General features: G+C 39.8%; 1 protein-coding gene, 1 long non-coding RNA gene and 2 other non-coding genes across 7 annotated transcripts; all 4 read left to right on the plus strand.

Annotated features, from left to right (window-relative positions):
- Positions 1-12,721: 12,721 nt before the first annotated feature.
- On the plus strand, positions 12,722-40,555 carry LOC117404933 (uncharacterized). Of its 4 annotated transcripts, none has more exons than XM_059006312.1 (4): positions 12,722-12,795; positions 20,316-20,373; positions 31,767-31,832; positions 38,054-40,555. In XM_059006312.1, exon 4 carries the CDS (start codon positions 38,072-38,074, stop codon positions 40,118-40,120), a length of 2,049 nt encoding a protein of 682 aa, XP_058862295.1. In that variant the 5' UTR covers positions 12,722-12,795; positions 20,316-20,373; positions 31,767-31,832; positions 38,054-38,071; the 3' UTR covers positions 40,121-40,555. The 4 variants fall into 4 exon arrangements, with proteins under 4 accessions (XP_058862295.1, XP_058862296.1, XP_058862297.1 ...); XM_059006313.1 differs by having other exon boundaries at positions 31,772-31,832; XM_059006314.1 differs by lacking the exon at positions 31,767-31,832.
- An 18,311-nt stretch (positions 40,556-58,866) lies between these two features.
- On the plus strand, positions 58,867-59,071 carry LOC117965283 (small nucleolar RNA U3). Its single transcript, XR_004661410.1, has one exon. It is a non-coding gene; the product is annotated as a small nucleolar RNA U3 (small nucleolar RNA).
- Positions 59,072-64,437: 5,366 nt separating this feature from the next.
- trnae-uuc (transfer RNA glutamic acid (anticodon UUC)) lies at positions 64,438-64,509 on the plus strand. The gene has a single exon. It is a non-coding gene; the product is annotated as a tRNA-Glu (tRNA).
- A 7,087-nt stretch (positions 64,510-71,596) lies between these two features.
- On the plus strand, positions 71,597-72,000 carry LOC131703247 (uncharacterized). Its single transcript, XR_009309739.1, has 3 exons — positions 71,597-71,688; positions 71,770-71,828; positions 71,917-72,000. It is a non-coding gene; the product is annotated as an uncharacterized LOC131703247 (long non-coding RNA).
- The last annotated feature ends 89 nt before the right edge of the window (positions 72,001-72,089 follow it).

Here is a 72,089-nt window from a genome sequence, read left to right on the forward strand (position 1 = left end):
CATCAACCAGGCCAGAGTAATTCACTCTCTCTTCCGGCCCGAGGTCCAGCAATACCTCTGCTGCAGCGCCTTCCAGTGACTGAGACAGGCAGGAATCCTTCTTTCGCTGGGACCAGGCATAATCTTCAGCCACTAACACAAACGGAGTCAAAAAGGTTTCCAAAGACATGACACTGTTGTACCGAGGAAGCTTCGGGACCGGTCCATGCAAAGGGGCAGGTGGTTGGGGAAGCAAGACAGGTTGTGGACCACCCCCCTCCATCTGTAACTGCAGCCTGGATTCCTCTCCTCCGTGCAGGGGGTGTGTCTCGTTGCTGTACGTCCTCTCTCTCTCACTGTGTTCTGCAGTGCCTTATCTCTCTCTCTCTGCATGATGTAATGGTTGCTGTGCGTCTGCAGAGGCTGTCAGCCCTCTGTTCTTCATTAGCAGGCTGGCTTCCCTTGTAGCTGTTGTTTGCAGGAGTTCTGGTCTGCTTCAGTTTTCCAAATCACTCTTAATCAGCCACCGGGGAAGGTTCCTCTCCTCCATAATAGCTGCGGGTAGATAGCAAGGGAATCCCCGGTTCCAGCGTGATGTCTGCTCTGGGTGGAGCTCTGCTGCCTGGTTGCCCATCTCTCTTACTACCAGTCTGGCTATCAGGCAGCGTTGTCGAGTCGATTTCCCCACTCTGTGCTTCTTTGTAGACCTCCTCTTCTTGCTCCTTCTCTCTCCACCGGAGATTCTGTTCAATCCAATGCGTCTTCAATACAGTTTATTGCTCTTTTATGAACCCCTAAAAACTAAAAAAAAAAACAACCAGAACAGCGGCACTGTTTGCCCTAATATAGCCCAACCGGACTCGGTCATTGGTCAACCAAGGTTTCCCCTAATTAGCATGCTAGGCTCCCATCCCCAACTAACTATACTCCCACCCAATCCCAACTGTACACAGTCGGCACCCACCCACCAATCATACCTTACTAATATATTACACAATACAAGGCATCTAACTATGTGTTTATCCCTCGCTCCCTCCCCCCCTTCAGTCCACATCAGTCTTTAATAGCCGCCCCACCGCTACAATATATATATATATATATATATAGAGAGAGAGAGAAACACAGTAGTTCCTCGCTACAAGTTAGAAAAACTTGGCGGAACTGCCGAGACTCTCTATTATTATTATTTATTTCTTAGCAGACGCACTTATCCAGTGCAACTTACAATTGTTACAAGATATCACATTATTTTTACATACAATTCCCCAATTTAGGTAAAGTACCTTGCTCAAGGGTACAGCAGCAGTGTCCCCCACATATGAGTGAACCCACAACCTTCTAGTCAAGAGTCCAAAGCCCTAACCACTACTCCACACTGCAGCACCAAGAGTTTTGCTATTTTGATGATGTTGCAGTGGTAAAACTAAATAACTTAGAAGTACCATTCCCCTTTAAACATAAAGTTTTACGCTTTCTTAGATGGAATGTGAAAAAAAAAACGTAAATACCTGTCATACACACTGAGATATAAGTCTGAGACACACACTGACACACTGAGACTGTGAGTGTTGTAGTGTGTGTATGTGTCATTGTGTGTGTGTCTCAGTGTGTGAGTGTGTGTCTCAGTCACTTCAAGTCATACAAAGAGCATTTCAAGTGGAGCGAAGCGATCAAAAAAAGGCGCCAAGTTAGAAACAAGAATTGTGTGAATGTTGGGCCCCAGCACCTTTGCAATTGTGCCTATTTGCTTGATACTTGACAAGATTGGCCTAATTGCTTCTCCTAACTTGGACTTTTGTGTTTGATATCACCTCTTTAAACGCCTGTTGCGTTTTTTGTTTTTGTTATAGATACACTAAGCACGAGTTAACATAAGCATTTATAAAACTCGAGTACACCAAGCCCCTTGATTACATAAATGTCTTCTTATTAAACATTGAGTTTTGTACATATCATAAGGACATATGCAATAAGCAATAAGTTTATGTGTGTATATATATATATATATATATATATATATATACACACATACACATCTATATTCAATAAGCAATAAGCATATATGTCTTATAACAACCATAAATATCTATCTATATTCCAGACTCAGGACAGCAGTGTGGAGTAGTGGTTAGGGCTCTGGACTCTTGACCGGAGGGTTGTGGGTTCAATCCCCAGTGGGGGACACTGCTGTTGTACCCTTGAGCAAGGTACTTTACCTAGATTGCTCCAGTAAAAATATATATATAATAATATATATATTAACAAAAAACATGGCCCCTCATTAGATATTCATATATTCACAAACAAGGTCAAAGGTCCCATCAATTTGACATAAACTATAGTAATATTACTGCTAATAGCATTTTTCTTAATTACGTATTGTCATAATTTGCTAATGTTGCCATTTTCTTCAAAAGGCCTTGGGCAAATGTGAAATCTACTTCAAGTTTGATGCATTTTTTAACATGAAAAAACTAGCACAAACCAGCAAAATTTCTTATGCCTTCATCGACTCTCCAGAGAAAAAATTCTGCCAAGCTCTCTGTATATACCACAATGCTGTGCGCGCAGTGAGACGGAAGTCTCCATTGAAAATCAGCAGAGTCGCATATCTTGTTAAATAGAATATCTTTGATGCAGCTACGATCTGACCCTAAAATATGGTCAGCTTCCGGATTCCACCTACCATCGAGTCTGCCCATCTAGGAGGACGCATACCATCAACCTTCCACAGAGCTTTGTCTGGTTGGGAGGGAGATTTACAGCTCAAATTCCTTCTCTCTCTGTCGCAGATGCCCTTCAGTTTATGGACCCAGTAGATACATTAATACACAACCTTGTTGTTGTTTTTGTCTTGCAAACTAGCATAATTTTTTTTTTCATTTGCAATTTTTTAAAGAAATAGGTATTTATTAACTGCTTCTGTAACAGAGTTAAGTGCCATTAAATTCTCTGTAATGGATTCCAGCTGCAGGTAAGATATGCAGGGCGTCGCTCATCTTTAAAATGTTTAAATAGAATATAAAGCCTTTGTAAATGCATAGAATGTTGAAAAACCCAGTATTAAGTGTTTTGAACATCTATTCTCCTGACCGCGAGGTGTATGGGAATTGCCATTGGAAGCTTTCCACATGTTTCTTTATTTAATATAGTAACGAGCGATATACAGTACATCCTTCTCTTCAAAGGAGCTATTTCCCAGAATTGTGTTCATCAGTTTCATTATGATATTACAGTACGCTCTTCTCTTCAAAGGAGTCATTTCCCAGAATTGTGTTCATCAGTTTCATTATGATATTACAGTACACTCTTCTCTTCAAAGGAGTCATTTCCCAGAATTGTGTTCATCAGTTTCATTATGATATTACAGTACACTCTTCTCTTCAAAGGAGTCATTTCCCAGAAGTGTGTTCATCAGTTTCATTATGATATTACAGTACACTCTTCTCTTCAAAGGAGTCATTTCCCAGAAGTGTGTTCATCAGATCATTATGATATTACTGTTCGTACTTCTCTTCAAAGGAGCCATTTCCCAGAATTGTGTTCATCAGTTTCACTATTATATCAGTAAATTATAATAAATTTTGTCTGTGCACATAATGGGGTGAATTTTCAAAGGAAACACAATTTTGTTTGTCCTGCTAAAATAAAAAGAAAAAAATGACAGGCTCAGGAGGGTGTAGATAGAAGTCTCTGATGTACTATCTATTGTGCTATATAATATCAGCATCTATTTTGTGTGGCTTGTAAACACTTTGAATATTGTGTTCAGTTCTGGTCACCTCGTTACAAAAAGGATATTGCTGCTCTAGAAAGAGTGCAAAGAAGAGCAACCAGAATTATCCCGGGTTTAAAAGGCATATCGTATGCAGACAAGCTAAAAGAACTGAATCTATTCAGTCTTGAAGAAAGAAGACTACGCAGCGATCTGATTCAAACATTCAAAATCCTAAAATGTATAGACAATGTTGACCTGAAAAAAGAAACAAGGGTCACAAATGGAGATTAGATAAAGGGGCATTCAGAACAGAAAATAGGAGGCTCTTTTTTACACAGAGAATTGTGAGGGTCTGGAACCAACTCCCCAGTAATATTGTTGAAGCTGACACCCTGGGATCCTTCAAGAAACTGCTTGATGAGATTCTGGGATCAATAAGCTACTAACAACCAAACGAGCAAGATGGGCTGAATGGCAGAACTCGGGAGCAACTGACATTCCCTTTAAGAAAATGAGAGCCCTAGCAATTGCAGTTTCTTGTATTCATCAACATCAATTGCTTTTATACTTTCAGCCTTTGCAATAAAGAGCTTATTTATTGTAGCACCTGTCCGCCGAGACAGAGCGGGGCAAGCGCCACAGAACTCACAAAAAATAGAGCCTGACTAACGCCGCCGAGGGAATTTCACCCTCAGAATTAAAACAAACGGTAGTTAAACACGTCTCCTAAGTAGGTTCTTTTATAGGGCGTGGAACTGGGATAGAAATCAGAATAAGCACACAAACTACAACGATTAAAAATAAATTCCAGGTTTTATTTGGAGAGGACACAGACTCAGAGCACAGATATGCACAATAACAAACAATTACGACCATCGACAGTATACAACCGTGCAGACATGACGGACGTGTTAAAAACACTTATACAGCAACAAATTAACCGTGCAAAAGAACACTAATCATAATAAAATAAACAAATCAAATACACCACATCTTTAAATCACGCATCTACAAACCAGTAAAAACAAACATGCAAAGTGCAACACATTACTATTATAATTAACTATTCCATTTGTTTATACACACAAAACAAGTAGGTTATCGTTGACAGTGCAGATCATTCATCAAATAATGATATTGCGAGCTGGAGTCTAGTCATTACAGGAAATTAATGAAAACAGTCATAATAAAAACAACACAGTACATAAAAACAAAATAAAACAACCAGAAGGATATCTAAAAGAACGGAAGCTTAAAACACAAACTACTCTGGGGAACGGCAGGCTGTCAGGGCATTATCACGTGTGTGGTGGTCCAAGAGTAGCCGGCCACGTAATGTAAACAAACGTGCTGCTTTGAAACAATAAGTGCTAAACTAGTCAGTCCCTTTAAGGATTTCACAACAACCAACGAAGGTTGTAGCTGACTAGAAGGTCATAATCAAATTGGCTTACTCACATCTCATAATTCAATCTATAACAAAAAACATTGTCAATGTTAGAAAAAAGCAATTAGGCCAATCTTGTGAAGCATCAAGCAAATAGGCACAATTGGAAAGGTGCTGGGGCCCAACATTCACACAATTCTTGCTTCTAACTTGGTGCCTTTTTTTGATCGCTTCGCTCCACTTGAAATGCTCTTTGTATGACTTGAAGTGACTGAGACACACACACACACTGAGATACACACACACTGAGACACACACACACAGACATACACACACACACTCTGAGACACACACACACACACACTGAGGCACACACACACTGAGACACACATACACTGAGACACACACACACTGACACATACACACACACTGAGAAACACACACTCTGAGACACACACAGACACACTGAGACATACACACACACTGACACACACACACCGAGACACACATACACTACAACAGACACAGTCTCAGTGTGTGTGAGTGTGTCTCAGTGTGTGAGTGTGTGTCTCAGTCACTTCAAGTCATACAAAGAGCATTTCAAGTGGTTTGAACTTGCAACATGACGTTCTTGGAAAGCACACAACCTTAGCCCACTACGCCACTACACATTTTAATTGGAGTGATAAAGTGGAGCGAAGCGATCAAAAAAAGGCGCCAAGTTAGAAGCAAGAATTGTGTGAATCTTGGGCCCCAGCACCTTTCCAATTGTGTCTATTTGCTTGATGCTTGACAAGATTGGCCTAATTGCTTCTCCTAACTTGGACTTTTGTGTTTGATATCACCCCTTTAAACGGCTGTTGTGTTTTTCTAACTTGTTTTTTTACATTGACGATGTATATGTTATAGATTATTTTTTTATTTCATCAAATAATGAATAAAGTGAGGGAAAGATATTTGAGAATGTGTATGGTAAATAGACAGAAAGACATTACAAGAGAGTAATAAGTTGAGTAATATAAGAGAACTGAGAAAGATTTGAAAGTAAAATAATGGTAGAAGGGACTTTTGGACAGTATTGAAAGTGTAAACATTGTATTCTTATAGTTGCATGAGTGATGAAAACAATATGTCTATTTTGGTAGGTATTGATATATTGATATTTACGTAGGTACAAAACTACAATGTTATAAATGGTTCAAAAGGTACATATGCATGTCCGTGCTAAAGGGTAGTATACTAACACATTTTAAAGCTGGAAAAACATTATTCTCCTTGATATAGTGGTGTTATGAACTTAGGCTAACGTAAGGCATTTGTAAAGCATTAGATCTCTTCATAAAAGGCAACATACATTTCGTTTGCATTTCTTCACCATGGTTTGACTTCAATAAGTGCATCATTTGCATGCACCCATTTTCCAATAGCACCCACAGCAAGAACAGACACACAGTGTCCTGAAGTAACATCCTGTCCTTGGTGTATGATAATGGAATCTAATTGGTAATTCCTGTTGTCCACAGTATTGTGCTCTTCTGCACAGCAGTAATCTTAGCATTGTGTCATTTTGTAACGGTCCCGTCTGGTTTGGTTTCCCAAAGCATAAGTTGGACTGCAATCATTCTCTGTGCTGATTGAATAAGTCCACGGTTCATGATTGGAGGAGATTTGCATTGCCTACATTTGCTACCAGGAATCATTGTCCATTTGTCATTTCTATAAATGAGTTCTTCCAAACACATGGAATCTGTACCAGCAGGTACATGTAGATGATAAGTATGCACACCTCTCGGTTTGATGAGCAGTAGTTACATGTAGAACATTGAAGGTGGATACCGCTTAAGGAAGTAACTGTGGAAAGTGCAACGAAACTTTGTCCATAGGAGAAAATGGAGTTACCAAGATCCATCATAACTGCTTTTAGAGTCATCCCCTGACATTTGTGAATGGTGATTGCATGAGCACCAATGACTGGGAACTGCTCTCAAACAATGTAGACTCTATTTAAGATTTCAAACTTTGAGCATAAATGTTGAAAGGTATGGGTGTCTCCATTGTTAAATTTGATGGTTATGGTTTTGAGCATACTTGTGTTTTCCAAATAGTAGGAAATTGATGAGACCAGTGGCAATGTCAATGTTCTTACGAATTTGCTTAATACAAATGCAAATGTCATACATTTACTACCAAACTAAACACAAATGCAAATATGTGACGAATGCTAAACGGACTTCAAATACTTTCCCATACAACAAATGTTAATTTATTAACATGAATTTGGCAGAGGCCTTTATCCAAGGTGACATACAAGGAAAGCAGTTTATATAATAACAACATAAACACAGTAATCACGTAGTTCGTAATAATTAACAGGTATGTACCAATATAGGAAGCAAGTTACATAAAACAGTGTTTCCCAGTCTTGGTCCTGAGGACCCAGTGTTTGCTGATTTGTGTTCCAACTGAGCTTTAAATTACTGAGTTAAACCCTCAATTGAATGAATAAAATGTCTAATCAGAGCATTTGAATTATTTGTAGAAATGGCTGGCTGCACAGGCCTCAATTAACACTAATCTAGGACTACGTAATGTTAACTCAGGTTAGATAGTCCAAGATTAGTGCTGATCAGGGTTTGTGAAAGCAGCCAAAAGAGTTGGATATTTCAAGTTATTTCTAACATTGCATTAAGTCACTAATTGTTAGTTCAATTGGGGGATCAATTTAATAATTGAGAACTCAGTTGGAACACAAAGAGCAGACACAGCAGGACCAGGTTTGTGAAAAAACTGACATCAATGATGAGATATACAGTATGTATATATTTATATATGTGTGCATTGCACAATTATTATTTTTACTTGTTTTGTTTGTTATGTTTAATAAACATGAAGTTCTCAAAAGTGTCCTTTAGTTTGCATCTTTCAGGTTAATCAACTTTACCAGCAATACTGAAAAGTCTCTCTACTTTATTATGAGCATTATTATTGAAAAGTGTTTAAAATTGAAATATTTTTGAAGCTTTCCCATGATTTGAAATTCAAATGCAAATTCTTATATTTCAGAATACACAAATACCAAGTCAAATGCAAAAAGTTCAGCAGATTGTATTTAAATAATTATTATTTATTTGTTAGCATGATTTCCATTACACGAGAGTAGATGTTAAAACTTCATTCTGATTTGAACTCGGCTCTCGCCACGATAAGCACCAACTAAGACGAAGCTTTACAGTAAACTAATGTGATCCAAAGGTGTCTCCATCCATTTGCGCTTCCTTCCATATGATGATGTAGATGTCCTTCTGTCTGGTGTTAATGGCTGAAGTGTAATGCTGGCTCCAGGGATCAGCTTATTTGGCCTCCCTGGCGCATCAGCACAAACTTTGATTTTTACTATACACACATGCCATTTACATACAAACGTTTCACACGTCTGTGGTTTTACAGACGAGGCTGAAGTTGGCTTCTTATTCGCCAGCTTCTCATTCTCCAGCTTCTCATTCGCTGGCTTTTAGTGCATAAATGTATTTGTCTGCGTTGAAGAAGTAGCCTTGAATTTAAAGGGTTAAATCACTTTGGGCCGCCGATTTCTCTGCCGGTACCTGACAAGGGGCAACCCCTCTGCAAGCCCCACTTGTATTTAGCCTGGCCCAACGTGGTTTACTGGGGAAGAACAGCGGGTAAATATGCTACATATGCCAATTGCTCAGCATCATATTCGCTCTTTATGTATCTACGTTGAATAAGTAGCCTTGCATTTAACAGGTTAAATCACGTCAGCCCGCTGATTTCTCTGCAGGTACCCAGCGAGGGGCATACCCACTGCAAACTACACCTGTATTTAGCCCAGTCCAACGTGGTTTACTGGGGCAGAACAGCGGGCAAACATGCTACATATTCCAATCGCTCAGCTTCTTATTTGCTCTTTATGTATCTACATTGAATAAGTAGCCTTGCATTTAATGGGTTAAATCAAGTTGGGCCGCAGATTTCTCTGCAGGTACCAAGCGAGGGGCACCCCCTCTGGCTACACGTCCAAGCTACACCTGTATTTAGCCCGGCCCAACGTGGTTTACTGGGGCAGTACAGAGGGCAACGATTTCAAATGAGGAAATATACAAAGCTGAACTTTCTTGCATGAAATATGTTGTGGACGTAGCTAATCTTTATGGACCAGAATATGTGTCATATAATGTTCATCTTTTAACCCACTTGGTTCCAAGTGTTACGCAATGGGGTCCTTTGTGGTGTAATTCTGCACTTATCTTTGAGGATGCCAATGGTAAACTCTTAAAGATGTTCCATGGCACACAATGTGTACCACTTCAGATATTTAAGCATTTCTTTGCATACAAGAAGCTAAATGTTTTTGCAAAGATGTGTATGCCAGATGCCCCACAAAGAGTAAATGATGTGTACTGTTGGTTGAGTGGTAATGATCGACTGTTGAAAAATGTGAGTGAAGTCCTAGCACTTGAAACTTTGCTGAACAGTGAAATAAAGAGAAGGGACTGTGAAAAGTATAACACGTATGTTCTGAATGGGAAGTTATATACATCAAATTCATACTGTGCACAATTTAAATGCAATGACTCTTGTGCCAGTTTGGTTGATGGATCATTTGTAAGCTTAGACAAACTGATTGTGTTAGAGCCATATTGCACTTGTGAAGCACACTGCATATGTACACACATTAAGCAAATCCAGAATGCAACTTTACAATACATATGTTGAAGACAACTTGCTTTCATTTACTGTACAGGTTACTAAGTGTGCTAAAATGTGCAATAAGTGTCAATATGGTGTAATAACTTGCCCCCACTTAGGTTCGTTGCCCCTTTACAGATTGACCCAGACACAGAAAATTGGGGGTTCAGCGCTTCCGCGCACTTTTAATAATACAAACAATAAACAAAATACATAACAAAAACAAACACCTAGCTCCTTCGGAGCGCTAACTAAGACTCAGGAACACCCTGACTATCAAATGGGACGGCTAAGCCGTTTCCCCACAAAACAAAACACAGGATTGACACGGCACTTACTTCAGTCTTACTGCTCAGAGACAGAGCACACCATCTGCCTCCTTCTACTCAGCAGCAATGAGCAGACTAGCTGCCTCTCTTAAATACCCTGCACCTGGTCCTAATTTAACAATAACTACCAGGTGCAGGGGATAATTAACAATTAACACAATGTGCATTCGCACATGTTTTCTTCTATGCAGGGAGGATTAACCCCCTCCCTGCTGTGTTACAATGGTAATGAGTAAATGCTTTCTGTTAGAACATAATGACAATCTGAACAGAATACAACTGCCAACATTTGAACTGGAATAATGAAACGTTTAGTTTTGGGATGCATACGACATGTTGGACTGGTATGCATTTTAACATATATTTATGTTGTAATCTTGTTAAATAATAAACATTTAAAGGAGCATCAGTGTATATCCAGTACTTTCCCTAGACACTGGATTGGATGGAACCATTTCTGTTTTTTCAGTTTCAGCATTTCAATTCATTTTTGTTTTTAAATTGCCAAGATTATTAAGATGTATCAAGTTGAGTTGCTGTACAAAAACAAAAAACTTTATTTAAGTCAGATCCCCACAAAAAGAAAACATGTAAGTATATATGAACACAAGACTTGGCCCAGAGGTTTTTGGGTAAACAGCTTCTGCTGTTGAAATACTCCACAATTCTGTAGACAGACACCTTTTATAGGAGAGCAGCTAATAAAATTATTGCAGAACAAATAAGCATGACTGCATTCTTCCAGTTAATGAAAACTAAAATAGCAAAACCAAAAAATAAATAAAAAATAAAGATAAAAAGTATGCCCAAAAGGTTATTTCTCATGTTAATTACAGAACACTGAATTATGAAATGGTGGCATAGTGGTGTAGTGGTTAGCGCTGCTGCCTCACAGCGCCAGGGTAATATGTTCGAGTCTGTTTGGAGTTTGCATGTTCTCCCCGTGTTTGTGTGGGTTTCCTCCCACAGTCCAAAGACATGCTGGTCAGGTTGATTGGTCACTCTAAATTGCCCTCAGTGTGAGTGTGTGTGTGGTGCCCTGTGATGGACTGGTGTCCCATCCAGGGTGCAGTCCTGCCTTGCACCCTGTGTATGCTGGGTTAGGCTCTGGCTCACCGCGACCCTGTAAAAGATTAAGCGGTTATTGATGATGAATGGATGAATGATGAAATATGAAGTAAATACTTCACACAGGCTGTGGGCTATGTTAAATTTTCAATTGTATGTATTTATTTTATCATAATTTACCATATTTGACCTTACTTTAATATGCTATACTGTTATTTCAACTTGTCGTTTACCGTGGTTTACTCTGAATTACTGTGGTTTTTACCACAGTTTACTGGGTTATTACCATGGTAAACTTGAATAAGGGATGTTACAGCTTGTAAAGCTTACATGCTGATTAATGCCTTGTATTATGGTTATTATTGACATATTACACATATTTTGTTAATATTTGATTAAAATGCTTAGCTTGGGATGTTTCAGTATTAGTTTCAATGTTATTTTGATGAAAGCACTTTTACCCCATTTTTTAACTTGAACTTCTAACACCTTTTTATGAATACGGCCCCATAATGTACGTTGCACCTGGGAATTTGGAATATGTTGTTATTTTGGTCATGATAATGCAGTATTTAAAACAATTAGGTCACGATTTACCAAAGACATTCTTTAACACAAATTAAATAAAGAGGTGCCTGTCAGCCTGTCTTTGTGTGCATGTGTATTCAAAAGCTTTATGTGCTCTTTCTAACATTACTCATTTGAAAAGAAGTGGTTTTTCTGAATGTGGATTATGTCAGCAGGAGGTCAGGGTGCTGCATTCATTTTGATCCATGTGGTTTGTGTGTCTCAGGCATAAGACCGAAACGGTTCCTGTTTTCCTTCTACTTTCAAACTAAGAATGTATTTTGAACATTAAAAGTAATTAACCACAAGCATGATCTTTACAACATGACCTTTATTTTCAGTAAATTGTATGTTTGAGTAATTTTCACACTTAAAGACACAAAACAAATAAATAAATATTGCCTCACAGCTTGGGCCGTGCCACAAAACCATTTCACCATGGCACTTCCATAATGGGCAGCCTTCAACCCTTCTTGTGACCCTTGGGCATTCCATAGGGGCACCTATTGAACCTCCAGCCCAAGGAAAAGGAGAAGCCCTTTGTGTAAGGAGGTGCCTGTACAGGGAGAGGGGGATTTTTAACATCATCATCACCCCCCCCCCCCCCCCAAAGTCTGCTGTCTGCTCTCTGCTCTCTGCTCTCATGTAGCAGGAGCTGTCTGTGGTGTGAGAAATAATATTCAATACTAAATGATGAAATCATCACACCAACTTATGTATGATGAGCAATTTAAAAAAGAATAAATTAATAATTTATAAGGAAGGTCATCTGGACAGTACAATAAGTACTCAAAATACTGTCTGACAACAGTATGTTTTCACAGCACTAATCATGTGTTTTATTTTTTTAACATCCCATTCAGTTTTATTAGTTACTTTAAGTTTCACTATCAGACATCATGGTTGCTGGAATGAAATGGGTTGCTTCAAAGTTAGGGCGTAACTTATAGCATGTGATCAAGGCATGCAGTATAAAGACAGACGGGACTGCTGCATCCCACAGTGTGCCAGTGTTCAAAGGAACAGCATTCAAAGGACTGGTAAGTGTGTTTTATTTTAAATAAACCTGAGGATAATGGCAACAACTAAAACATATAGGTGCATGTAAAATATTTAGCTGCGCTTAAAACCTGCAGTTATTTATTGTGCAGTATTTATGAACCTGTTTGTCTCTACATGCTTTTAAGTCTAAGCAAAGTACAAGAGAAGCTGTTAAACACGGCCAGGGCTTGTTTAAATCTTGTTCTTCAGCTCTTTCAGGTACCAGGCACGAATGGGTATTAGAATTCAAGCCACGTTTACTAAATATTAATTTATTATTATCAACCAGTTACAAACACAGAAGGGGAAATGCAAGACTGTGGCAAAGTGGTTGCTGATTGTGTACAGGTGCAGAGGTGATGCAGTGCAGGAATAAACAGACAGAGATTTGTAATCCGGTATGGACAATAGTTGTTTTATTTTTGTTATAATCCAGGTCTGGTGACCAAATAATAAACTCCGGTTATACACAGCGATGTGTAAAACACGGAGAACAGTCTCAGGGATTGCAGCCCTAAACAATAAACACAGCATCTCTCCCACAATATACAACCACGGTCACCAGTCCTGGGTGCGTGCTGTAGTGCTCGTGGTGGGTGATACAGTTTAAGGAGTGACAAATAGTGCAGTGCTGTTCCGGGTTCAGTGCTGGCTCCTTGCGACAGCTCCGGAACGTGTTAGCTGTCTATAAACACACAAGTAACAATTATAGACAAACAAACAAACACTCACGATACTCTTAATACACAGTGCACGGGTCCTTCCGGGTCTATTTCAAAACCAAAACGAAGGAAAGATTTACAGTTCTCCGGCCCTCTTTATGTGATCATGCATGACTGCTTGGTAAACGATTACAGCTGACTCTATTGCCGGTGTCATGACAAATTTCGCCCCGCACCTCCACCCCTGAGTCATGTGACATATCAGCGTACGAGTCACGTGACGATTAGGTTTCGTGATGCAGAGAGGATAGGGTATAACATCTCTGTATTTTACTTACTGAGTTACGTTTGCTTTTTTATTTTCATTTACTCGTATTATATATTTTTTTATATTTGTCAATGTTTTTTGTATCATAAATGGTTGTATTTAATTTGATTGGTCTTCACGTGATTACATACGAGCTTTTGTAGTAAATATAAATTACATTAAATATTGTTTAATTACACACACACACACACACACACACACACACACACACATTATATATATATATATATATATATATATATATATATATATATATATATATATATATATATATATAAAATATTATTTATTTCTTAGCAGACGCCCTTATCCAGGACGACTTACAGTCGTAAACAAAAATGCATTTCAAGAATCACAGTACAAGTATTAATACAATTAAGAGCAAGATAAAAATACAATGACTTCGGTTCTAGCAAGTATAACAAAATATGTTTCAATAACGGAGCAGATAACAGTGTCAGTGATAGTTACAGGATATAATTAAATACAAAATACTACAGATTAAATAACACTTGTGACAGATTACATTACTCTAAAGTACAGGAAATGCAGTAACATTATAATTAAAGAGATCTAACAGTGGAATTGTATTTCATATTATATGGCTGGTTTAAATTCTGTCATAAATACCTTTTGAAAAGTAAGACAAAAAGTAGAACCGCTTAAATGATCACGACTGTAACGCAAACGTTATATTAAAATTGTAACTTTTCAAATAAAAAATGCTTATAACAAACAATAAGTTAGAAGTATAGTCTGCTAATAATTTCTACACGTGTGTGTGTGTGTGTGTGTGTAGTCATGTTGATGTTTATAGTCTTTCTGTGCTTATATATGGATCACAATCAGGGAGTTGTCATGATTACACATGCAGTGCAGACAGAAGTATTGAAACCCTTAACTGAACAGATCATTCAAGACGCTTTTTATTAGCATTGAATTGTTGTCAAATGTGGTTAACATTAAGGTTGCGTATAAGCCTTTGTGTTAGATGACTTTGTATAGTTATTTCCTACACTGCTATAGCAGATGTTTCTTTAAATCCTTGGCTGTTATGGTGGATTTTTGCGAGCTGCTCGAACAATTCTTTATGCTATAGTCGTAATTTTCCTGGGACGTCCACTTCTTTACATCGTCTTCAAATCATTCTTGATTATTTGGTTTTTTGTATTACAATTTTTTTCTCCATAACGCTCTTTATCGATTCCCCTGCTGCTGTAGTAGTTACTGTAACAAGTGTTTTTCTCACATCTAGATCCAACTCCTTTGTTTTGACCATGCTGTGCTGAGTGCACAAACTACTTTGCTTCAGTTTCTGTGCGTGTTTTACAGCTAATGTTTTTTTTTTTTTTTTTATAATATTGCTAAATTGATAAGTAGTGGTTTCTAATTGATGAATAGTGTTAATAGTGACTAGCGCAATTAAGACTAACCTTAACTTACACAGACTTTAATTGAAAATGTACCAATAAGTTTGTGATCAACACATATTGTTATTTACTCCAAATAGATTAATATACAGTAGCTTCATTGTATATTGTGAGAAATATTAAGGGAATGTCAAAAATTAAAGGAATGAACAGGTTAAAAGATTTAATCTTTAGCATTATTCATGCATGGTCTTGCATTAAATCTGCAAACAAATTTCTCTTAGTTTAACCATTTAACTTGTCATAAAAAAATGAAGTAATACACCCTCATGGTATGTGTTGCCACTTCCTACAGTGTTTGTCAGATCATTCTCAAAGCAGGTCTGCAGATTGGTTGTTGTTTCTGATACTTAGATATAGGAAGTTCCTTTGTTATCAGTAATTCTGTATATGCATTTGTTAAGTATGAAGCCAAATTATATCATATGCTATAAAATAAGTATGTTTCTTCCAACCACTAAATATTGTCCCTGACTTTAGTGTGTATAATTCAGGCTCTTAACTAATGAATCATACAGGATGTCAGATTTGTGTAAATGCTAGAGTAGAAGTACAGTGGCTCTCAAAAGTTTTCACCCCCCTTGGACTTTTCCACATTTTATTGTGTTACAACATGGAATCAAAATTAATTTAATTAGGAGTTGTTGCCACTGATCAACACAAAAAAAGTCCATAATGTCAAAGTGAAAAATAAAATCTACAAATTGTTCTAAATTAATTACAAATATAAAACAGAAAATAATTGATTGCATAAGTATTCACCCCCTTTGCTATGACACACCTAAATAAGTTCTGGTGCAACCATTTGTCTTTAGAAGTCACATAATTAGTTGAATGGAGTCCACCTGTGTGCAATTAAGGTGTTTCACATGATTTCAGGTTAAATACACCTGTCTCTGGGAGGTCCCACAGTTGGTTAGTACATTTCCTAGCAGAAACTACGTCATGAAGACGAAGGAACGTTCAAACCAAATCCGGAATAAGGTTCTTCAAAAGCACCAATCAGGGGTAGAACATTTCCAAGGCACTGAATATCCCCCGGAGCACTGTAAAGTCCATTATTAAGAAATGGAGAGAATATGGCACAACTGTGAATCTGTCTAGAACAGGCCGACCTCAAAAACTGAGTATCCGAACGAGAAGGGCACTAGTCAGGGAGGCCACCAAGAGGCCTATGGCAACTCTAAAGGAGTTACAGTCTTCCACGGCTGAGCTGGGAGACACTGTGCATACAGCAACAATAGCCCGGGTGCTTCACAAAACTGGCCTTTATGGGAGAGTGGCAAAAAGAAAGCCATTGTTGAAAAAAACTCACATCAAATCTCGGCTAGAGTTTGCCAGAAGGCATGTGGGAGTCTCTGAGACCAAGTGGAAAAAGATTCTATGGTCTGATGACACCAAAATAAAGCTTTTTGGCCTCAACGCTAAGTGCTATGTTTGGCGCAAGTCTAACACCGCACACCATCCTCAGAATACCATCCCTACCGTGAAGCATGGTGGTGGCAGCATCATGCTATGGGGATGCTTCTCTGCGTCAGGGCCTGGAAAGCTCGTGAAGATAGAGGGCAAAATGGATGCAGCAAAGTACAGAGAAATCCTGGAGGAAAACCTGCTGAAGTTTGCAAGAGATCTGGGACTTGGGAGAAGATTCATCTTCCAGCAGCACAATGACCCCAAACATACAGCTAAAGCCACACTGGAGTGGCTTAAAATCAAAAACATCAATATCATGGAGTGGCCCAGTCAAAGCCCAGACCTCAATCCAATTGAGAATAAGTGGAAAGAGTTGAAAATTGCTGTTCACCAAAGGTCCCCATCCAACTTGACAGAGCTTGAGCAATTTTGCAAAGAAGAATGGGCAAAACTTGCAGTGTCCAGATGTGCAAAGCTGGTAGAGACTTATCCAAATAGACTCATGGCTGTAATTGCTGCCAAAGGTGCCTCTACCAAATATTGACTCAAGGGGGTGAATACTTATGCAATCAATTATTTTCTGTTTTGTATTTGTAATTAATTTAGAACAATTTGTAGATTGCATTTTTCACTTTGACATTATGGAATTTTTTCGTGTTGATCAGTGGCAAAAACAACCTAATTAAATCAATTTTGATTCCATGTTGTAACACAATAAAATCTGGAAAAGTCCAAGGGGGGTGAATAGTCAGAACCAGAAAGACATTCACAAAAAAGGCACAACATGTTGAAAAATGTAACAAACTTTATTTTCTGTATTCTTCACAATAAAACAAGTACATGATCAGATTGCGTATTTCCATTGTAAAGTGCTATCCAGGACTTAATGCGTAAGCAGTAGTGGAATTTTATATATTATATATATATATAATATATATATATATATGCACTGTATATATATATTATATATAATATACACACACTGTAGGTCAGCTTTGGTTGAAATTGAAGCATTATATGTACTGTCTGAAACATGTACATGTAAAATGAAGTTGTTTATTACTTCAGAATTACATCTACTGTACTTTTAAATCATGTTACACACACCTTATTTGGCACAATTTCACTTCAATACAGTGAATCAGCCCCTCCCCAGCTGGGTCACAATAACTACATTAAACAAGGTGGGTGTTGGAACTGACATCCAGTTTACTTTGGATATCTCTGCCCCGGAAATACTCAAGTCAGGCAATAATTCAGTAGCTCAGAAACTCCGAAGACTACCATACCAATTAAAAATGAAAGTGCAAAAGCAGCTGCAATATTTCTCCAAATAAAAAGGTCTTTGCACTGGCCATGGAACCATTTGCCACACCTCCCGCATTCCACCATCAACTCCAGTGCAATCCTGTCTGCTCTCCTGCATGTGCAGTAGACCTCCTCATTACAGCAATGTACCTCTGGGAGGGGGGTTCTCTCACAGCTCGGGAAAGGAGGAATCCAGCTACAAAACAAGAAATGTGCTTTTAATCATAACATAACTTACCTGGATCTCCACCCATGCAGAGTGTGAGGCTGTTTGCGACGGTAAACAGTCCACAGTCACTCCATCCCTGCTGCTGTACATGTGGCCACACGATCCGAACTGTCTTTCCACTGTACTGCAGCAGTGATATGACCTGGGAACGGAACTCATGTTTATTATTAATTCCCAAAGAGTCAAACACATTTAAAGTACCTTCCTCGCAGCGTATGTTACTTACCGTGACCCAGTGATTGCCAGACACATTGAGAATCTGTACAAATCCCTGAGCCAGTCAGCTGTGTCAGGCTGGTGACAGCATGCAAACCTCCCACCTGTGGGTACTGTCTACGTAGCAGAGCCTGGCTGTGGTCCATCATCTCATCACCCAGCCACATGTGTTGTCCCAACACAATGTTCTGGATGCTTCCAAGGTTCCCCAGCAGTAACGGTGGTGCTGGCTGTCCCCAATGAACCCCCATCATTATTTATTTCTTAGCTGTCGCCCTTATCCAGAGCGACTTACAATTGTTACAAGATATCATAGTATTATTATTATTATTTTTTTATATACAATTACCCATTTGTACAGCTGGGTTTTTACTGGAGCAATCTAGGTAAAGTACCTTGCTCAAGGGTACAGCAGCAGTGTCCCCACCGGGGATCGAACCCACGACCCTCCGGTCAAGAGTCCAGAGCCCTAACCTCAACTCCACACTGCTGCCCATCAGCACAGTGTTAACCGTCTGGCAAGCCACCTGTGTGGAATCATAAGATTTATTTATGGTTTACAAGTGAAATATTGTAAAACTTTCAAGTGCATATTATATTAATATAAACAGTACAAACGTATCGTTTCCAATGTCTACAACACTGTCACCATGAACCTGGTCATTTTTTACACTCCTACGTTATTCCGTTTTCTGGTACTAACATTTCTGCTATTAGTTATTTAAAAATTCCAAATACTATGTGTGTGTGTGTGTGTGTGTGTGTGTGTGTATATATAGAGAGATTTGTTTTATCTTTTAAACCTTTTCTTTCATTATATATATATATATATATATATATATATATATATACACACACACACACACACGTTTATCATGTATTTAAATGTCTATGTATGTCAAATACAGGACGGCTTCAATAACTTATAATGTATTAATATTAATTTTTGATATGTCTCTTTTTTTACCTTTCAAAATGAATACCCCTCTTCTCTTATTTGATGGCTTTTTCAGGATTCTCACCTGTGCTGAGGTAGTGATATACTGCTCTCAATTTTGTACTGTAAAAACATAAATTATTTTATCACAATTGTGTGACGGGGGTGGGGGTGGGGGGGGGGGGGTTTGGCAGGGGGGTTGAAATTTGCCATGACAGCGGCAGTTTATTTCTTAGCAGATTATCCAGGGCGACTTACAATTGTTACAAGATAGCACATTCTATATTATACAGCTATAACATTATGTATTTATTTATTTTTTACACAATTACCCATTTATACAGTTGGGTTTTTACTGGAGCAATCTAGGTAAAGTACCTTGCTCAAGGGTACAGGAGCAGTGTCCCCAACCAGGGATTGAACCCACAAGTATCCATTGAACCCACAGTCCAGAGCCCTAACCACTACTCCACACTGCTACCTTGTTTACCTTCCGGGTCAATACGTTCCTGCAACGGGGAGTCTTGCCTTTTTCCACGCTGACTCACTTCCAGACCCAGGGAATGAACTGTCAGGCCAACCTGTCCAAAGCCTTTTCCTTTCGCTACTTAGCGCCCTCACAGGTCGGGAGGGAGATTTACACCCAGAACTCCGTCACAAGGACATACAACATACAGCTGTATAACAACAGCAAAGTGGAAGCTGCTTTCCATTTCTTTCATTTTTAGTGTATTCTAGTTCCTGAAATCAATGAGCTGGCTTAAGAAATTGTAATGCATGAATAGCTAACTTGGATCTCCATGAACACAGCTCAGAGACTATCTTTCACATCCAGACACTCGTTTTATGAATACTTGCTAAATGAATTATATTTTAAATATTGTAACACATCGACCACAGTCATTCAAAATGTATAGCATCTAGGTATGAATAATGTAAAACTGTAGTTCCATTTTTTACCTGAATATATGTTCTTGCCTGTTTTCTTCTGGTCAGCATTTCCTTTCTACCACAATTCAACTGAACAGCAATCAACCAAAGACTCGTCTTTGAGGTAAGACACTGCCACCTGAAAGATCAAAAGATTTTATATATTATTACATTACATTAAGAGCATGAAATATATGTAGTTATAAAGTCAGCGTTTCATATAAATGTAATCAGAATGGATGGATCCCCTTGAATTGCTCACAGCTATTGGTACAGTATATACAGAATTGTACCTTTATTACAGTGATATATAAAAATAATTGAGAAGTGTAGCCGATGTGTTCGCATGGACCCCAATGGTCTGCTCTAGACGGCCTTCCATAGTGACATGACAGTCAGCATGTGTCACCTGCTTCAGTAGGGATGTATTTGACTAAGAATCCCTGATATTTTATGATAAAGCAGAGAAAGTTTAATCCGTTTTTATTCCTTAATTGGTTATTCTGTGATATGTATATTCTATATTTATAAAATGGAATGTTAGGATGCTGCATGCTGATTGGCTGCTGAGGGGTTTAAAACATTGCATAAATATAGCTTAATGCACGTTGGAACTTTTTTTCTGTCTAATTACAGTTCAATTTAATAAAGTATCAATACACAACGTATTAAACTCGCAACGGAGAGCCTGAGTATAAGAAGAACATTTACAAATGAGAGGAGGCCATTCGGCCCATCTTGCTGGTTTGGTTGTTAGTAGTTTATTAATCCCAGAATCTCATCAAGCAGCTTCTTGAAGGATCCCAGGGTGTCAGCTTCAACAACATTACTGGGGAGTTGGTTCCAGACCCTCACGATTTTCTGTGTAAAAAGGTGCCTCCTATTTTCTGTTCTAAATGCCCCTTTATCTAATCTCCATTTGTGACCCCTGCTCCTTGTTTCTTTTCTCAGGTCGAAAAAGTCCCCTGGGTCGACATTATCAATACCTTTTAAAATTCTGAATGCTTGAATCAGATCACCGCGTAGTCCTCTTTGTTCAAGACTGAATAGATTCAATGCTTTTAGCCTGTCTGTGTGGCGTGGCGAGGTGGGGGGGGTTGCAACAGCAAGGTGCGTGTGCAATTGTAGACCGACTACGCCAGCACGGGAGTCACCCGTACAAACTGACTGATTAAACACCTTCACTGCCTCTAAGCATAGGTAGAATAACCCTACTATAGGCTTACACAGGTTCAAAGTTATCTCTGTAGGGGAGCCACACCACTAAGATCCACCACCAGCCAAAATAGGGATGCACAGACCAACCAATGAGGTTAAAGCGTTTTATTACAATTACTTATACAGTTAAAATAAGAAATAAAATAGGAGGGCTTTCACACTTAAAAAAAAAAAAAAACATAGAAAGTTCACAGAGCTAGGTTAAAATTATTCAAATCTTTAGTGTCACCATCTGGGATACACAAGCAGCCAGGATGCACAGACACTTGCTTCCCACAATGTAGTACTGTCCTTAACTTTAAGTAGGCCAGTATAACCAATTTGTTCCCAACCCATACAAATGTTACACACCCCACTAAAACCCTGTATCTCCCAGCTCTAATTACCACACTTGCAAATTAAACGGGTCTTCCGAGTAGAATCAAATCTTGGGTCCAGTTAGCATTGGTAGAAATCTTAGTACTTAGTTTTAGTGGTTCAAGAGAAAGTTGGCGTCTGACACTCTGTATGCAGGTGGGAGAAGCTCGTAGCAACTGTAGAAAGAGCATATACAAGACCCAGGAGACCCGTAGTTAAATAGATAAATCTACCCGAACAATACAATGCGCCCGACTTGCTATCGAGCACAATAAAGAAAGAAAAAACAAACAATATCGTTAGACTAAACCAACATGTATACAAAGCAATATAAAAGCCACGCAGTAATATTAAATATATAAAAAGAGAAATATCGGAAGACACCACGACGCTAGTAATACATTTTAAAACTCTACTGGGCCCATAACATTTATTGTGAGCGAGAGTGAACCACCAAACGAGTAATATTCAAGACAATCCTAACACCCAGTGTATCTAGTACTAAGCGTATAAGAGCAACAATACGCAATACACTAGTTGAGTTAGAAATGAAAAGTACAGAGCAAACAAGTGATACTTAGCTCATTATCACAGAGGAAGTTTAAGCAGGCCTGCTCCTCAGTGCGCATTATCCAGTGCCCTGCTGAGCTCCGCTAACTCCACCCACACACTCTACCAACGTCCCTTTCTACCGGGGCTGTAGTTGTCCGCATTCAGTCCAAATTCTTTCTCCCCTCCGATGTTCTCGTCTGTACTCTGTTATTATCTCATTCTCTGTTATTGTCTGTTGTAATCTGTTGTTGTCTCGTTATCCCGATCTAGTTCCCTGTTTGGCTACCCTCCCGTTTCGTATTATGGTCTCGGTCTCGATTCCCTCTTTTTCTCTTTGCTCCTCCTTTCTCTCTCCTGCCGGTCCCTCTAATAGGGTCCTTAATAAGGTAGATAGCCTGCCTGCGTGCAGTACCTTACACTTTTCTCTGTTAAATGTCATTTGCCATGTGTCTGCCCAGTTTTGAATGCTGTCTAGATCATTTTGTATGACCTTTGCTGCTGCAACAGTGTTTGCCACTCCTCCTATTTTTGTGTCATCTGCAAATTTAACAAGTTTGCTTACTATACCACAATCTAAATAATTAATGCAGATTAGGAATAGCAGAGGACCTAATAGTGATCCCTGTGGTACACCACTGGTTACCTCACTCCATTTTGAGGTGTCTCCTCTAATCAGTACTTTCCGTTATCTACATGTTAACCACTCCCTAATCCATGTGTATGCATTTCCTTGAATGCCTACTACGTTCATTTTAAGAATTAATCTTTTATGCAGGACGTTGTCAAAAGTTTTCTGGAAATCTAAACAAACCATGTCGTATGCTTTGCAATTATCAATTTCCGATGTTGCATCCTCAAAAAAATCAAGCAGGTTAGTTAGACACGATCTCCCTTTCCTAAAACCATGCTGGCTGTCTCCCAGGATATTGTTACTATATAGGTAATTTTCCATTTTGGATCTTATTATAGTTTCCATAAGTTTACATATAATAGAAGTCAGGCTTATTGGTCTGTAGTTACCTGGTTCGGTTTTGTCTCCCTTTTTGTGGATCGGTATTACGTTTGCTATTTTCCAGTCTGTCGGTACAACCCCTGTGTCAAGAGACTGTTGCATGATCTTGGTTAGCGGTTTGTAAATAACTTCTTTCATTTCTTTGAGTACTATTGGGAGGATCTCATCCGGCCCAGGGGATTTGTTATTTTAAGAGCTCCTAATCCCTTTAAAACTTCTGCCTCTGTTATACTCAAGTTATTTAAAACTGGATAGGAACTGGTCGACATGTGGGGCATGTTGTTCTTATCCTCCTTTGTAAAAACTTGTGAAAAGTAATCATTTAATATATTTGCTGTTTTTGTTTTCTTCATCTGATTTTGCCATTTGTATCTCTTAGACATTTAACCTCCTCTTTGAATGTTCTCTTGCTGTTATAATATTGGAAAAACATTTTGGAATTGGTTTTAGCCCCCTTAGCAATGTTCATTTCGATCTCTCTCTTGGCCTTTCTAACTTCCTTTCTGACTTGTGTTTGCAGTTCCAAGGACTCTTTCTGTGTGCTTTGTTTTTGGCCCCTTTTAAGCGCTCTTTAAAAGGTGCCTTTTTTCACTGATTTTTTATTTTTTAAATTGATCTATTAAACCATTTTGGCCATTTTGTTTTAGATTTCGATTAGTCTACTTTTGGGATGTAATTGTTTTGCGCCTCTAGCACTACATTTTTAAAAAACAGCCATCCTTTTTCTGTGGATGTTTTCTCTATTTTACTCCAATCTACTTCTATTAGTCTCTGTTTCATACCTCCATAGTTTGCTTTTCTAAAATTGTAAACCTTAGCTTTAGTCATTACTTTTTGGGTTTTAAAAATCACTTCAAATGAAACCATGTTGTGGTCTGAGTTTGCCAATGGCTTTTTGACCTGTGTTTTAGTTATTCTGTCCATTATTTGAAGAGACTAAATCAAGGCATGCCTCCCTTTTTAGTCGCTGCCTTGACAAATTGCGTTAGGAAGCAGTCATTTGTCATTTCCGCCATTTCAATTTCGTCCATCATGCTCCCCACCGGGTTTTCCCATTTTATATGGGTAAAATCGAAATCCCCCATTAGTATGGCTTCTCCTTTGCTACACGCATTTCTAATGTCATTGTATAACAGATTATTTTGCTCGGCATCTGAATTTGCCTGTCTATAGCATGCTCCTATTATTATGCCCTTTGAATTTTTGTCCATTATTCTGACACATATTGATTCAGTGTTATTTTCATCATCCAGATTTAACACCTGGGCTTCAAGACTATTTCTTATGTATAGCGCTACCCCTCCACCTCTTCTGTCCTGCCTGTCTTTCCTATACAGTGTGTATCCACTAATATAAGTCTCCATTACCCTCAGACAACCAAGTTTCTGTAACACCTATCACATCGTTTTTTATTACTACTTTATTGTGCCTTATTACTTGTTTTTCTCAATCATTTTCGCTAAAAGCAGTATCTATCTATCTAAAAAAAACTTGCTCACAGAGCGAAAATAAAAGGTTTAAATAAAACAAATCACGAACACAAAATAATACAACTCAGGTCAGGCTGGGCAACTGCTATCACTGTTCCTGTATTTACGTTTAATTTTTAAGTATCTTGTTTTCTCTCTCTCTCTCGCTCTCTCCGCTCTCACTCCTAATACACCCACCGAGTGCAGAGAGCTGCAGGCTTTTATGGAGGTGACCATATCCCGATTAGCAACAAATTAATCACTTAATTAAACTCGGGAGATGGTCACCTTCTGCACGAGGTTTTTAAATTATTCCTGGCAGAGGACGAGCACCAATCTCGCTTCTGCCAGAACACGTTTAAAAAAAAAACAAAAAAAAACAAAGCAAAACAACAAAACCAGCAGCGCTTCGCCATCATATAAATATATAAATACAAAAACGAATAAATACAAAACAATAACTTGCACAGGGGCGGAGGGGGTACCCCGTTCTAAAAATAAATAAATACATTTACACAGCAGGGCTTTCTACCGCCCTGCTACAAGGCATAACATGTTTTTAAAGTACACGCTAGTGCTGTGTTCAACTTCATTTATTTGGTCGCCTTATGTTGGGGGGAAAAAACAATGTCAAATATATATGTAGCATCCCTGAGTGGTTTCGGGGTCTGTTTTGTGCTATAAATTATTATAAAAGTTCTCAAAGACACAGGAGAATGAATCCGGCTTACAGCTTTTATTTTTGTCCGTCAGACGGACTATTCTTCAAACTCAACACAATGAATGAAATTTAGTATTCAGACTCGCTTGCAACAGAGTAATAATAATAAAAAAATGGAAGTATTATATATATATATAATGTGTGTGTATCTTAAATGCAAGGGGAAAAGTGTGGAATAGCCTCCCCAAACGAGACTCGCACACCGCCTATGCTTTCTACCTTCACTACTGTTCTATCTTTTTCTCTTCTTTCTAATAACTTTCTGTTACATGAAATAAAATGATTACACTCAGACAATAAGCAGTTATACATGTGTAGCTCCATCTACTGGCCCAGGCAAATAATAATATTAGGACCTATGGATCAGCCTACTGCTGGCTCTCCTCAAGATCGGCACTCACATTAGATGCTAAATCACCTAATTCTGCAAATTGTTGCTCAATAACAGGAATAGCTACCACAGGATCAAGAATATCTGCCACAGGATGTGGAATATAATTTATTAACATTTCATTCGTACCATGATCACGATTCCCAAGTCGAAGTTGATGACGTTGGTCGAGAAAGGCCAGGACGACTAAACAAATCAGTTATTTGAAGACATTTTTGTGCTTCAGCTTCTAGAATCTTCTGCTTTTTTTCTCAAATTCTCGGCTCCAACTTTTCGTTTATTTGATTTATCCCTCTTTCTAGCAGAGAGTGCAAACCTACTAATTTTGACGTCTCTGGATTTTTTTTTTTTTAATGTCAACCCATGATGACTCGGTAAGCAAACTAGTTAAATTTGCAGACAACACAAAAATAGGAGGAGTGGCAAACACTGTTGCAGCAGCAAAGGTCATTCAAAATGATCTAGACAGCATTCAGAACTGGGCAGACACATGGCAAATGACATTTAATAGAGAAAAGTGTAAAGTACTGCATGCAGGCAATAAAAATGTGCTTTATAAATATCATATGGGAGTGTGACAGGATGAATGATGTGGTGCAAAAGACTGCAAATGTCCAAACGTATTCTCCCCAAAACAAATAAATTAATAATCCGAACAAGAACAGAAATATTCACAAAAATAATCCAAACAGAAAAATACACACCAGCGATGGTAATCGCGGCAAAACAAAACAAGGTCCACGTTCCAAAAATAACAAACAAAAAGACACTCCTTGACCACAATCCTCCGTGCACAAAACTGTGCTCTCTCCAAAGGGGACTGTGATGCGTGCGCTGTGTTGTGTTGTGCTGTGCGATGAGGGGAGTGCTCTGGGGTTAGTGCTGGCTCTGTAGCGAACACGTAACGAAACAAACAAACATATACCAGCTCCGGCCAGTCAATTATTGTCTCAGCACAAGGGGAGATACTGACGTAGCTGCTTCCCCTTTGTACCCAGAAAACTCCTCCCTGCAATCAATGCATCGCCTGGTTTCTCCAATAGAGGGCTGCCCCGCAGCTGACTGCAATGGAGTCGTCCTGAGTACTTGCAACTACGCGCCCCTCCTAATATGGTTACCTTCCGGTTTCCACCTACCACTGAGGTGGCAGATCTAGGAGGCAGCTTACCTTCCGCTGTACACAGCGCCCTTTCTAATCGGGAGGGAGATTTACAGCATCGATCCTTTCTCTCTCTATCATTGGTCTGCAGGATGAACTCTTTGCTGAAATCTTGTGAAATCAGAGCGGGAGCTTGACAGAGTCGCTTCTTGATCAAATCAAATGCCTCCTGACACTGCCCTGTCCATTTAACTATTTTTGGAGCAGCCTTTCGGGTGATATCTACCAGGGGGTTAACTATGGTGGCATACTCGGGGATAAATCGGCGGTAATAGCCAGCTAACCCCAGTAGTGATCTCACCTGTGACTTGGTTCTCAGGATCGCCGTCTCCACCAGCGCCTGGACTTTGGAGGCGATCGGCCTCACCCGGCCATTACCCATAATGTAGCCAAGATATTGGGTCTCCTGTTTGCCAAATGCACACTTGCCCAGCTTGGCTGTTAGCCCCGCCTCCCTCAGACTGGAGGACGTCTGAAATGCTAACAATATGCTCCTTCCAGGTGGAGCTAAAAATCACCACATCATCAATGTACGCGGCGGCATACTGATGATGGGGAGCTAAGACCTGGTCCATCAGTCTCTGAAAGGTGGCGGGAGCTCCATGCAACCCAAAGGGCATGGTCCGGAAATGGAACAATCCATCTCGGGTAGAGAAAGCAGTTTTCTCTTTCGAGCTCTGAGTCAGTGGAATCTGCCAGTATTCCTTTGTCAGGTCCAAGGTCTAAATCAACCGTGCCTTACCCAGTCGGTCGAGGAGCTCATCCACCCGGGGCATTGGATATGCATCGAACTTAGAGATGGCATTAACCCTTTGCAGTCCTATGTCGGACCTGGTCCGACACTGCAATTTTCCCTTTCTGGTCCAATGTCAGACCCTGTCCGACATCATCAAAAAGACGCAAAAAGCAGGTCTCTAGCCGTTTTTTCTCAGGAAAAAGCTGAAAAAACCATTCAATGGCTGAGTGAGATCGATAGGAGCTAAAAGAAGCCGAAAAAGGGGCGTATCTCATGAATACAGATAGCCCGGCATCACATAGATAACACGGACAAAAACAAACAAGACAGCTGCTTCTGCTTCCAGTGCACAAAGAATATCACAGACATTTGCAGAGCTTTTTTTCGATGTTATAGTAATAAAATAATGACTTGGATCGCATTATTGAGGAGTTTGATGATAAAATGAATGATCAGGAGATGATTTATCTTTATGCACTACTATCAAGAGGTATGTGGAAAAAAAAACAGCGAACGAGGGGTGGGGCGGGGCTGGAGATGCAGTACTGTGTGTCCTGTTGATATGTGGTGCCTTTTAAACCTGTTTTACTGTGAAAAAAAATACTTTTAAACAGCGCTTCTAAAATGAACTGCGCGTGTGAAAATAAATTGGACCTGACGCGCCTGACACACGCTGAATAAATGGACCGCTAAGGGTTAACCTTTCGAAAGTCCTTCTTACCCACCATCACGATAGGACTGCACCACTTGCAACCCGGTCGAACTCTGAGGCACCTCTCTCACTGCAAACATTAGGTAAGGGAGGAGTTAAGCCCAATGTTTTTGCTCTTGGTTGACAAACCACTTCAGCATCTGTTTCAAGGTCTGATTAAAACATTCCACCAAACCGTCCGTCTGCGGGTGATAAACGGAGGTTCGGATCGACTTAATTTGCATCAGTTTGTATAATTCTTTCAAACATTGCGACATGAAGTTCATTCTGTGATCAGTGAGGATTTCTTTTCGAATCCCTACTCTCGATATAATATTCACTAACTCTTTAGCAAAGGCTGCGGCACTAGTGGATCTCAATGGTACTGCCTCTGGATATCTGGTCGCGTAGTCCACCACTACCAACATGTGCGTATATCCAGAGTCAGACTGGCTCAATGGACCAATATGTCCATAGCAATGCGCTCAAAGGGAACTGAGATTAGGGGCAGTGGGACCAGCGGGGCCAGGCGAACCTGCCCCGGTGCTACTTGCTGGCATTCCGGGCATTCCGCTACATATCGCGCCACCTCACCAAAAACTTCCATCCAATAAAATCAAGCCAATATTCGTTCCCGAGTCTTATCGATACCTAAATGGCCTGAACATGGGACATCATGAGCAAACCGCATGATCTCATGTCGAAAAGACTGGGGAACGAGTAATTGTGTTAGAATCGGACTCTATACAGTAAGTGCCCGACAATAATGTGGTGGGGATATGTAAGCGGCCGGCTATCCTCTACATCCTTCCCCTCGATAGACCGAACCTGCCCCCAGATGTGTGCCAGCGAAGGATCGTTCTTTTGCTCCAACGCTAGGTCCACATCTCGGTCCCAGAATTTCAGGATATCGAGCGGAGCTAAAGTAGCTTCAGCACTGGGGGCCTCTGTAACCTGCCCCCGCAGGTCACACTGGGTCCCAACCCCCTTTCCCTTACATTTGACTGATCCTGATGCTTCCCCCACCAAACCCCAGCCTTGTTTCATTAATGTTCCTTCCCATTTTTCAACCCTTCGCTCTTTTTTAGTTTTTTTTAGGGCGAAATCGAGAGTGGAACAAATCGGTGTGCAGCAGAAAGATATTCCCAATAGTTTCCCCCGCTGCTCCCATGGTCTTACCGGAGACTGGCTTTACCGTTTTATTAATCATGCTGTCAAAATGCGGCCAGTCTCGACCTAAAATAACTGGATATGGCAGCTTCTCCGCCACAGTCACGATTACACGGCGGGCATGACATCCAACTGTCAAATCTAATTTAGTGAGGGGGTAGTCCTTGTTATCCCCATGAATACAGGAAATGACCATGACCCCTCGTGACCACCAAGGACATGGATGCACATGGATTAGGGAGTGGTTAACAGGTAGAAAACAGAAAGTACTGATTAGAGGAGAAACCTCGAAATGGAGTGAGGTAACCAGTGGTGTACCACAGGGATCAGTATTAGGTCCTCTGCTATTCCTAATCTACATTGATTTAGACTCTGATATAGTAAGCAAACTCGTTAAATTTGCAGACGACACAAAAATAGGAGGAGTGGCAGACACTGTTGAAGCAGCAAAGGTCATTCAAAATGATCTAGACAGCATTCAAAATTGGGCAGACACATGGCAAATGAAATTTAATAGAGAAAAGTGTAAAGAATTGCATGCGGGCAGTAAAAATGTGCATTATAAATATCATGTGGGAGATAGTGAAATTGAAGAAGGGAACTATGAAAAAGACCTAGGAGTTTATGTTGACTCAGAAATGTCTTCATCTAGACAATGTGGGGAAGCTATAAAAAAGGCCAACAAGATGCTCGGATATATTGTGAGAAGTGTTGAATTTAAATCAAGGGAAGAAATGTTAAAATTGTACAATGCATTAGTAAGACCTCATCTAGAATATTGTGTTCAGTTCTGGTCACCTCGTTACAAAAAGGATATTGCTGCTCTAGAAAGAGTGCAAAGAAGAGTGACCAGAATTACCCCGGGTTTAAAAGGCATGTCGTATGCAGACAGGCTAAAAGAATTGAATCTATTCAGTCTTGAACAAAGAATATTACGCGGTGATCTGATTCAAGTATTCAAAATCCTAACTCCCCAGTAATGTTGTTGAAGCTGACACCCTGGGATCCTCATGAAGCTGCTTGATGAGATTCTGGATCAATAAGCTACTAACAACCAAACGAGCAAGATGGGCTGAATGGCCTCCTATCGTTTGTAAACTTTCTTATGTTCTAACATTCTGCACTGATTGGTTCAGAATTTATTTGAATTCTTAATGTAGTAAGTCATTTGAAGTGTTTTCTATTTAATTAATCTACACGTACACAATAGCGAAAGCAAAAAAAAAAAAGAGGTTCAATTTCCTCATGATCACCGTCCTATTAACGCACCTGCCCCTGTGGCATTTGCCACAGCCGCCAGATGACCAGTCGGGGTCTGTTTACGAGTCATAAACCTTTACTTTCAGTAAGCTTACAACTGCTTCCATACAAATCCTCTTTCTATGGCTTAGCCTTGATGCAAGGGCTAGGAGTAACCTTATTTAGTGGACTGCATAAGAAAACAGATTTTAAAGCTTTGGTCTCTGCACTTTAAAATATTGTCTATTCACACTTATCAGCCCTAGAAACATCTTGTACTAAGAAAAAAAAAAATCATGTACTAAGAAAATCACATTTCTCATAAAAATATTTCTACACAAAGACTTGTTTCTTGTCATGAGAAATTACTGCTGTAATTAAGTTCAGTTTCTCACACCAAGAAAGATAAAGATGTTCCTCTTGTGTAAATATGTGCCGTGTCTAAAAACATTGAATGCAAAAAACTTAAAATATTTGTATATAATGTGTTTTTTTTTTTTTAAATGTTTTTAGAAGTCCTTCACAAATAGGCTATTTGCTTATACTTGTCATGCTACAATAGTTACAAAATGTAACGTTAAATAGCATAGGTGTTTAATGTATAACATTCACACAGCTGGGTTATCGTATCTGTGCGCGTGTACCTGTATGTTCCATTCAGAATGTAATGCTTCGGTAACATTTAACACCAGAACTACTGAAGGACCCTCGTATTAAAATAGTGCACGTGACCCCCGCTCAGGTTGCAATTACATTATGAAAAAAGAAAGAAATAAGCAAACTAAATCTCTTTTTTTTTTAGTACAGAAATACAATAACCCCCGGTGTGTTTCGCAATTGAACCAGCAGAGCCGGCATTCAAGCGAAGGTACAGTGTTTGAGTGACTTTATTTAATTACATTCTGATAGAAACTTCTTAAACTGTTGGCCTTTTATGTGAAACTTGCTTATGCTGGAATGGTAAATTACATTATTTGAGATTTGTGTGCATTATTATTATCATCACTTTAATACGATTTTGTGTGCAAAAAATCATAAACACACTTCTTAATACAATTTTAATTTATTCTACAAAGTTTCAGAATCTGTTTCTACAAGTGCAGAAACGAAATGAATGCTTTTAGCAGAACCACGTTTGTATAGGTAGGCTATTCTAGTTAGGTGGCCGGTGTGGTACTCCCTCCTTTCTCCTTTAAGCTCCTTCCCTGTCCTGTCTCTCTGACTCTGAAGCTAACAGGTTTTAACCCTTTCCTGTTTACCACTTTCAAAGTGATCGGTTTCCATAGTAATATCAGGCCAGCATTCTTTATTCAAGGTATTTCCGACTTTGTTTTAGACAACACTATTTCCTTATAAGGAAAGGTACGTCACATCTCCTATGTGCTTTTTTGCAACCTCTAGGTCTATAAGCTACATACACACAGAAATGAAAGATTTATGAATATCTCAACATTATTATTATTCCTTAGTGCAGTTATTACAATTTTATACAAGCAGATCATACAATTATACAAAAAACAAAACACCTACTGTTTTTTAAATTGAAAAAAAATGAAGTGTTTTACAAGGAAAATACAATAAAATATTTTGTTAGAAAAAAAAGTATATAAATGCAGGGTTGGCGATTTTTTTTTTTTTATTTAAATCATTTTTTTATCCATTTAATTTATTTTTGTTTTCTCTAATTATGGAACATTTTTATGAGTAGATTATGTTCTTATGGTGTTGCAAATGATTAGTTACAAACCAAAAATAACTCAGAATCTAACTGAATACATCCTCTATATTGGTGGTTCTCAACCCTTGACCTTTGCCTTCTAAAAAAGCTTTCTGGAGTTTCGTCACTGCTACTATTACACTGTTTACATAATTACTGCATCACCCATTGTCACATTAAACACATTCTAATGCGCATAACAGTGAAAATCCCCTTTCACACCGAGCTAGGTATCCCATCAGCACGGTCTTGCCTTTTACACTCAAAGATCCTTTATAAGTTTTTCAGAAGTTTCATGTTTTCAGGGATGCACGCATGTACAGTTGCAGACATAAGTATTGACACCCTGTATCTGAAACAAGATAATAAATGTGTAATAAGTATTTAGTGTTAAAAACAAACATCGTCAATCTCTGTGGTGGCTGTGTGGTTGGGGCTGAGAGAAGTTTAAGGGTCTACCCTAATATTCCCCCTAAAATAGGTAGTAAAATAAATCAATGATTTAAAAAATCAAGTGATTTAAATAGCGAATTAAATCAGTGATTTAACCTTATTAATAATAATAATAAATAATAATAATAATTAATAATAAAAAAAACATTGTTTTTAAAATTGTACTGTACAATAGTAAATCATTTTACTATTGTAAATTAAATGAAGACATGTATTAATTAATAAGTTTGTATAAAGAAGTGATTTGGAGAAAACATGTGCACAACAGGCAGTTCTCCACACTGTAAGAAGTAAAGGCTCCAGTAAGAACCTATCAGGGTTCATGGAGCTGCCACTGTGGAGGAACCCTTTAAAGGTGCTTCAAAAAACCTTTTTACATGGGTTCTATCTTTTCTATTGCAGACTTTTGTTTTTGTCATGTAAGCTATGAAAATTGCAGTTTACAAAACAATATCATAAACCACAATTTACAAACTGACTTGATCTGAAGGGTTCTAAAATTAGCCCTTTGCTAAAGACTGAGGAATTATTATTATTTATTATTATTTATTTCTTAGCAGACACCCTTATCTAGGGTGACTTACAGTCATAAACAAAAACACATTTCAAGAATCACAGTACAAGTATACAATTCCTCTAATACAATTGAGAGGAAGATAAAATACAATGACTTCAGTTCTAGCAAGTACAAGTATATGACAAAATACGATTCAATAATGGAGCAGATAACAGTGTCAGTGATAGTTACATCACGATATAATTAAATACAAAATACTACAGATTAAATAACACTTGACATATTAGAGTACTCTAAAGTACAGGATTAGATGCAGTAAAATAGGGGGCAGATAAGAGCAAGTAAAGCACATTTTAAGGAAGAGTGATAAGTGTCCAGAGGGAAAAACAGAAGAGTTCTACAGGTGGTGTCTGAAGAGGTGAGTCTTGAGGAGGCGCCGGAAGGTGGTCAGGGACTGGGCAGTCCTGACATCTGTAGGAAGGTCATTCCACCACTGCGGGGCGAGGGCGGAGAAGCATAGAAATGGTATGAGAAACCATAGGCTGCGATGAGGGGGCCCAGGGAGCGGGTGTAGAGAGAGAACAGGAGAAGACCTAAGACTGAACCTTGAGGGACTCCTGTTGAGAGAGGGCGAGGTGTGGAGGTTGCTCCACGCCAGGTTACCTGGTAAGTGCGGTTGAAGAGGTAGGAGGAGAACCAGGCCAGAAGTGCCAGAGATTCCTAGGTCAGCGAGAGAGGATAGTAGAATAGAGTGATCGACAGTGTCAAAGGCAGCAGAGAGATTGAGGAGAATTAGGACAGAGGAGAGAGAGGCAGCATGGGCAGAGTTTAGTGAGTTAGTGACAGACAGGAGGGTGGTTTCAGTGGAGTGAGCAGAGCGGAAGCCAGATTGGAGAGAGTGAGTTGACAGGAAATCAGAGAGCTGGCGGTGTACTGCCCACTCAAGGGTTTTGGAGAGGAAGGGTAGGAGTGAGACAGAACAGTAGCTCTGGAGGGAGGTGGGGTCGAGGGTAGGTTTTTTGAGGAGGGGAGTGATAGAGGCTTGTTTGAAGGCAGATGGAAAGAGACCAGAAAGGAGAGAGGTGTTGAGAAGGGAGGAGATGAAGGGAAGTAGAGCAGCAGCTTGAAAGAGGTGAGTGGAGAGGGAATGAGAGATTCCCAAACAAACCCTTACTGAGAAAAAAATCAGCAATATAACCCTATGGTTTCCACTTTTTAGAGCGCACTCCCAAACCACACCTAAATATATTATGTACTTCTGTGCATATCCCCACTCTCTGTTGATTGATTTCAAGGGAGTCAGCAGTGGGGAGTTTTTTTTTTTTTTTGGGAACAATTTTTTATTGTTTTAACAATAGCATAATAACAAAGAACATAGCCACAACTGTAAAAAAAAAAATAAAAAATAAAAAACACACAGTAAGAAACGAAAAAATAAAATAAAATAAATGACTACAAAAATAAATATACAATTGCATACAGACATACAGAAATTAATACAATATACCATAAAGCAGTGTGTAGAGCAATTTCCTAATGGGAAACCCTGTTGAGAATGTGCTCAGCTATGACATCAGCTGCCATTGACCATGAATTCAGAGTAGCCGAACTGGCTAAATGTAGCATTGCCGGATCTTGGGTCTTTATCATAAAATAAATCTCATGAAAAAAATATAACCAAAGCGTTGAGAAGACAAATATCAGGCTCTACCCATGCCCTCAAGATCACCTTCTTGGCTGCAGTCAATTCCATATGCTGACAATTGATAGGGGGTCTGTTTTATAAAGAATAAAATATTTGTAAAGCACAGAGACCAAGCCTGTATTTGGGTATAACGGAGGAAAGAACTGTGCCAGAGGGTGATTGAGCAAAGTCGAGTTCCACGGGACACCATAAGCCTTGAGGGATGAGCGGAGCCTGAGATACAGACAGTATGAAAAGCCAGGGAGTGAACACGTTTTCTGAAGGTCCTGAAATGTGCGTAGGCCAGAATCATTGAAAATGTCATCTAAAACACGAATATTTTTCTTGGCCCAGAGAGGATAGACAAAGGGTTGATTACCTGTTAGCAGAAATAAGTTGTTCCAAATCGGGGAAAGTTTATGTAGTTTAGTATTCATTCCGAAGAATCTATTAACCCATATCTCCATATCTCTAGCGTGTTAGTAATAATAGTTCCCATACGTAGAGAGACATAACACTGCTTAAGGCCACTGAATGCGAGATCTTGGAGTCTAATTGGTTTTGCTATGTTTGCCTCAATAGGGAACCAAGAAGCTGCAAATTCAGGATCAAGCCAGGCTTGTAAAGATCTAAGTTGGAAAGCCCAATAATAAAATTTAAAATTTGGTAATGCCAACCCGCCTAGTGCTTTCGGACGATGCAAGGTAGCCAGCCTGATTCTAGGACGCTTGCTGTTCCAAATAAATTTAGAGCATGTTGAGTTAGTATCTTCAATGTATCCAGGAGGAAGAGGCAAGGGCAACATGGAAAACAAAAATGTTATACGAGGGTGAATATTCATCTTTATCACCGATATTCTGCCATGTAAAGTAAGACGTAGTGGAGCCCATCTATCTAAATCAGCTTTAATTTTATTCAGAGCCTTTGAAAAATTTTCTTTGCGAATTGTTTGAAATTTTGTATACATTTTGATACCTAGATAAGTAAAGCTTGAAGTGTGAAGCTGTAGAGGAATTTGTAACTGTAATGGAGTTACGTTGGCCACTGGGTTTAAAGGCATTAGCACTGATTTAGACCAATTGATTTTATAGCCAGAAAGAGTACCAAAAAAGTCAAACAATTCCAGAGCACAGGGAATTGAGCTGGAAATATCCGAAATAAATAACAATATATCATCAGCATACAGGGAGATGTGGTGATTGGAGCCCATTACTTCAATGGGAGCAATATTACTGCACTGCCTGACAGGGGTTCTAGAGAAAGAGTGAAAAGCAGAGGGGAAAGGGGACACCCTTGCCTAGTATCTCTGCCCAGAATGAACTGAGAAGACCTAGCCAACAGTACACAGGCAGGGATTATTATACAGAGTACGAATAAAATCAATAAATGAGCGGCCAAAACCAAAACGATCTAGTACTGCCCACAGATAGTTCCATTCAACCCTGTCAAAAGCCTTCTCTGCGTCCAGGGAAAGGACCGCACAGGACACTTGTTGTTGAGAAGCCATTTCAATGACATGCAAAAGACGGTGTACATTGTCAGAAGCTAGCCGGCCCTTCATAAAACCTGTCTGGTCCTGATGAATTAACTCAGCAATGCAGGATTCTAAGCGCTTAGTTAACATTTTGGCATATAATTTCATGTCAGAATTCAAAAAGGGTCTATAACTAGCACATTCAAGCAGATCTTTCCCTTTAAGAAGGAGCGATATTAAAGCAGATTTCTGGTCCCTGTGAAAAGTTCCAGTCTGAACCGAGTAAAGCAATGATTGATTGATTTGCACCCTTAGCCTCAGTTTTTATGTGGTGTTTGAACTTAAAAAGTACTTACTCGGGATGCGCCCTATAGCCCGGAGGTCGCTGGTTCGAATCCGGGCTATGCTATCTCCAGCTGTGGCCAGGGGCTCCCAGGGGGGTGGTGCACAACTCGCCAAGCACCACCCGGGCAGTGAGGGTACTCCCTGTCTTGCCGCGCACCAGCGACTCCTCTGGGTGGCCTGGCGCCTGTGAGCCAGCTGTTCTGTCACCGGATCTTCCGTAGTCCTCAGACACGATGGGTCTGGTTGGCTTCACTATTGGCTTGCAGTGTGAAAGAAAACAGGCGACCTGACAGCACACGTTTCTGAGAACGCTTGAGTGCGCTTGTGCTCGCCTCTCCCGAATAACTGTGGGGGTTGCAGGGGGAAACAGGGTCTTAAAAACAATTGGATATTCAAAACGGGAGAAAATGGGGATAAAATAATTGGCATTTCCAAAAAAAAAAGTATTAGAGAACAGCAATCCAGTGCAGATTCAACTCTATCCCATCCACAGCGCTGTGTTAAATGTAATAGAAATGTTCTGAAATACTGTGTCCTAAACTGTTCTACAGTAATAAAATGTTAGCGCTAATCATGATTATTCATAATTATAATTTAGAATTTACTGATTTACATTTTCAAAGTTACCTTTACCTACATCTTTGAGATTTATAACAAATGCTCTTTTTTGATTTATTTTATGTCAAATATCTGGCACTTGGTATTTTTCAACAGATATACAGGATAAATAATTCTTGTAAAAGGAAAATTATTCCTAATTTGAGCAAAAAATGTTAATGTTTTTTTTTTTTTTTTGATACTTGCACAACTGGAAATTACTACTTGAGATGGATTTTTATTGCAGAACTTGCAGTTCTTTACTTGTGGGGTTTATACTAAATAGATCTGTTCTATTACAGAAATAAAAACTTCAAAAAATGGATATTACAGTGAAAAATGCCGTTCTGAAGATTTGCAAGGCTGAAGCCGTGAGGAAAGAAACTGAATTGCTGATGAAACCTTACGCTAACTGGGAAGAATACCTGATGCCCGGCCCACTCTCTATAGCTATTTTAGGAGAGCTTGTCTTTATTTCTTCCAATACAGATTTCTCTATAAATAAAAATCCACCAAAGGATGGGTTCAAGTACATCAAATACCCCAATTCGTTCCGAGCCTCTCTCATGCAGGTCACCAATTTAGGGTGGATCGCCTTCAATGAGGCCCACAAGAACATGGACCAAATCCGACTCCACTCCAACAACGTACCAAGCTACATGAAAATGACAGTGAAGACACTTCTTCAAGACAACATTCAAATCGTCCAGGCATTACTCCCAGATCAACTTAAAAACATAAGAACAATCGCCGATGAGTGCACGAGGCTTGCAGAGTCAACAGAGAAGAAATTCACTGATGTTATTCTTCTCATCCAGGAATTGCTAGAGGCCTGTTTGAACTCAAAGCAGTGTTACGAAGAAGACGTCAAGGAGGTCCAGTTGAAATTGGAGGAAGCAAAGTTGAAGAAAGAGTCAGCAGAGAAAGCCAAAGCAATGGCAGAAATTTATTTTGGTAAGATGGACAAGCAACTGGATGAAGTTCATAAACAGTTCACATCAGCAATGGAGTCCATGCCCAGTGGCTGGGAAATGTTTGGCATGGCCATGCTGGAAGGATTGGCAAATAGCGTGTCTGGTTTTTTGGCAGCATCTTCACTACCTTCCAAAATTGTGTCTTTAGTAAAAGATTTTACTGGACAGAATCCAGCAGATTCTAACCCCTTTGCAGCAAACAACGTTTATTCCAAATCAGGGCAACTCCTGATACTGGCAGAGCAGATCAACAGCTTTGTGGACAAAGACAAGATCAAATGGAGTGAAGTGTATGACCAAAAGACAAGCTCTGCAAAATCATCCTGTTTGAAGAAGCAATTCCAAAACATTGAAAGTTCACTTGAAATTGAAGAAAACTGCCAGCCTAAAGTGAAGTCAATAGAGGTTTGTAAGGATGCCATGTCTATCTGTGACCTCTTGACAGAATTTGCACCCGAAATAGGCTGTAAACCAGAACAGGAGAAGGATCTCATTACCAAGATCCAGAACCTGAAAGCACAGACAGAGCAGCTTGACTCCGAGAGCAAGGCTTTCACAAATTCTTCAAGCTTTTCTGCCACTCCGCCACAAATGGCCCAAAAAACACAAAGTGGAGGCAATACAAGTGTCACCCAAATGATAACTGACAACATCCATTTCCGTATAGAGCAGAGCCGAGCCCAGCAGGAGAAAGTCCAAGAGATGTACCAGAAAAGTATGGAAAACCTTGAGAAGAACAACAAGGAGCTATCAGAGATCCTGGTCACAATGAGATGCTGTGAGATTAAGGAAATCGACTTCAATACAACCGTGAAGATGCTGGCCAAGGGCCTTGATGCAATGGGACGGGTGAAGGAGCAATGGGAGAAAATGGTCCGGTTCTTCCAGATGATCTCCAATTTAATCAACACCTGCCTCAACACGTCTCTGAAGAGGTTTATCTCTACTGCTGATAACATTCAAGGTATACAAGGCTATTCCTCCAATGCCTTAATAAAAGACATGATTTACACCCAGGCTTTCAATGCTTCTAACATTGCCAACCTGGTCTACATGATCTCAGGAACCTACACAGAGGTCTCCAGCAGGTATCTCATGGACAGAGTCAGCAGCCTTGGGAAGCTCATGGCCTTAGACCCCAAAAACCCCACCTTTGAAAGCGAGCGTACAAAACTGGCAAATGACTGTGACTCTGCACAGAATGAAATCTATAAACTTGCATTGAAGAGGAAAGAGGACTTTGAAAGGGACTCAAAGAAGAGAGTTGAGATGATTGCTCAGGAGCTACTGGCAGTGTTGCCCCCAGCTTCAGATGAAAAGATTAATAAAATCAAAGACAACGTCCAAACAGGGATGAAGGAGATCACTGCTGCAGAGGAGGATCAATTTGGATAAAGAGGGTCTTTTCAACTGTGCTGCACAATATAGACAAGCTTGGCATTCTAATTCACAGCAGTTAGTTTCCATCATACAGCTTAGTTATACTTGACATGTTAGTTATATAGCTTAGTTATAATTCTACTTTTTATTTTGTGCCATGCATTCAGGTCTTCTTCACAACAGCAAATCATATATGCACTGAATGTTATACTGTGGACATGCATGTTTTATATATGAGACCATCTGGCTCTCCTAAGCTAGTCAAGTTCCTAGTTGCGGATTGATCTCAAAACTTTGTCCGTAGCAGTTTTAGGGTCTCCCTAATCAACCTCTATTTAACCTCCCACCTCTGTTTTGCAGATTGATGTACTGATCTGTGCAGTTTCGATATTAACATTATTTTATATCCTTGTAGCGTACTAAAAATGGATAAAAATCCCTAAAAGATAACTCAGTGTTGTGTAATTACTGTTCACCTGCTCTCCTAATCTACATTAATGATTTAGATTCTCCCTATTGGAAATGTGCATGTATTAATTGTGATATAATTGCAATAATTGCTATAATAATATATTTAAATGTGTTTTAATGCATTGATGTATTTGAAATAAACCAGAACTGTGCTTAAAACACATATTCACTAACAGTCCCAATAAAAATATATTTAAAACATGATGAAGTATGTTCAAAATGTATTAAACTCATGTTATGTTGAATCAAATTCCTTATGAAAGTATTTGAATTTCATTCAGGAGCTTACCTGTATTTTCATAAACACACGTATTACATTGCAGTGCACAAATACTAAATACATTGACACATCCAAACATAAACACAAAAAATACTTAACAGGTTTTCAGTGTTTGATTTGTTTGTTTATTTGTTTTTCACAGATGCATACAATAAGTGCCACACACTAGGATATGCGGCATTGTATGTTTGATTTAGACAATTGGCTAATTTCCATTGACAGTTCCCACATTATTATTATTATAATTTATTTCTTAGCAGACGCCCCCCTTACCCAGGGGAACTTACAGTTGTATACAATATATATATATATATATATATATAACAAAAACATTGTCAGTGTAAAAAAACAAGTTTGAAAAACGCAACAGCTGTTTAAAGGGGTGATATCAAACACAAAAGCCGAAGTTAGGAGAAGCTATTGGGGCAACCTTGTCAAACATCAAGCAAATAGGCACAATTGGAAAGGTGCTGGGGCCCAACATTCACACAATTCTTGCTTCTAACTTGGCGCCTTTTTTTTGATCGCTTCGCTCCACTTGAAATGCTCTTTGTATGACTTGAAGTGACTGAGACACACACTCACACACTGAGACACACTCACACACACACACTGAGACACACATACACACGAGACACACTCACACTGAGGCACACACATACACACTGACACACACACTCTGAGACACACACACTGAGACACACACTGAGGCACACACACAGTGAGACACACATACACTGAGACAAACACACATACACTGAGACACACACAATAACATATACACACACACTGAGGCACACACACACACTGAGACACACTCTGAAACGCACACACTGAGACATACACACACACCGAGACACACACACACCAAGACACACATACACTGAGAAACACACACAGTCTCAGTGTGTGTGAGTGTGTCTCGGTGTGTGAGTGTGTGTCTCAGTCACTACAAGTCATACAAAGAGCATTTCAAGTGGTTTGAACTTGCAACATGATGTTCTTGAAGAGCACATGACCGCAGCCCGCTGCGCCACTGAGCATTTCAAGTGGAGCGATAAAGTGGAGCGAAGCGATCAAAAAAAGGCGCCAAGTTAGAAGCAAGAATTCTGTGAATCTTGGGCCCTAGCACCTTTCCAATTGTGCCTATTTGCTTGATGCTTGACCAGGTTGCCCCAATTGCTTCTCCTAACTTTGGCTTTTGTGTTTGATATCATCCCTTTAAACGGCTGTTGCGTTTTTCAAACTTGTTTTTTTACATTGACAATGTTTTTGTTATAGATATCACTCCTTTTTTTAATTCATCAAATAATGAATAAAGCGAGGGAAAGATATTTGAGAATGTGTACGGTAAATAGACAGATAGAGAAGAGAAGAGAGTACTAAGTAGAGTAATAGAAGAGAAATGAGAAAAGATTTGAAAGTAAAATAATGGTAGAAGGGACTTTTGGACAGTATTGAAAGTGTAAACATTGTATTCTTATAGTTGCATGAGAGGTGAAAACAATATGTCTATTTTGGTAGGTATTGATATATTGATATTTATGTAGGTACAAAACTACAATGTTATGAATGGTTCAAAAGGTACATATACATTTCCGTGCTAAAGGGTAGTATACTAATATATTGTAATGCTGGAAAAAAAAAACATTATTCTCCTTGATATAGTGGTGATAGGCTAAGGCATTTGTAAAGCATTAGATCTCTTCATAAAAGGCCATATACATTTCATTTGCATTTCTTGGCCATGGTTTGACTTCAATAAGTGCATCATTTGCATGCACCCATTTTCCAGTAGCACCCACAGCAAGAACAGACACACAGGGTCCTGAAATAACATCCTGTCCCTGGTTTATGATAATGGAAAACAATTGGTAATTCCTGTCATCCACATTAATTTTACTCTTATGCACAGCAGTAAACTTGGCATCATGTCGCTTTGTAACAGTTCCATCTGGTTTGGTTTCCCAAAACATAAGTTGGACTGCAATCATTCTTCCTGCTGATTGAATAAGTTGACTTTTCATGATTGGAGAAGTGTTGCATTGCCTACATTTGCTACCAGGAATCATTGCCCGTCTGTCATTCCTATAAATGAGTTCTTCCAAACACATGGAATCTGTACCAGCAGGTTCATGTAGAGGATAAACATGCAACACCTCTTGGTTTGATGAGCAGTAGTTACATGTAGTACATAGAATATCATGACTTATTGTGACTGAAACCATGCGAGACACTTCAGGACAAATTTCAGACAATTTGGTGAGAAACTCTGCAACATGTTGCTGCTCACCTCTATTGAAAGGTTCTCCTCAGAAGTGACAAATATCCACAGTAGTTAGAGATGCAGTGGATTGGCAAGTGATCCTATTTGTGAACAAACTCCTCACAGGAAAAAATGGGGTTATCAAGATCCATCATAACTGTTTTTAGAGTCATCCCCTGGCATTTGTGAATGGTGATTGCATGAGCACCAATGACTGGGAACTGCTCTCGAACAATGTAGACTCTGTCCATGATTTGAAACTTTGAGTGCACGCGTTCAAAGGTATCCTTACATGCACGGAAGGCATCCACATAGGAATGACACCCTTCAGGAAGAAGGTCTGTTCTGTCTTTCCATGGCTTTAAAAGTAGGAGGATAACATAGAAGTAGTTATCTGGGTAGTTCTGTACACTATAATGGTAATGATTGATTAAGTAGGGCATGCTTCTCTTTTTGATGTATCCAAAGGGAAACGTGTAACATGGGATGTTTTCATTTTTGGGCTTCTCTGTCACCACATCATGCCATGCAATGAAATCATAGAGGCTCATGTCTTGCAGAGCCTCCGGATGTTTTGGGTAGTAGGAGTCAATCCAGGAGGGGAAGTAGATGTCAGTTGAGTCAGGATTTTCTTTTGCTAGCATGTCAATGTGTTCTTTGGATTTCAGCCGGCGGCTAGATACCTTTGATACATCAATCCACTTGATGGTTGTCTGCGGATCTGTGCCATAGAGAGGTAAGCCTAGGAGGTTGTCTGCTGCTTCAAGTGCACCACATTCTCTGTTGGACATGCTGCGGAGTGCAACATTCCACAGTCTGCTGGCCAGAGACTTGTTTGAGTTGATGTCATTCATGATGCCATGGACAAAACTCTTCTCAGGTTTTGAAAGGTATTTTCTAATGTAGTGGTTGAGGGCTGTAGATTGATCACCAATGAACTGAATATCCATATTGCCTTCTCAAGCTAGCAAAATCGCTGGATTGTAATCATTGATTCTGACTTCTGTACTACTCCGTGGGAGGTCATAGAGTCTGCCGTGAGGTTTGAGTGCTTTCCGTCCAGCAATGGCCTCAGCCACATCTCTGATTATCACCATGGTTTGTTCTTTTCTGGGAAATCCAAAGCGACAAACTATCACCACCTTGTTTTTGATTTTCTTGGATCTTAGACAGTATTTGTTGCATTTATGGTGCTGCCATTTCAAGACATGGTCTCTGAGTACAAGTGCTATCAGGTCATTTGGAATGGTACAGACAACATGTTGATTAATGTACTGTGCAATTTGTGAGTTGGGTAAACTCCAAAAGTGGTGCGTCTTCCACCCAAAGAAGCATGTGGAAGTGCTGCATTCCATGACCCTGGTACTCTCTGCGCCAAGAGTAATGTGTAACTTTGCCCAGAGAGCCATTTGGGGATGTGATAAAATTCAAGATTGCAAGAAACTTGTTGTGCATGAACTGAGATGACAGAATATCATGTGACAGGTTCACTGATGGGCATGTTTGCAAAACCTGGTCCATTCACCTTTATGTATTGTCCCAGGTCAGTCCAAGTCCATTCTGCAGGACTCAGAGTGACAAACCATGTTGCTGCTCCGTATGCTTAAGTCATAGCATCCACATCATTTCTTGGTTTACGCCAGTATTGTAGAGTGTTCTTTAAACAGGAGTAAATGGTGGTAAGATCAGATTCAAGGTCATCATTGGACACCTGTTGCAACCACTGTGCTGCAGTCATATGTTCCCAGGGACGGTGCACCTTCAGCTTGTGGTAAATGCCTCTGTTAATCTGGCGAAGATTGGCCTGATGCTGCAGGTGAAAGATATATTGCTGATTCAGCCTAAACTGCGCATGGCATGACTGAAGCCAAGCTTTGACAAACTCTGTTGGATTCAAATGAGGCATCCGTTCAGCATGCATTCCATGAATGCCATGAGTGTACAAGTCAGGGAAACACAGGAGGTCTAGTTTTTTCTCCCAGTCTTCCAGAGCGTCATCCTGTATGTGAAGCATTTGGTAAAGATCAGTAGCTGTACCTTTCTTTCTTTCACTGTGTATGGGATTGTGACAGGATTGACCGAGGTTTGAGACTCAGAGACAGTTTGAAGTTCAAAAATAAAGTTTTAATAAACAAAAATACAAAATAAACCAGCACAAGGGCCAAACAAAAAGGTTTAAACATAAAACAAACACAAAGCAAAAAGCAAAACTTACAAAAATAAAGGTTTCCAGGCTGGGCGTTGCCTTCACTGGAACAGAAAAACAAACTGAAAACACAGCACAAACAAAACACTCCTTCTCCTTCCAGAACTCTCTCTACAACTCTCCTTAGCCAGGGCCCCTCCCCTGGCTTTTATTCCCTGTGGCTGGAGCCCAATTAATCAATAATTGCTAATTAGTCAATTAGGGCTCCAGCCACATTCTCACATGTTTTCCTGGCAGGGAGGAATTTTAACCCCCTCCCTGCCAGTCCCAACCATGATCATAAAGACGGGGCAGTCCCCCGTCACAGGGATGTATTGTGTAATTGTGGTAAATGACAGCTTCTTCCTCAGGTTGAACCTTACGTAGCAAAGGTTCTTTGGGGTGAGGTTGTTCTTTGGTTGTTTCCTCCACAATTATGTCATCATCTTCTTGTTCGTTGTCAGAATGGCACTGAAATGTGTTCAAGTTGTGATTAGTAAGCAAGTTGACAGAGTGGCAAGATGATGTCTTTGTACAAAGGACTGATTTCCTTCAACTTCCGTAAAGCATTATACACTTTGTTGAGATCCACAATGTCTTCCCAAACAGTTTTGGATTTTGTTGGTGCACCGCGTACCAGGATGTGCAGTTCCAAGTCATCTGGCAAGGCTTGGTTTGGCGGGGGCAGTTTGCTCAGTGTTTCCTGAAGAGGCAATGGCAGGTGAAAGGTTCGGCCATGCACTTTCTGAACCCTCTGCTGGTGAGGCAACTTCTTGCTAGTGGAAACTGGAAACATTCTTGAGATGGCTTGAAATGCTTTTGCATGTTGAATAAGAATTTTTTCATAATCATAGAGGCATGAAATTTCATGAGGGACCTTGGGGACAGCCATTTGGTTGAGGACACATCGGGGTGGCAGTTTGCTGATGCAAAACTTTTGCAGGCAGTAGTGGCAGACATACTGTGCTGGTGTGTTGGTATTATCTAAGTAAATCCTTAAATTCAGCCACTTGTCATTGTTTGGTGTTGTTTGCATGGCAGCTATTTCAACACATTGTCTTCTGTGGCACAGCTTGTCACAAGAAGCACAAGTGTGTTTTGGTGTTTCAGCTGAGTGTCGTGTGTAAGTCAGAAATTGTGCATGATACTCAGTAAGAGCTCTGGATGTTCCTGGGGATGCACGTCCGGTGTTCTGTCATAGTGTGCTCATCACCATCTTCCAAGGCTTTTTGCAAAGATGTTATTTGGCGGTACACTGTAACCACAGAATAAATGTTATGTACAAGTTTTCTTACACGAGGAAAATGGCAGCCAAGGGTATGGAGGTAACGGAGTGACGATTTACAAGTGCTCCTAGACATGTAGCAGCTAATGGGATGACCAGCTTTGTTAGATGCATGAAAAGCCTCATTTGCACAGTCATCAAATGTGTCCATAAATGCATGTGCATGTTTTGGGTCCTCTGAAACAATGCTTTGAAGGATGTTCATACACAAGGAACAAGAGAAGAGCTTGAGTCAATTCAACAAATGTTTTTATGGCACTGCCATTTGTGTGAGCTTTGTTTTTCGTTTGCTTGCCCTCGTTCTTCACTGTCATCTGCATCTGGGAGTGGCTGAGGCTGACTATGCTTTTTGTCCTTTTTCAGTGGCACATCAGGGAAAATCTGGCATTGGCCTTTCTCATTAATGGGAATGCATGACAGAAGAGTGCTATTATATGTGGCTTCCCAAAAGTAGGCCTCAGTGTGTGATGTGTGTTGACTTTGGCCACATATCTCTTCTTTTTGGGAGACATTGTCCTGTACAAGTAGTTGATTAAGAAGGACATGTGTGTTGATTTGTAGTGCAGTAAATCGACGTTGTAGACTGTTCTGCATTTTCAAAGAAACCTTGATGGAAAGGTCAACAAGATATGTTGCTGTCATGAGTTTTGAAGCATGACTCCTGCCTTTTAAGTTTTTCACTAGTTGTGTGATGAAGTATTGTTTTCAGCGTTGCTGTCTTAAAATATTTTTCCTTTTGTATGTGTTTGTTAATTGTTTCACTTTGTAGCAAATGTTGTAGGTTTGTCTTCTTTTAGCTTCACAAGGGTATATTTGTCAGCATAAGTTTTTTTTTGTTTGGGTTCTGATGGCATTGTCTTTTCTTTGCAGTTGTTTGCTAAGCAGGATTTGCGGCATAATTTGTCTTTTTGTTGTTTCTTTTTGGCTCTGGGTTTTTATTGTAGCTTTCGCGCTGCTGAAGTCGCTTTGGCTCTGGGTTTTTATTGTAGCTTTCACGCTCCAGAAGTCGCTTTGGCTGCGGATTTTTATTGTAACTTTTTCGTGCTCCCGAAGTCGCCTTGCCTCTAGTGGAAGCTGTTGTTGTTGCCTTTCTGTTTGGATATGTGGGTCCTTATCGTGGTGTTGTAAATGTTTTTGTTGTTTTGGTTCTGGGTTCTTTGGGCGACATTCCAGCTGTCTTTGTTTTTGGTCTGGCGGTGGTTTGTAATTTCCTTGCTGTTGTGTTTTAAACATTGGGTCATGATTGGTGTGGTGTTGTATTGAGGCATGATTGGTGTGGTGTTGTAATTGAAATTTCTGTGGCTCTGGTTCTTGATAAAGTCGTGATTTCTGCTGTTGTGTTTTGTGCTGTGTCTCCAAGTAATGCAAATCTGGCTGTTTGTGAATAAATGACATGTAATTCTCCTGTTGTTGACATTGTTTGTGTAGGTGTTGGTCCCAATGACGTTGTTCCTGCTGCTGTTGGGGTCTGGCCTGTGACTCATTGCGATGCTGATTCTGTTGGTTTGTGTTACAGACAGTTGCACAATGGTATTCCTCAATGTGCTGTGTTCGGTCTGGAGATGTCACTTGGACAGTTGCACGATGTTATTGTTCAATGTGCTGTGTTCGGTCTGGAGATGTCACTTGGACAGTTGCACGACGGTATTCCTCAATGGGTGGATTTCGTTCGGAATATTTTACATTAACAGTTGCATGATAATAACTCTCAACGGGCTGTGGTTGGCCAGGAGATGCTACATGGACAGTTGCACGATAGTAACTCTCAACGTGCTGTGATCGGTCTGGAGTTTGCTGAAATTGTAGTTGTGTCTGTGTCTCTGGTTTCTGATGTGTTATTATAGCTGTTGTGAGTGGGCTGCCTTTTTGTTGATCCTTATCCTGTCCTATCCTATTCATGTAGTATTTATGTTGTTATTTTCTTTGTCGTTTCATGGTGAAAGGCATGATGGTTCCAGTGTTTCAGGCTGACTTACAATTGTCACAATTATAACACATTATGTTGACATACAATTACCTATTTATCCAGTTGTTTATACTGAATCTAGGTAAAATACCTTGCTCATGGGTACAACAGCATTGACCCTCACCTGAGATTGAACCCACAACCCTCTGGTCAAGAGTCCAGAGCCCTAACCACTACTCCACACTGCTAGCCTTAAGTCTAGATACAAAGTAATGTGTCGATTTAAACCAAAGTAATGGTTTTGGAGACATTTTCTAGGGGAAACTGATATAAAGAAACTACTTCAGATAATTCAAGAAAACAGAGAAATTGTTTAAACACATATAGTACAGTGGCTAAGATAAGAGTGTGTAATGAGCAAAACCGGGTGTCTTACCTTCATACATTTGTTTAAAATGTTTGTGAAATAATAGAACAAATAGAACAATAAGTATAAAAGCTACACTGAAAAAACATTTGCCACACTTTTAAAACACATCACTGGGTTTATGATTTGAAATGTGTTCTATAAACTCTTGGACGTGTTTATGATTTTTAACACTTTTTAAACATTCATACACGTTTATAACAGGGCTGGTGTTTAAAATCTAAACAAAAATGGCACAGATTAAACACATAATGTTTAACAATTATTTAGAGTTCCAAATGACTAAACCCCAGTGTTACACCTAATGACGTATAAACACTGATGTTTAGGAATAGAGCACTTCTATTTGTATTTTTTTTTTTACTATACACACATGCCATTTACCTACAAACATTTCACACATCTGTGGTTTTACAGTGCAAATGTATGAAAAGAACACAGATGTAGCCATAATACAGTCAAATTTAATGTCACTGAAATTGAAATGTCCCAGGCCGAATATAATGCATGCTGTGACTTTGATGTTTTGTGTTATTAAAATGTATTAATGATCAATGCAGTGATAAAATAACTGCAACTTTTATGCATGCTTTCCTGTTTAAACATGTTTAAATGGTTTACATCAATTATTATTATTTCTTAGCAGACACCCTTAGCTGAAACTCGGAGCAGCTGATTCAAATCCCGCGGCGTTCTGGGACACGGGGGAGGAGCCGTGTCCCAGAATGCCGCGGGATTTGAATCAGCTGCTCCGAGTTACACGGGGGAGGAGCGGAGCACGCAGCACAAACACAAACAAACAAAAGGCAGGCAGACTCCCCAGCGACAGCGTGTGGAAGCGACATCGTGGGAGAAGTACAGTTGTGGACAAGTACAGCGCAGTTAGAAGCAGAAAGGAGAAATTACATCTTTAAATCTGGAGTTGCTTTAATCAGAAAACATTGCAGCTTAAAAGCCTTGCAGCTGCGTGTATTTTTCTGATAAGCTGAAACTCGGAGCAGCTGATTCAAATCCCGCGGCGTTCTGGGACACGGGGGAGGAGCGCAGCACGCAGTACAAACACAAACAAACAAAAGGCAGGCAGTCTTCCCAGCGACAGCGTGTGGAAGCGACATCGTGGGAGAAGTACAGTTGTGGACAAGTACAACGCAGTTAGAAGCAGGTTGACAGTTGCAGAAGCTACACTAAACTAAAAAAAAAAATGGTCTTCAAGCCAGTAATCTGTGACAACTGCATGATGTGGGAAATCCGAGAAAACCCAACAGAGCTCAACCAAGTTTGTGTAAAGTACAGCACGATCCAGGACTTGCTTCAGCGATTAAGCCTGCTAGAAAAGGAGCTGGAGGAAATGAGACAGCAACAGGAGCTTGAGGAGCTGACACACCCACAATTCATGGAAGTCTGCACCCCTAGCAGACTGAAAGCCACCAGGGAGATGGAAGAGAGTCGAAACAGCTGGGTTCAGATAGGCAGAAGCAGGGAAAAAAAGAAACTTCGTCAAACACAACCACCAGAAATCCAGACATGCATGCTTTCCTGTTTAAACATGTTTAAATGGTTTACATCAATTATTATTATTTCTTAGCTGCGTGTGCTGCGTGCTCCGCTCCTCCCCCGTGTAAGAAAAAGAAACTTCGTCAAACACAACCACCAGAAATCCAGACAGCCAACACATTTGAGCCACTTCAACATTTAGATGACCAAAACCAACATCAAGAGAATGAAAGAAACAACACCCAGGACCCTATAAACAGTGCTGACCAGGCAGCAAAAAGAAGGGAGGTCATGATTGTTGGGGACTCCATACTGAGAAACACAGCAAGTTCAGTTCGCAGTTTGGACCCCCTTACTACAACAGTGTGCTGCCTTCCAGGAGCCTCAGTCAAGCACATCACTGATAATGTGGACAGGCTCTAGAACAAACAGGAGATGACCCGGTAGTAGTCGTCCACATTGGTACAAACAACATTGGAAGAGACAGGCCAAGATCCCTGCAAAACAAATTCAGAGAGCTAGGAAGGAAATTAAAAGACAAGACCAAAACTGTGGTATTTTCTGGGATACTGCCGGCACCTTGCAAAGGACCATATGGACAGCTGGAAATACAAAATCAAAATGCATGGCTGAAATCGTGGTGCACACAGGAAGGCTTCACCTTTCTTGAACATTGGAGCACTTTCTACAACAAGGACTATCTATACAGGTTGGACGGACTGCACTTAAACAGAAAGGGAACCAATCTACTCGGAGAAAGGATCCTTCAGGCGGTACAGAAGCATTTAAACTAGAAAGGAAGGGGGGAGAAAACAAAAAAACAGAAGGGAGACTACATCAAAACAAGGGCAACAACTCAGGTAAGACCACTATTAAATGTATTTATCTTAATGCTAGAAGTCTCAGAAACAAAATGTTAGAACTTGAAGCTACTGCACTAACAAATAACTACGATGTGATAGGTGTTACAGAAACTTGGTTGTCTGAGAGTGATGGAGACGAATATAATATTAGTGGGTACACACTGTATAGGAAAGACAGGCAGGACAGAAGAGGCGGAGGGGTAGCGCTATACATAAGAAATAGCCTTGAAGCCCAGGTGTTAAATCAGGACAAAGAAAACAATGCAGAATCAATATGGGTCAGAATAATGGACACAAATTCAAAGGGCATAATAATAGGAGCATGCTATAGACCGCCAAATTCAGACGCTGAGCAAAATAATCTGTTGTACAATGACATTCGAAATGCATGTAGAAAAGGAGAAGCCATACTAATGGGGGATTTCAACTTCCCCTGTATAAAATGGGAAAACCCAATGGGGGGCACGACGGATGAAATTGCAATGGTGGAAATGACAAATGACTGCTTCCTAACGCAATTTGTCAAGGCACCGACTAGAGGGGAGGCATGCCTTGATTTAGTCTTTTCAAATAATGAAGACAGAATAACTAAAACAGAGGTCAGAGAGCCATTGGCAAACTCAGACCACAACATGGTCTCATTTGAAATATCTTTCAAAACCCCAAAAGTAATGACTAAAGCTAAGGTTTACAATTTTAGAAAAGCAAACAACGAAGGTATGAAACAGAGACTAATAGAAGTAGATTGGAGTAAAATAGAGAAAACATCCACAGAAAAAGGGTGGCTGTTTTTTTAAAAATGTAGTACTAGAGGCACAAAACAATTACATCCCAAAAGTAGACAAATCTAAATTTAAAACAAAATGGCCAAAATGGTTTAATAGATCAATTAAAAAAAATATTCAGTGAAAAAAGGCACTTTACAGAGCGTTTAAAAGGGACCAAAAACAAAGCACACAGAAAGAGTACTTGGAACTGCAAACACGAGTCAAAAAGGAAGTTAGAAAGGCCAAGAGAGAGATAGAAATCAATATTGCTAAGGGGGCTAAAACCAATTCTAAAATGTTTTTCCAATATTATAACAGCAAGAGAACATTCAAAGAGGAGGTTAAATGTCTAAGAGACACAAATGGCAAAATCATAGATGAAGAAAAAAAAATAGCAAATATATTAAATGATTACTTTTCACAGGTTTTTACAAAGGAGGACACGGACAACATGCCCCACATGTCGACCTGTTCCTATCCAATTTTGAATAACTTTAGCATAACAGAGGCAGAAGTGTTAAAGGGACTAGGAGCTCTTAAAATAAACAAATCCCCTGGGCCGGATGAGATCCTCCCAATAGTACTCAAAGAAATGAAAGAAGTTATTTACAAACCGCTAACCAAGATCATGCAACAGTCTCTTGACACAGGGGTTGTACCGACAGACTGGAAAATAGCAAACGTAATACCAATCCACAAAAAGGGAGACAAAACCGAACCAGGTAACTGCAGACCAATAAGCCTGACTTCTATTATATGTAAACTTATGGAAACTATAATAAGATCCAAAATGGAAAATTACCTATATGGTAACAATATCCTGGGAGACAGCCAGCATGGTTTTAGGAAAGGGAGATCATGTCTAACTAACCTACTTGACTTTTCTGAGGATGCAACATTGAAAATGGATAACTGCAAAGCATACGACATGGTTTATTTAGATTTCCAGAAAGCTTTTGACAAAGTCCCGCATAAAAGATTAATTCTCAAACTGAACGCAGTAGGGATTCAAGGAAATGCATGCACATGGATTAGGGAGTGGTTAACAGGTAGAAAACAGAAAGTACTGATTAGAGGAGAAACCTCGAAATGGAGTGAGGTAACCAGTGGTGTACCACAGGGATCAGTATTAGGTCCTCTGCTATTCCTAATCTACATTGATTTAGACTCTGATATAGTAAGCAAACTCGTTAAATTTGCAGACGACACAAAAATAGGAGGAGTGGCAGACACTGTTGAAGCAGCAAAGGTCATTCAAAATGATCTAGACAGCATTCAAAATTGGGCAGACACATGGCAAATGAAATTTAATAGAGAAAAGTGTAAAGTATTGCATGCGGGCAGTAAAAATGTGCATTATAAATATCATGTGGGAGATAGTGAAATTGAAGAAGGGAACTATGAAAAAGACCTAGGAGTTTATGTTGACTCAGAAATGTCTTCATCTAGACAATGTGGGGAAGCTATAAAAAAGGCTAACAAGATGCTTGGATATATTGTGAGAAGTGTTGAATTTAAATCAAGGGAAGTAATGTTAAAACTTTACAATGCATTAGTAAGACCTCACCTAGAATATTGTGTTCAGTTCTGGTCACCTCGTTACAAAAAGGATATTGCTGCTCTAGAAAGAGTGCAAAGAAGAGCGACCAGAATTATCCCGGGTTTAAAAGGCATGTCGTATGCAGACAGGCTAAAAGAATTGAATCTATTCAGTCTTGAACAAAGAAGACTACGCTGCGATCTGATTCAAGCATTCAAAATCCTAAAAGGTATAGACAATGTCAACCCGGGGGACTTCTTTGACTTGAAAAAAGAAACAAGGACCAGGGGTCACAAATGGAGATTAGATAAAGGGGCATTCAGAACAGAAAATAGGAGGCACTTTTTTACACAGAGAATTGTGAGGGTCTGGAACCAACTCCCCAGTAATGTTGTTGAAGCTGACACCCTGGGATCCTTCAAGAAGCTGCTTGATGAGATTCTGGGATCAATAAGCTACTAACAACCAAACGAGCAAGATGGGCTGAATGGCCTCCTCTCGTTTGTAAACTTTCTTATGTTCTTATCCAGGGCAACTTACAATTGTTACAAAATATCACATTATACATTATAATGATATCACTTTTTTTGTACAATTCCCCATTTATACAGTTGGGTTTTTACTGGAGCAATCTAGGTAAAGTACCTTGCTGAAGGGTACAGCAGCAGTGTCCCCCACCTGGGATTGAACCCACGACTCTCCGGTAAAGAGTCCAGAGCCCTAACCACTACTCCTATTAATGCCTAAAAGCACATGTGTCAGTGTGTAGAATTGTGCACACCGTAAACAAAGAAAAGCTGTTTGGGGTCTTCTAATTACAGAAGCAGCATAATGCCTGTAATTGTGCTTGAAAGGAATAACATCTGATAATGTCTCAACTGTGCTTATTGGCACCGTTTGCAGAAAAACACCTATGTAAAACGAATGAAAATTGTACATTTTTCCGTCAACAAATATTTGCGCTTCTGCAGTGCTAGATTACACTATCACAAATTCACAATAAATATATGGCACATTAATAATGCAAACTTATAATAAATGCAAAATTAGCTAAATGCTTTGCTGGTACAATTGTCTTGTTTTACAGCAATATAACCCAGCAATATCAGAATAGAATCGAACACAGTAAATAGCGAGAAATATTTGAACTTACTGTGTGTTACTGCCTGACATAAAATGAGTCCCTGAAGTCTTCCCAGAATCTCCACAGTTTCAATATAATTCATGAATTGTACTTTATTTCAAGCCAATGAAGCTCTCAGCTTAGTTTTTTTTCCACAACATAGTTTTGGATGATTAACAACTTTTATTTTCATACCAAATCCAACGAAACAATCCATGCATTGCAGGTGCAGGGACGGGTCAAGTAAGGGGGTGAGGGGAGTGTCCTTGGGGTCCTGAACCCAGCCCTATCCCTACCCCCCCCCCCCCCCCTCCTTTCATTAAAAATGTAAATGTATTGTTTACTTTAACGGTATGTTTCATATCACGTATCCCCCCTTCATGACAGTCTGACCTCCCCCCATTCATGAACATTTATGTTTTTATTGTGCTCACGTATCAGGTGGTGTCTGGAATGATCCAAATGCAATTAAAACAGTGGGTGGAGTTGTGAAATAAATATATTTATAACTTGCCTGTAATGGAATGAGAGATGAAAAGTTCTGCTAGGAGAGAATAGTAGTGTGTAGCTGGCTGAGCCCAGCGACCCGGGAATCTTTTTTAAGGCGAGCAAAGCGAGGTGGGAATTATTTAAAACGAGGGCATCGAGCTGGCGTCAATACATTAAAAGTAAATCAACTCATTTTTGCTGTTTAATCTACTATTTGTTATTGTAAAGCAAAACTTCAAAGAAAAGTTTAAAGTACCTGGTATTGACAGGCAGTCTCCCGTCAGTACCAATCACCAGAGGCAGATTTATTAAATCCGGGGCTCTGGGCACAAACTTCTGAAGGGGCTCACCGTCACCCACCCACGCACCCACCCGCCGTCCCATTCACGAAGCCCCCTTGCCTCCGTTTGTAACTTTTCCACATATTAGGCATTTTGTTTGATTATGTATCGGGTTTTTAGTGTGTGTTTAATTGTATGGGGAAATCCGAAATGATTAAAACGGAAATCAGGAAAAATGCAAAATAATAACATATACTTCATAGGGCCCTACATCTGCTAAGCAATAACAACACACACACACACACTCACACACACCTCAGCACGAAACGCAACACTATTTGCCCTCAATGCAACAATCACAAACACTCACACAGAGTACGTAACCACATGAAAACACAAATTACTGTCTGTCTTACACACCAAAACAGAGCCTGCAACAAGCTGCGATATCATCCAAAAGTGATGACGGTGCACTCTTAGCTATAAAACAACACGATGCCACTCTAGAACACGTGTTCAATGCTAAATTTTAATTTCATAACAGAAATTATAGCAACAAGGCATGTTCATAGGGTTCGCTCAAGTTCACGCATATAACCTGCACAACCCAAACTCTAAGACATGAATCACACCACAAAAGTGGTCCATTGTGCATTGCATTCAGGTTGTTTCAGATATTGTTTTTATAGTTGCACATCAACAGCAAATGAAGAAAAAGTACCACTGCCTTAACTTTTAGGACAACACCTTCCTCCTCAATTTCCTCTTGTTGAACTCTCTTATGATGTCCTCAAAGTCCATTATTTTTAACAGTTCCGACTCGATCGCCATCAGCAATAACGCATTAAGCCGCTTTTGGCATATTGTTGATCTCAGCTCATTTTTCACTCTTGCCATCAATGAAAATGTGCGTTCCCCCTCACAGTTAGTAACGGGCAAGGTCAGAAAAAGTCAACATTGGGAAATGTTGAATGGAGTCTGTTTGCCGCAGAATTAGAAGCAGTTGAGTAGGATATTTGTTTGGCTCTTTTTGAATGAAGAATTTGAACTTGATAAGTTTATCAGCGAAGTTGAGGCCAAGGTCATTTGAGTAAACAGCAGCAAGCTCTGCTGGCCGTTTGCGTGTGTCACTGAGGTCAGACACGCCGTTTTCAAAGAGAACCCCAAAGCGATCGTTCAGCTCCCTATAGGCACCCAGCCGGTGATTGAGATAAGACAGTAACCTGTCGATTATCACATTGAAAGTCTCTACTATAAATTTTTGGCCTCCATCAAGTGACACAGTAGGTTCCTATTTATTGACGTGATGTTTTGTAACAGCAAAGTTGCTTCGGCCTCCTTCTCCAATTTCCTTTTCGTAGAGCCACTCATGTAATGTTGTTGATCCATTTAGCCACTCTAAATTTTTCTCAGTAGCGAATGGACATCGCGTATAATTAGGTTGGGCAGGTTTATGTAAAATAGATCACGGGACACTTCATGCACAGTTATTATTCAAACGATTGTAAGCCTAAAATGTGTTTTGTGTTTTGGGGAGATGATCTAGTTACCGCTGCGAAAATAACTGTTGTTTGCTGTGTTTAAAACATACAAATTGACAGTATGGTTAAGTGACCATGACGGCGATTTCTAGTGCAATGCGGTTGCATATTAAACACACACAGACCAAACGAATCCTAGATTGAAGGTGTTTTTATTTGAATCAGCTCACGTTCACATTATATCGACGAAAGGACTTGACTGTGCGTGCGTGCGCGCGTTTGTGAGTGTGTGCGTGTGTGCGTGCGTGTGTGTGCGTGCGCGCGTTTGTGTGTGTGTGTGTGAGTTTGTGTGAGTGTGTGCGTGTGTGTGCGTGCGCGCGTTTGTGTGTGTGTGTGTGTGAGTTTGTGTGTGCGTGTGTGTGCGTGCGCGCGTTTGTGTGAGTGTGTGCGTGTGTGTGCGTGCGCGCGTTTGTGAGTGTGTGCGTGTGTGCGTGCGTGTGTGTGCGTGCGCGCGTTTGTGTGTGTGTGAGTTTGTGTGAGTGTGTGCGTGTGTGTGCGTGCGCGCGTTTGTGTGTGTGTGCGTGTGTGTGCGTGCGCGCGTTTGTGTGTGTGTGTGTGAGTTTGTGTGAGTGTGTGCGTGTGTGTGCGTGCGCGCGTTTGTGTGTGTGTGCGTGTGTGTGCGTGCGCGCGTTTGTGTGTGTGTGTGTGAGTTTGTGTGAGTGTGTGTGTGCGTGCGCGCGTTTGTGTGTGTGTGTGAGTTTGTGTGTGTGCGTGTGTGTGCGTGCGCGCGTTTGTGTGTGTGTGTGTGAGTTTGTGTGAGTGTGTGCGTGTGTGTGCGTGCGCGCGTTTGTGTGTGTGTGTGTGAGTTGGTAGCGACTGTTGACTCATAGCTAAATGTCTCAACCTCGGTGACTGATGCGCTATTAATTTTAGGCAACTTGCAATATATATATATATATATATGTTTTTTATTTTATTTATTTATTTATTTATTTTTTTACATGAAACTTGTACTTTTTATATAGGTATATAAATGTCAATTGCTGTGGATTTAGACAAGGAAGCTACATGCCACTCTTGTGTGCAATTCCATTCTATGGTATCTACCCTAACAAACAGGAAACTAGAAATTTTCAAACAGGAAATCGAAGCTGGTCAGGCTTCGATGTAAGCTTAAAAAACGAACGCATTTCAACGGTCTAAGGTCGTGTGCGCTTCAAGAACGTCATATTGCGAGTTCAGACCTCGGTAATTTTTTTTTTTTGTTTTCCTGCGATATGTGCTGTTTTAAAACATAAATAATGTGTTTAATATAAATGGTGTGGATATCAAACTGCTTGCACACCCTGGTATGTTTTGACGTTGACCAACATGTGGAATCACATGATTGGTAGAGGTCCAGTTATTTAGCTTTTCTGTTTGAATAGTCGCTACACACCCTTAAAAAGTAGACGGAAGAGGAAGGAGAATAATAATTTTACCTTAGTTTGACTTAGATCTCATTGTGTATAAGGTATTTCTGTTTTTTTTTCACATTTGAGGTAAGAAAGTTTCAGTCTTTTGATTCTGATACAGATGGTAATTCTAAGTGATTTAGTTTTGCCGCTGCAACATGGTAAATACAGCTAAACTCTTTGAGCTGTATAGAGATTCGGTAGCTTCAAACAAGTTTTCCTAACTTGTATGATGAACTACCGTTCCTCTCAATATTAATGAAGTAGAGCTTGCCAGTTGGGGGCCAAAACTTGCTTTTGTATCACACGACAAACTGAAGGTATGCTTTAACGACTTGGCTGTCTCAAGTTAGTTTGTACTGTTAATGTAACACCTCGTTGTTGCCCAGTCATTGTATCATATGAAGTAGAGCTTGCCAGTTGGGGGCGACGGTCTGCCAATAAAAGTTAAGACTATATTTGCAAGGATCATTTCTAGAGTGAAACATGTTTTGAAGGGATTAGTCTCGGTATCCACCAGGAGGAGTGGGAGTGTTTTCTTCTCAGCACCGAGCTGACAATGAGTGTTGTTTTCGGGCACCTGCTCGCTGCTAGTGATGACACTCCAATCTTCAGTCGGGGGTTGTTGAAGGAAGGGGACACATTTTGAGTGCGTATCTCATACTGGTAGAAATGCAGAAAAAAGAAACCATCAAGCCTACAATTGTTCAGTTGTTTAAATCAATAAGCACATTTCAAATTGATCAAAGCTAATGTTAAAACTATTTAAGAACACTTTAAATAGGCCTTGACTGATATAAAAATATAGTAATGTGATTTGCACTACGCAGGACTAGATGAGCTTAAATAAAGACATTACATCTGAAAATAACTTGTGCTTACCCCCACTTACAAGGAAAGTGTCAAACTTTGTATTCGTCCTCATAACGTGTTAGAAAATGTAAACAGCAGTTGGTGAATGCCGAAGTCGATCATCCCAGCATGTTAAACGAGGGCATTTCTCACGTGAGCTACTTCCAGTAATAGATCGTTTATACTGTTCTCAATGGTCCGCATCCCAGCCTGAGACCACGATCCAGTGGCCGACGGAGATGTTTTTCAAAGTAATATGTTATTTGGAATATTAAAACAAGATAAATAACACGTTTGGACACAAAATATTTTTCAGTGACTTCAACAAGTAGTCCGTTTACAACAAAAATGTGTTAGGAACGCTATTTTAGTCCGATTTAAAATGTTATTGAGTGCTGACAAGAGTTTGGTATCAGCTGTTGATTTCCTTGAAACAATCTTTTATAGTAAAATAAAGAAATTTATTCTTTTTAAAAATAAGTAAAATTGAACTGTCAGAAGTGGGATTTGAACCCATGCCTCCATTCAGAGACAAGAACACAAAATTCTTTGGAAAGACAGAGTCATTGAGTCTGGCGCCTTAGACCACTCGGCCATTCTGACAAGTTGCGTTTGTTAATGTAGAAAACCGCATTATTTATTTCAGCACATACTAGGGTTGTCTATTGTATCAAGGCCCGATTGGGTTTATTACACACATACCAACTGTTGCTCCATGAATGATGTAATGACAATTGTAAAAAAAGAAACAGATTGAAGCCAACCCAAAAAAGTAAGATTATTTATTTCAATATCATTATAGCTATAATCGATGCACGCATTTTACAATAGCATTGCTCCGTTGCCTCGAAGAAAAATCTTCAATTTGTATTTAAAAAGGACGCCCAACGTGGGGCTTGAACCCACGACCCTGAGATTAAGAGTCGCATGCTCTACCGACTGAGCTAGCCGGACTGACTGGTGTTCGTTTCTTTCACTCTAACCAACTGAGCTATTAATTTGTCGTCTTTTATACTGAACGACGCAACCAAAGATTCCAAATATAATCCACTGTACATCACCAGAAACAGCTTTGATGAGACAAAGTCGTATGACACGAACCCTAAGAATGTTATTCCAGATTCATTGTCGCTTAGAAACAACTGCAGCCTCCCTGCCTCAATATAAATAATACCAATACAAAAATCGAATTACATGTATTTAAAAATGAATGGTCTTACCCATCTGGAACGATTGGTTCTGCATTTATACAGTATCAACCTTAATCTGAGTTGAGAGGCACCCAACCTGTGGAGGATTTTAAATATGAGGGGATGTGAATAGAGTCAAATACATTTGCATCATTCTGTAAATATATTTTTGTATCTATATATAACTGTAGCTTTATTTTTAATTTTTTCTAACAATTTTTATTTTTATTTTATAACTGTAGCTTTATTATCATAATGAAAACACATTACACATGACCACAGTTCTGTAACAAAATGACAATAACAAAGAACTACAAAAACTGATTGAGGAACGGTAGTTCCTCGTACAAGTTAGGAAAACTTGTTTGAAACTACCGAGAGTCTCTATACAGCTCAAAGAGTTTAGCTGTTTTTACCATGTTGCAGCGGCAAAACTAAATCACTTAGAATTACCATCTGTACCAGAATCAAAAGTCTGAAACTTTCTTACCTCAAATGTGAAAAAAAACGTACATACCTCTTATACACAATGAGATATAAGTCGTCAAACTGGTAAAATTATTATTCTCCTCCTTCTTCCTCTTCCGTCTACTTTTTAAGGGTGTGTAGCGACTATTCAAACAGAAAAGCTAAATAACTGGACATCTACCAATCATGTGATTCCACATGTTGGTCAACGTCAAAACATACCAGGGAGTGCAAGCAGTTTGATATCCACACCATTTATATTAAACAAATTAAGTTTTAAAACAGCACATATCGCAGTGAGAAACAAAGTAAAACACAGAGGTTTGAACTCGCAACATGACGCCCTTGAAGAGCACACGACTTTAACCGCGCAGTTGTTGAAATGTTTCCTTTTTTAAGCTTACATCGAAGCCTGACCAGCTTCGATTTCCTGTCTGAAAATTTCTAGTTTCCTGTTTGTTAGGGTAGATACCATAGAATGGAATTGCACACAAGAGTGGCATGTAGCTTCCTTGTCTAAATCTCTGATAAATTGTAGTTCCTCGTTTAATTAAAAATAAATAAAGGAATTATTTATTTGGTATAAATAAATAAATGATTTAAATAAATGCATAGAGGAATAAATACATTTAGAAATAAATATGTTTAAATAAATACATGTAGAAATGAATACATGTTTATATTATAAATGTATAAATAAATTAATAAATAGCGAGCTAGTAAACTACATGTCATATTAATTGATTTGCTGATGCGATTATGCACAGCAATTGACATTTATATACCTATATAAAAAATACAAGTTTCATGAAAAAAAAAAAATTGCAAGTTGCCTAAAATTAATAGCGCATCAAAGAAAGTCACCGAGATTGAAACATTTAATGGTAGCTACTGAGTCAACATTTACATTGTAACGTTTAAAACAATCTTTTAAAATGTAACAAGCAAGGGTCATTTAAATGTGTTGGCTGAAAAAAAGTAACAAGCAGACAAAACTGATTAAAACTAAACAAGTTTGACAAATTCGGCAACATTGTCAAGTTTTGTAAACCTTTAAAACGTGTATACAGTAATTAAACGGACTGTGTTGTATAGCGTTATGCTGACTTTGAAAAATAAAATATTAAGAACCGGGTTTAATGCAAGTGACAAAACCGTTTTTCTTTACACACACTAAATTATATATGACGCGCACGCAAGCATGCTCACGCACACACACCCTCAGTGCTGTCAGCTCTATCGTAGGGAGCAGTCTCTCCTCCTGGATGTGTTGCCTCAGTCTCAGGACGCTCTCTCACACACACACACACACACACACCCTCAGTGCTGTCAGCTCTATCGTAGGGAGCAGTCTCTCCTCCTGGATGTGTTGCTTCAGTCTCAGGAGGCTCTCTCTCTCTCACACACACGCACAGACACACACACACACACCCTCAGTGCTGTCAGCTTTATCGTAGGGAGCAGTCTCTCCTCCTGGATGTGTTGCCTCAGTCTCAGGACGCTCTCTCACACATACACACACACTCACCCTCAGTGCTGTCAGCTCTATCGTAGGGAGCAGTCTCTCCTCCTGGATGTGTTGCCTCTGTCTCAGGACGCTCTCTCACACATACACACACACACACACACACACACACACACACCCTCAGTGCTGTCAGCTCTATCGTAGGGAGCAGTCTCTCCTCCTGGATGTGTTGCCTCAGTCTCAGGACGCTCTCTCTCTCTCACACACACACACACCCTCAGTGCTGTCAGCTCTATCGTAGGGAGCAGTCTCTCCTCCTGGATGTGTTGCTTCAGTCTCAGGACGCTCTCTACACACACACTCACACACAATCTAAATTTTTTTAAAAAATAAGACACTACAGATTGGGTTCAGGGCAGGATTTAAATACAGTAAAATAGGGAGCAGATAAGTGCAAGTTAAAGTGCATTAAAGGCAGAGTGCTATATTGTCCAGAAGGGGAGAGTTGGGTTTTACAGGTCCTGTCTGAAGAGGTGTGTCTTGAGGAGGCTCCGGAAGGTGGTCAGGGACTGGGCAGTCCTGACATCCGTAGGAAGGTCGCTCCTCCACTGCGGGGCGAGGGTGGAATCTGCAGTATCAGTAGTGTATGTACTAATATTAGTTACTATGAAAGACACTAAACCAGAGTTTAAAACATTAGTTATTTAAACCAAAACCAGAGTATAAAGTGTTTTTGTGAGACAAATATAACACGAATACACCGAGATTTGAACTCAGCTCACTAGATTCAGAGTGCTAGCCATTACACCATGGAACCACCCATACAGGACCCCCATTGCAGGGACTCTCGACAATGTTTCTTCAAAACACCAAACAGCACAAACTGCACTACACTCTGTAACCACAAGAGGGAGAGAGAGAGTAATAAAATGATGCTCTTTAATCCAGAGCAGTGGTTCTTAACCTGGGGTCCTCAGAGACAATCCAGGGGGTCCACAGGAAAAAAAAAACTGGAAACTTTTCACTCAACATTAGCAATGTGGAAAATCAAAATGTTTGCTTCTTGAATGGATTTGATTTCACAAAGTTTATGATGGATCTGTTAACCTGCAGCTCTGATTTTAATATTTTACAATTAATAATTATTTATACTGTGTAACAAAACTACATAATCACAGCTGTGGCTAAGATGAATTGTTTGAGATAAGGGAGAAGAGAGAGAAATAGCTGTGTTTGTACAAACTCAACACAAAGAAAACTATACGCTATTTTTTCATTTTGCTTGAAAGATCAACTTTTTTTTCAGTTTTTTTTCTGAATGGCAAAGAAACTGCATCAGCTGAGAATGAGTTTAAACTTAAGAGCACTGCTTGACTAGAAGTGGCTGCTGTGCCAAGGAAGACAATTTGCATAGAAAAGACACAAACTGTGCTGTGACTCACCCAACCCTATCAAGTCCCACCTGTGTTCACAGCTCAGATCTCATAGAACTGTCTGTGACACTTATTGAAACAGAAGTGCAGCGCTTAGAACACATATACAAATAGAACTAATCCACTCTTCTATTAAACTGTGAACTTAGTGTTTGATTGAATCCCTCTCTGTGTTTGTATAGCCTGGAAACAGGCATCAGTGCCCTGCCAAGCTGCACACACTGCCATCATTCACACTGACCACAAGAGGGAGCCAGAGCACCAGTGCTGTCCATAATGTTATAACACAGTAATAAGACAATTGAAATAGGCAGCAGTTACCTCCCCAGTCAGCCCAGTTCTCCCATTGTTAACACAAGGCTCCTCACACCCAGTCATCTAAACACTACAGTGTGGTCTGTGTCTGGAGGAAGGAGCTGCTCACAGTGATGCATGCTGGGAAACACTGACTCTAATATCTCAACATCTGCAACTTTCACCCCTGCCAGTGAATATTAAAGAATGTTAAAATGTCCCTTTAGCAGGCCAGCATTTTAAACACAATGATTCTCCCCTTGCTCTCCTCTCTGATGATCATGTTTTGAAAGCAATACTTAAAAAATGTGAACAGCTTCCCATATGGTCTAGCGGTTAGGATTCCTGGTTTTCACCCAGGCGGCCCGGGTTCGACTCCCGGTATGGGAACGTCCTTGTTATTGTCATTTTGTTACAGAACTGTGGTCATGTGTAATGTGTTTTCATTATGATAATAAAGCTACAGTTATAAAATAAAAAAAATTAAAAAATAAAGCTACAGTTACTTGAAATATGAATATATATATATATATATATATATATATATATATATATATATATATATATATATTTACAGAATGATGCAAATGTATTTGACTCTATTCACATCACCTCACATTTAAAATCCTGCACAGGTTGGGAGCCTCTCAACTCAGATTAAGGTTGATCCTGTATAAATGCAGAACCAATCGTTCCAGATGGATGAGATCATTCATTTTTAAATACATGTAATTTGATTTTTGTATTGGTATTATTTGTATTGAGGCAGGGAGGCTGCAGTTGTTTCTAAGCGACAATGAATCTGGTATAAAATTCTTAGGGTTTGCGTCATTCGACTTTGTCTCATCAAAGATGTTTCTGGTGACGTGCAGTGGATTATATTTGGAATCTTTTGTTCTGTCGTTCAGTATTTTCTCAAATAAGATGCCAAATCAATTAATATGACGTAGGTTTCTAGCTTGCTATTTATAAATTTATTTATACATTTATAATATAAACATGTATTCATTTCTACATTTATTTATTTAAAAATATTTATTTCTAAATGTATTTATTCCTCTATGCATTTTTTAATCATTTCTACCAAATAAATGATTCCTTTATTTATATTAAATTTATATCTAATTAAATACAGCTTGTCAGGATGGCCGAGTGGTTTGAGACGCCAGATGCAAGGACTTTGTCTTTACAAAGAATTGTGTGTTTTGGTTTCCGAATGGAGGCGTGGGTTCAAATCCCACTTCTGACAGTTGACTTTTACTTATTTTTAAAATGAATAAATGTGTTCATTTTATTATAAAAGATTTTCAAGGAAATCAACAGCTGATACCAAACTCTTGTCAGCACTCAATACCATTTTAATTTCTGCCTCGTCAAACAAGCTCGAGCCACAGCACACAGCGCTGCTGCATCGGGACAGAGGTGGATTTTAAAGCGACTGAATCAACGAGCTAAGACTACTTTTTGAAGAAATTGAAAACATGCCTCTAGTCAAAATATCTGCTATTTAGTTAATTAATTTATTTTTTGAATTTGCAAATGGCAGACTACATTACCAATAAAAAACTATAGGACAAGCTGAATTGCTCATATCAAGCTGCGATGTAGCCTATGAGAATCGCTGACACAATTCAAGGGGAATTAGCTCAAATGGTAGAGCGCTCGCTTAGCATGCGAGAAGTAGCGGGATCGATGCCCGCATTCTCCAAATAGTTTTAATGTATCTGCGTATTTAGTCCCAACGCATTATGGAGATACATACAGTGTGACAATTCTTTGTAACAGAGACGCCCGCCCTACATGTGTATTTTAAAGCACAGTCTCCTAATTTGTAATATTCCCCAGACTGAAAAACTGCAGTGCGCCCTCCATCGTATGCCTTCCGAGAAGCACAAAGGGAGATTTATTATATTTTTTAGCAATTGAAGAGTTTGTGTTAATTGAGAATAAATATAAATGGCTTGAAGTTTGCTTTCATTTGTAACGTGTTTGTAATGAAATATGAGTTTTCGTGTTTTACCAATCATTGTACTGTATACTAGCTACTGTTGCATGTCCATGATTTTAGTACTCAGCTTCCCATATGGTCTAGCGGTTAGGATTCCTGGTTTTCACCCCGGCGGCCCGGGTTCGACTGCCGGTATGGGAACGTCTTTGTTATTGTCATTTTGTTACAGAACTGTGGTCATGTGTAATGTGTTTTCATTATGATGATAAAACTATGGTTACTTGAAATTATATATATATATATATATATATATATATATATAATACACAGAATGATGCAATGTATTTGACTCTATTCACATCACCTCACATTTCACTGGTTGCCTACGAGGGCTTGAGAGGGGTGGCGTAAAAGTGAGAGAGAAAGAGCAAAGTTTAAACACATAACATACAACAATCTGACACTCGCTCCCGACGGGTCAGGCAGCATCCTCTGGCTGCTGGGCATTTAGTGGAACAAGAGACAGGAAGGGGACCAACAGGACAAAAGGACAGATCCTTTGCAACTCAGTGCGGCATCCTCAGGCAGCTAAGCTGTCAGCTGGGCAGCGTGGAGAGCTTAGGAAAAGTGTCTCGGGTCCGTTTAGGAGAGACGAAAACGGTCCGGGCCCGCTCGGCAGGTGGAGGCACGGCCTACTGCATGAGGGGGACCTGAAATGGTCCTGGACCTGAAATGGAAGAGAGGAAATGGGACAGCAAGGTTGAGGCCTGGAAGGCTTAGCGCATAAGCAGCAGAAGAATAGGATGTGGCCGGGGGTCCCCTCAGGCCGGCGAGGAACAGCCGGGCGGCAGTGGTTGAGACAAGAGGCCGACCCGGACAGCTGGGGGAGTGAGACTCATAATTCATAAATCAAACAGATTTCCAGTCTCGTACCATGTATTAAAGCTTGTAGTATCTGAGAGGATGAGCGGACATATGACTAAATTGCTGAGGAAGTCAAGCTCTCCCTGTATATATATATATATATATATATATATATATATATATATATATATATATATATATATATATATATTAGATCCAGGTATTGGAGGAAAGCTGGAGTGTTGGAAGCTCTAGAGGAGAGCAGTTGCAGATTTAGACAGTAAACTAAAGTCACTTTTGTATGCTGCAATAGTGAGCAGACCTGAAGAGGGAGCCGAGACTTGCTGTAATGAGGAGATATTAACAGTAGAGACGAGATCTGCTGAACAGGCAGAGATCTGAGGGAGTAAACGATGGAATGCTGTCAGTAGTGTGCAGTGGCTTGCTGTAGAGAGCAGAGAGCTGCTGAATGCAGTGGAAATTGGTATTTGAGAGTTAAGGCGTTTAAGATGATGTCGGAGATGGGGCTGCCTTTGGGCAGAGATGAAGAATGCATAGATCTGAGGCCGCTACAGAATCTGAGAGGATGAGAATGCGTTGCTCGGAGGCTGCTGCAAAACCTATTGATTTGATCAGGAGCAGTCTAAGAGTGTATTGTCTATTGCGGTGTAAATGTTGATAATCGTAGGACATCGTTTCCGTATGTGCCTGGAAGCTCAAATTGAATGAAATGGACTTTGAAAGTTGTATTAAGTGCCTTGATGAAGTTGGGGGCAAATGAGGAAGTGCAAATCCGGGAACAAGAAGGTTGCAGGAATGACCTGATGCAGGGAAACTGGAAAATTAATGTGACTGTGGATTCTTAACATCTCAGAAAGCTGATAAGCATGGCTTCATGACCAGATCCTAGAAGGGAGGGGTTTGGATTTGAAAAATTCAAGTTAATATATAAAGCAAAAGAGGTTGAGGCAGGAGGGTACTGAGAATCCCTTGGAATGACAACGAACTGCAGGAATTGATAGAAAGTTTGGAGTGTGCGAGATTCGCAGCGAGAGCAAATCAGTGGTGTTATGCTGCCATCTAGAGTTTGCGATTGGAATTGAAACTACTGGCTTCAGTGAAGCAGGGTATCATATATTTGGTTATTGCGATTGAAATCCTTGTCTGTGTATAAAACATTTGCTTCAGAACAGTTAGTGATGATATAAGTAAGTTAACGTAGGTCTAGAAGAGGAGCCTGCAGTATTTAGATGTCACAATTCGGTGAGTTGAAGCTCTCATGTTGCAAAAGCGCAGCAGCAGGAGCCAGAAGATTGCAGTAGTGAGGCACAGACTCGCATTGCCTGTTAAAGCTGCCTGGTCGCCATGGCAACTTACCACTCCAAGTAGTCACTTGATGAGGCGTTGCCGTGGTAACCATGGTCTGTGAGGCGCCGGTGTGAAAGAGTTGCAGTGCAGCGGTGACGTCAGAACAGTCTTTCTGATGAAAACGCAGAGCAAGCTGAGAATGACGCTGCGCTTTGAACGGCGCAGACTGAGCAGGTAGGAAAATAGCAGATACTATCTTGAGAGCGCTGAGCAGAGAAACGACCTGCAGTGAAAGAAACGAACAAAAAACAAACACAGCCAAGGAAGCGGAAATAGTGCTGGGTTAAAGTAGAAAAAGAGAGAGAGATAGACAGGAGGGGCAGCCAATAACATACGTGGAGCAGCGCTGGCCATGCCCTAATAATTGACGAGGCGAGCGCTGCATTGTGTGATTGGCTGGAAATACTAAAGGAGGCTGAACTGGGATCAGCTTCCACCCGGAAGAGATCGCGGACGCTACCGGGCAGGACGCCACGGAGGGAAGGAAAGACAGGCTAAAGAAAAGGATTTAGGATAAGAAAAAAGCAGCGCAAAGCGGGAGAGAGCTCTCTACGCCATCCCCCGAATTACACCTAAACGCTAACATTAAAAAGGGCCGGCCCTTAGTAGCAGTGTGATAACACGGCAAAACAAAAATCAATATCAAAAGTGGTGCTGAACACAATCCAAACATTCAAGTGAAAAAATAAAGAAAGAAACAACGAAACGAATCTCAAATACAACGTGTCCCAACAGGGAAAGAACACAAAGCAAAATACATCAAGTGCACTTCTAGTAAAGTAATTAACTGCTATCAGGCTCTAGTACTTTAAACTATAGACTATCACGACTACCCGTGATCTGTTAATCAAATGCACAATCAAACAATCACCTTCGAATTAGTAGTTTAAAACACACACGTCATTGTGGTTACAACAACCATAACAATAGTTAAAAGATAAACAAAAGCACAAACACAATACACCTTCCCTAATACGGAGCGTGGAGGCTAGAGTTGTTGGTATTAATTTGAATTTGGTACTTATCTCTACAGAATACTATAACTGTAGATCTCAAGATCACCAATAACACAACCGGCAAAAACAGAGAGAACGTCTCAATGCAATCACACGGAAGCGAGTTTTCAAACACTCACGACAAAACCACCCAATAATCCTGGCGTCTCCTGTTGCCTCCACACTCCGTTCACACTAAAACAACTCCTCTTTAGCATAATGGTTGATTTGGTTTAAATATTTTGGTACAAAAGGGAGACAATTACCACTTAACAAGCTGCCGGTATGTTCTCAATTGGCACTTGTGTTCTTAAAGGCATAGCGTGCATTTACATTAAATAGGTTCTACAATGCAAAAGCAAGTTTTGGCATTTTTGCATTGCCTGCCTCGTCAAACAAGCTCGAGCCACAGCAGTGCTGATGCATATATACAGGACAATCTGAATTGCTCGTATCAAGCTGTGATGTAGCCTATGAGAATCGCTGGTACAATTCAAGGGGAATTAGCTCAAATGGTAGAGCGCTCGCTTAGCATGCGAGAAGTAGCGGGATCGATGCCCGCATTCTCCAAATAGTTTTAATGTATCTGCGTATTTAGTCCCAACGCATTATGGAGATAAATACAAAGTGTGACAATTCTTTGTAACAGAGACGCCCGCCCTACATGTGTATTTTAAAGCAGTCTCCTAATTTGTAATATTCCCCACACTGAAAAACTGCAGTGCGCCCTCCAGCGTATGTCTTACGAGAAGCACAATTTAACAGTTAAGTCTAGATGTAACGTATCAGATTACATAAACACACCTTGTGTTCAGATTTAAAAAAAAAAAAAATGTATGCGTCCTCTATGGGTAGAGGCAGATAAGATGCGTACCTGCCGTTTCTACACTTTAACATTTACGAAATACACACACTAAACTGAAATGTAATAACACAAAGTCTTGCCTTCAGTTAATATTTTAGAAAATCTACTTTGCAAACAGAAGAAAAACAAGCTAGCAGAGGATGGTTTTGATCCATCGACCTCTGGGTTATGGGTCCAGCACGCTTCCGCTGCGCCACTCTGCTACAGCTGCCTCATGACTGAATTACCAAACAGAAAAAAAAACTGAACTCATCGTTTTAACCAGACACACGGCAGTGGCCGGGCCGAACCATGGAAACGTTACAAATCAGAGATACGGTATGCAAAGTATGCAACTTTATCTATCTATCTCTCTCTCTCTCTCTCTCTCTCTCTCTCTCTCTCTCTCTCTCTCTCTCTCTCTCTCTCTCTCTCTCTCTCTCTATTTCTATAATATAAATGTAATGTTTTGCACTGTAAGTCGCTCTGGATAAGATCGCTTGTTAAATGACTAAAATGTAAATGTAATAAACGGGGTGACGTTATCTAACTTTAACGAACAAACTCGCCTGGATAAAAAGGAACAGCAACACTGATGCTACTAATCATGCTCGTTATCTGGGATATTATTCAATCTAACGTTAGCTAACGTTACCCAGTTGACTACATTAGCTAGGTACCGGTGGTGCTTGCTAGCTGGCTAGATAACACTAGCTAGCTTCTAACATAAGTTAGCTAACGTTACTACTTCAACTTATCTGGGCGGCTAGCGTAGCAAGATATGTACAAGCATTGTTAGGTCAAGTCGTTGTTTTTTAATTTTTTTATCGATACTACTGCTAACTTACCTGTCCTCTCATTCGCAACTCGACTTGCTCTCAAAAGCGCGCTCTCGTTTGCCAATGCGTTGGCTGATGACGTTTCCAACTCATTTTCTATTGGCCAACTGACCACGTCAATCAAACATCGAATTTTCAGGCAATGCGATCCAATCTGATCTGGTGTCCGCGGCTCCGGGCAACTTCATCCTACAGCAGTTGCCATGGAAACGTTTAAAACTCCGCGACAAACTTTAATCAAATGTACAGCTGTACAGAACTCACCCCCCTCAGACATGTGCTGTCTATTCAACCAGTTAGTTCAGATGATCGCTGATGATCCTTGTCGGTGACAGTCCAGTTTGATCCGCACGTACTTCTGCCAAACTTAAATTCAAAGTACAATCTTCTAAATGGGTTATTATTATTATTATTATTATTATTATTATTATTATTATTATTATTATTATTATTATTATTATTATTATTATTTATTTTAATTAAAGTACTGACTGACAATCAGAGGACTAATATGAAAGAGGTGCGCGCATCAATTGCAGCTAATCAGCTCCCATTAGCACCTGAACCTCTTTATAAACCCATTGCGCACTAAGGAACACCAAACTCAGCTACTGACGGTTTTGTTTTTATTGTTATTTCTTTATAAAGGAGAAAGAAGTTCACGGTTGGGGCTGCCTTGGATTTAATGATGTCGTGTTGTCTTAGATTTGGGTAATTGTTGATCTTTTCTCTACTTTAGAAACGTTCATTTTATTGTGTGTTTCTCACTAGCGTCTTTTGTTTCCAATGCAGAATAACATTGCTGTTAGCAGTGTTAGTCACTGAAGTTTGGACGCAGAACCCCCCTCTAGGTACGATAACGGTCGCTTCAGCAGAGCTGTCCTTTCAGTTTCCTGTTTATTTGCCGGTTGTGTGTTTAAGTATCGTTGTCTTCTGCAGGCTCGGTGAGGACAGAATGTCAAGGGAGTGTTATGATGATGATGTTGGAGAAGTCTTTTGTTGGAAAGTATTTTCGCATCAGTGTTATTGGTGAGTGATCATTTTTCTTGAATGGAAAGCTTTTGATGTACAAAGCCTGTTGACTCGTAATGTAATAACCTGAATTAAGTACA

This window comes from Acipenser ruthenus, chromosome 32 (genome assembly GCF_902713425.1).
Source record: "Acipenser ruthenus chromosome 32, fAciRut3.2 maternal haplotype, whole genome shotgun sequence".
Lineage (NCBI taxonomy): Eukaryota > Metazoa > Chordata > Actinopteri > Acipenseriformes > Acipenseridae > Acipenser > Acipenser ruthenus.

Bases quoted from the DNA above. Each gene is read 5' to 3' on its own strand.
- LOC117404933 (XM_059006312.1), top strand. From the start codon at position 38,072: ATGGATATTACAGTGAAAAATGCCGTTCTGAAGATTTGCAAGGCTGAA.